General features: G+C 46.6%; 2 protein-coding genes and 1 pseudogene across 2 annotated transcripts; 1 reads left to right on the forward strand and 2 right to left on the reverse strand.

Moving 5' to 3' along the window:
- Positions 1 to 283: 283 nt before the first annotated feature.
- On the reverse strand, positions 284 to 6,611 carry LOC119857205 (pepsin A-like). The gene is made up of 9 exons (XM_043516328.1): positions 6,512 to 6,611; positions 6,045 to 6,229; positions 5,396 to 5,513; positions 3,958 to 4,076; positions 3,457 to 3,656; positions 2,703 to 2,819; positions 1,983 to 2,118; positions 1,752 to 1,844; positions 284 to 765 (listed from the first exon to the last, which is right to left on the reverse strand). The coding sequence occupies exons 1-9, from the start codon at positions 6,609 to 6,611 to the stop codon at positions 628 to 630; spliced, it is 1,206 nt and encodes a 401-aa protein (XP_043372263.1). The 3' UTR covers positions 284 to 627.
- Positions 6,612 to 6,969: 358 nt separating this feature from the next.
- LOC119856937 lies at positions 6,970 to 40,616 on the forward strand (annotated as a pseudogene).
- Positions 40,617 to 58,100: 17,484 nt separating this feature from the next.
- On the reverse strand, positions 58,101 to 64,191 carry LOC119857202 (pepsin A-like). The gene is made up of 9 exons (XM_043516329.1): positions 64,092 to 64,191; positions 63,625 to 63,791; positions 62,976 to 63,093; positions 61,537 to 61,655; positions 61,036 to 61,235; positions 60,282 to 60,398; positions 59,562 to 59,697; positions 59,331 to 59,423; positions 58,101 to 58,344 (listed from the first exon to the last, which is right to left on the reverse strand). The coding sequence occupies exons 1-9, from the start codon at positions 64,189 to 64,191 to the stop codon at positions 58,207 to 58,209; spliced, it is 1,188 nt and encodes a 395-aa protein (XP_043372264.1). The 3' UTR covers positions 58,101 to 58,206.
- Positions 64,192 to 71,302: the final 7,111 nt, after the last annotated feature.

Below are 71,302 nucleotides of genomic sequence, written 5' to 3' on the forward strand. Positions count from 1 at the left end.
ATTTGGACCAAGGACCCCATTTCATCAAGAATATTACTAAAAGGCCTTGCCAAGCTATTCGAATCAAGCAAAAATTGCATATAGCAGGACACCTCCAAGTTCAGGCCAGTTAGAATGGGCTAACCGCGCTCTTAAAACAGCTTTTAAAAAAATAGTAAACCAGCAGGGAAAGGATTGAGATCAGCGGCTACCATTTATTCTTATGGCCATAATGGAGGTCTCATGGAGTTATCCCATTCAAGGCAACAACTGGCAAAGACATGTGCCTTTCAGAACAATGGGGGTAGGTGGAGCATCGCTAATAAACTGCAACCCCGGGTCCTTACAGACCAGTGGATGCAACAGCTGCTAAAATTTGTTGCTAGTACTCATAGGCAGGTAGCTGTGGCCCTAAAAGCCAATGTTCAAAAAATGAATAAAAGATGGGTCCAATCCTAAACCACATCAAAGAGAAACAATTCACACAAATGCTCTTATATTCCTTTATTCTACTGGGGGTAAAATTATGGGATAGAGGGTGAGTGTGGGGTGATGTCACTTGATCGATAAGCGGTGTTGGGACTCTAGAGAAACAGAGACTCTCTGGGGTCAGTGTTCCATGGCAGTGCCCCATGGATGGTGCTGTGTTCATGCCACAGAGGCCAGGGCCACCTGGTTGTTGGCCCTGTCGAAGACAACGTAATACTGGCGGATGAAGACGTCTCCGAGGATCCAGAGCCCTCCGACGTCAATGCTTTCAAAGCCAGAGTTACAATAGCCTGACTCCTGCACCAGGGGAAAAGGGGACGTGGTAATTATTGGGTGGGAACTTCACTGAATTACCATCCTGTAGGCCCTGCTGGTGCTTATTACCATCTTGGGCTGGGATCTCAGAACTCTCAAACCAAGTAGCATTAGGCTGGGTAGGACTTCAATAGGAGACCTCTGTGGGCTGCAGGGAGTGACACTGGTGAGTTGGGCCCCAATTTTGGGTGCTTCTTAGATGCCTAACTCACAGTGAGCTACCTTTGTGGATCTGGCCCTCAGAACAGCCCCAGTGCCTAAGCCAAGGCCTAAGGGATGTAGCCTGTCAACTGGGAAGAAAAGCAAGGTCCTGACCGCTTCTGTTCATGACATATCCCTTGGGGAGGCAAAGCGTGCTCTCTCCAGGCTCCTGTCCAGATTCCAAAGGGAGCAATTATATTCTGCCACCAGAAATCCTGCTGTGATTATAAGTGGATTTGGCCTTCCCCATTGCCTGTCCCATCTACCGGTTGGTGTTGCTGTGTGCTGTTAAAGCAGCTTGCCTGTTCCTCCTCAGAGGGGAGCAAACTCTTATCATGGGGAAGGAACATCCTTCCTGATGCCCAGATGCCCATGCCCTGGAGCACAAGGCAGTGATCTCTCTTGATCTAGCCTCCCAGCTGGGGTAGCTGCTCATTTAATTCTCTCCTAGCCCCGTAAGGCCCCTGCCCTGGTGATCTCCTACGGTGGCCAGCTCTACAGGCTGCCTCGCTGCTCTTGCAGTATGTCAGTTTCACTGTGGGCCTGCCTTGATCTTGACCGTCCCTCCCACTGGATCCGTTTGTGGGAAGAGCTCTCTGCCGCCCCACTCTCATACTAGGGACAGACTCTGAGCTGCATCTCAGTGATGCTCCTGCAGGCTCATGCTGGCTGTGCAGGGGGATTTTGCCAGCATGCTCAGTGCAATGGCCTAAGGCACAAGCCCTGGCTAAGAAGCCCCGAGGTGGCTTTCTCAGCAGGACACTCACATCAGTGATGTAGGCACTGGCGGGAAGAGGGAACTCGATGCCGTTGATGGTGAAGATGATGTTGGGCAGACTGCTCACGGCACTGCAGCTGATCTGCAGGGAGGAAGGCAACACACGGAGGAAAGGTTAGACACATCTCGGGCACTAGGTTCTCCAATGAGAGAGATGGAGCATCACATCCATGTGTAGTAGACACCTCTAGAAGTATCTCTCCCTTCTCCCTGCCCTTACCGTGCCATCGCTGGCACCGATGTTGGAGTTGATGCTGGAGATGCCAGAAGAGGGCCCAGCCAGCAGAGAAGTGCCAGTGTCAATGATAGCCTGGCAGCCACCAGAGCAAGCGATGGTCTCTCCGTTCATGGTGACGCTGCAAGAGAGAGAGTCAGGGGAACATCCCCACAAACACTTCCGATCTCATTCCCACTCAGCCCATGAGCCAGCAGTGAGAGGCCTGTAGGGTGATTCTTGCTGATGGCCAAAAAGTTTCCCCTGATGTTTCAGCCTCGACCTCTTCTTCCTTGGCTATTGCCGATCGCTCCTTGTCCTACAAAACTTCTGGGACTGTAACCGATCTAGTCTGAGGGTCACAAACTGATGTCAAGGGTTTGCGACCACCCTGCCCTTTACTTTATTGCTAAACAGGGGAGAGAGGGGTCCTGGCAAAGGGGACGCAGGGGTGGTGGTGCTGCCCTTACCCTGTCCCCCTACTAGTGGCAGACACAGGTCATTTCTGGGTCCTGTTATCGGCGAGGTGGAGAACCACTCATCTAACTGCCTTGCTGGTGAGCCCCTTTCCTATAGCTCCCAGTACGGTGTGACCCCAACTCCTTTTTCTTGTCTCTCATCTTGTCTAGACTCTAAGTTGAGCTTCCCCCGGCTCCCACATGCATCTCCTTTTGCCTGTCTTTTCAAGGTAACATTGAAGGGGAAGGGCCAAGAGGTGGGCGATACCTGTCCATAGTGATTTGCCAGTAAGTGTCAGAGGAGAGAGGGATCCAGTTGAGGCTCCCAGAGTAGTAAGATGAGTCGATGCCACCGAACATCACAAAGCTCCCAGTCTGGCCATTGCTGGAGAAGGGAGAGAGGAGAGTCAAGGAGAACGTATAAATGGTCGGCTAATGAGACAATAGCAATCGCTCCATCTGTTAGAGAAGGATGACAGCTGGGGAGTGCTGGGGTAGACTCAGAGCTGGGAATATCAGCATCTAGTAGCAGAGATAGGACAGGCTGGTTGGATGAGAGGAGCACCTCACCCCCGCTTTGACATCACTTTGGGCTTTCTCTTCCTTGATCTCAAAAGCTAAGCACATTTGGGCCTGGCCAAATGTGGACGGGAGACCACCAAGGAAAGGCCCAGGTGTTTGAGGCAGTTGTGTCAGTGACTCAGTAGGTGCTACTCTTCCCTCAGAGTCAGTACTGAACAGATGGTTCAACCTGGTGCTAGAAGGTGTTGAGCCAGGAAATCATGTGGATGATATGTTAGGGGAAACTTCTCCCACGAGTCAGTTTAATACCAATGCCCTAGTGTTCACTTCTGCTCCCAAAAACTTAAATCACTAGCATAGGACAGTTGCCATGTTCCACCACAGAGGTGGCTGCTTTTGGCAATTCTTATGCAAATGTTGCAGGGATCACTCATTGTGAGAGGCGCTATGGGAACGTGAATCTCACTGCAGCAGATGGGCTGTTTCCAGCCCTGACTTACGAGCTCAGGTAGACGGAGAAGAGGTCCTGAGACACCAAACCCTCGTTCATCATGTTGTCAAAGACTGGGGTGGCTCCAGAGGAGGAGATGCTGGGGAAGGCCAGACCCAGGATCCCATCAAAGGGGGCATAGTAAAAGGTGAAGCCGGGCTCGGTTTCACTCAGACCAAAGATCTGGTTCGTGTCCACAATGTCTCCAACCTTGGGAGAGGGATGGGGACAATCAGACACACCCTACACCCTGGAGAAGCTGCCAAGTCTACCACAGGGTCCTGATGGCCTCGGGAGTTCTCAGAGGCTGGCATGCCCTGCACTGTGGTCTCTCCCACATATGAGAATATTCTGTGATTAGTCTCATTGCCTCTTCTCTTCCCTTTTTCTATCCCCCCTCTCCCAGTTCATACCCATACTCTGCTTTAGCTTCCCAGATGTGTCCTGTCCTTCTAACTCCAAATCCTTCACCATGTCTTTTCCATGGTTTTGATCCTTTCTTGTGATTTACCTGGACCGTGTCATAGCCCAGGACGCCAGTCATGCTGCCAGTGCCATACTGGATGGAGAGGCTCTGGCCGGTGGCCTGGTAGGTGGAGGAGTGTGATGGGTTGAATTTGTTGTGGTTTCCTGCAAGTACAGATGAATCAGATGGTCACAGACTGACACTTGTAACTTTCCCCATGCATTGTACGGAGAGCTTGGGTGACTAGCGAGACTCTGAATTCTTTGGTGAGGTCAGGGTGCCTAAGAGTCACACATTGCAGTACTCACATTGCCACATTTAAGTGCCTTTGTGGATTTAGCTTCTTGTCTTACTAGGGCCCATTCCACCTATGACACTGTGTAGTATATGGAAGGACAATGGAGGGAGACCTGCTACACTCTGTCTTTCCGGGTGAATAAAAATCAATGATAAAAAAAAATCTGATTTTTTAAGATGTCAGTATATTTTCTTTTTAAAAATAACCTATTTAAAATTAACTTTGAAATTATGACAACATAGGGTAAGGTCTAAACTTACTAAAATCTACTAAAATAATTTAAATTAAATACAAAGGTTACTATTAAGCAGTGCATGTTTTCTGGATTTAAAGAAAGTCAACAGAACTGGAAGATTTGACTGACTCAGCACCTGGAACCAGAGTCTCCTTTGTTTCAGGCTAAACAAGATTTTGACAGCAATAGCCTCTTCTGCAGGTGCAGAGAGCATACTTTCTTCAAGTCAGTTTATTAACTAGTTCAGTTCACAGACTAGTTCATTCCAACTTAAGAAACCAACTGGGAACTGAAAAAGTGGGAACACTCGTTTTCCTCTTCCAATCTCTGAATAAAAGCTAGGTGTGAGAGGATGAGCTCTACAAGTTCTAAAATCTTGAAGGACGTGTGGATCAGAAACAATCAGTTCAATTCACTGACTACAGATAACACTTCCTTTGTTTCATAAATTTGTTATTTTTAAAGGCAAAAAAAGTTTTGATAAATTTTTCTTTCTTGTATATACAGCCCATCGAAAGGAGTTTTAACCATTTTTTTAAAAAGCTAGATTTTGAATTGTAAAGTGAATTTTCCAATTTCCATCCAAATTGAGTCTGAAAGAAACCAAAAATTAATCATAATATAGTAAATAAGAAACATCTCCTTCACCATTTTCTAAAATAACGAAAAAATGAACAAAGTAAGAATTTGAATAAATGTGTATAAAGCTATGTTAATTGACATTGTGTATCCCCCTGATTTGCTAAAAGAAGTACAAAATATAATGTAAATATATAGTTGCAAGTCAACCTGTATAGTGGTTACAAACCAGTGAGAATCAACTTCCTTTAGAAAAATAATTAAAATCAATTATTTCAGTTAAGGTTCCTCCTTGCTAATGTAAATCTCTATGATTTCAATCAACCTCCCCAGCTGGTATGTCAAGGCAAGAGGCATTACAGGTGACTTACTGCAGGCTGTGCTGGAGCAGTACACGGAGGGCACCCACAGGTTGGAAGAGCCGGTGTCGAAGAGGACGGAGAACTCCTGGGCTGGAGTGCCGATGGAGATGGTTCCATAATACTCGATCTGCCAAAGCAGGACAAAAAACAATGGAAAAAAGAGGAAACCCTTGCCATCCAAGGGCTAGATCATCACCGGGAGTAAACCAGCATAGTTCCACCAGCTGAGGGTCTGGGCTACAGTGTCCCTGCTAAAGGCTCAACTTGAGCTGGTGTTTTTCTGCCATCACTTTGCCCAGCATGGCTCCTAGCACCTCCTGGTATCCAATAGCCACAGGTGATCAAATGCACATAATTATTTAGCCTCAGACCCCTGAATCTCAGTGTGTGGAAGAGCATGATTGGAAGAGGGCAGCCAGCAAACCCTGGGAGTGCTATTCCCAATGTTCTTCTTAATGCCATCCAATGACAATTGGGGACTGGGTGGCCCAGCACAGGTTCGTGGCTGCAGCAAGATGGGAGTTTGGTTGGAAGCACATGGGTGGGGGAGTGAGTTGGGGCACTTTTGGGAGGAGGGAGAGATCAGCTGCTGGCAAAGGAGTGGGAAGCCTGGATGAGGAGAGGGAGGCTACAAGACCTGCTCTCCTGCCATACTCACGTCCATGTAGTTTGCTAGGGGCTCGCTGGCAAACTTGTTGGCCAGGCTGGGGAAATACTTGGAGGCCGGGTTGTAAGGGTGTTTCTTCAGGAAATCCTCCAGCAAGCCATGTTCCTTAAGGTTCTGTCTCAGGGATTTCCCCTTCTTCAGGGAGACCCTAATCAACAAGGGTAGGGAGAGAGAGACCAATCAATAGGAAATAAACAATAGACAAGCCTTGTGTTCAGCGCCTACAGTGCAATCCAGCTTTTACATTGCACTGAGACCCCTTAGTATACCTAGGATTATCGAAGGAGTGCAAAGGAGTTGGGTGCCCAGTGCACTGAAAGTCAGTGGGAGTTGGGCACAAATTTCCAGTAAGACTCTTGGAAAATCACAGCCGATATGTACTAGAAGAGAGATGGCTTAACGTTCTGGGAGCTGTACTAATACATAGAAAGAGACAGTCCCTGTCCTGTAGAGGTTACTGTTGAAATAGACAAAATGGACAAAGGAACTATTATCCGCCACCTTGACCCCGTCAACCATGCCATTCTGCTTGAAATCATGTTCTCCCTTGGCTTCCATGTCTCTCCTCTCATGGTTCTCCTCCTACATCTGTAATCACTCCTTTGATGCCTTCAGAGGATCTGCCCTCCAACTTTCTGTGGGCGTTCTACAAGGCTCTGTCTTTGGTCCCCTTCTACTCTCCTTCTACCCCTTATCTCTGTGTAATCTCATCCACAAACACAAATTCCACTACAACCTCTATACCAATGACTCACAGATCTGCCTCCCTCCTCCAAACCTGTCTCCTTCTGTCCAAACTGAAATCTCTACCTTCTAGGCCTGGCTTGATGGGAGTAATTGAACATGGGGGAGGCCTCATTTTTTAGGAGACAGGATTAGTAAAGTACTGTGAATAGATCAGCAGGCTGAACACAGAATGTCTATGCTAACCAGGACAGGTAAGTGCATGGTAAGCCAAGAGACAGAATGGCTGAACTAGCCAAGATAAGGCAGGAAACATCAAAGGAATCATTTACAAAGGACAGGGTAACAGTGGACGAGATAAGATGGGAACATAAAGATGAATAAGTCACACATGGCGTGGGTAGAGCATGCTGTACAGGGATTTGTTCCTACAAAGAAAGCCAATCCCAAAACATGTGAAACAACTTTTGTCTAGCTCCTCACATCCAGGCTATGTCTAAATCTTGCCAAATCTTCTTGCATAAGCTCTCTGAGATGCAGCCTTTCCTGTCCCTTCACACAACTATAGCTCTCGTCCCAGCTCTCCTCCTTTCATGTCTCAATTGCTGCAACTTCTTCTCCCTGGCCTTGACAAATGCCATTTTGCCACATTCATGTCCATTCAGAACGTTGTTGCAAATATAATCTTCCTAGCAAGTCATTTTGAACATGACACTCCTCTCTTTGGATCCCTCCACTGGCTCCCCCTGCTCTATGGTATCAGACATAATCTGCTTGTCTTCACTTCCAAGGTCCTTCGCACTCAGTCCCACCCTACCTCTCATCCCTCATTGGCTATCAAGCTATTGATGCCCGTCTCCCATTGGCCCATGATGCCAGCCTCTACTGCCAACTTGATACATTTTCAATCACGCACCTTCGTGCTTTCTCCCACCTGCCCCCTATGGTTGGGAGGTCCTCCCCATAAACATCTGCAAAGCAACCACACTGTCCTCCTTCAAATCCCTCCTTAAAAACTCTCCTTTGTCGTCGTGCCTATAAAAAAACCATAACAACAGGTTGGCTGCTGGTGTGCAGTACCCACTGTCCATCAAGCTGACTGATTGTTTACTTGTATTCCCCTCTCAATCTGCATGTCTCTCTTGTCTCTTATGTCTTACTGAGGTAGTTATCTACTTAGGGAAGGGACAGCCTTCCAGTGCCTAGCGCCATGGAGTTCTGGTCCATGACGTGTGGATCCTACATGCTGTGATAATACAAATAATAAACACTAATATTATCACAGAGAACTGATCCCAAGAGAGAGACTCCGTCACTTGCCCCTGGTCACACAGGGAGTCTGTGATAGAGCCAGGCATTAACCCAGCTCTTGCAAGTGCCACTCCAGTGCCTTAACCACAAGACCTGCCTTCCTTATTCCCCTGCTACAACACAAAGCTAAGGGGATGTTTCCAGCTGCTGCCTATACACGAATGGAGAATAGAGAAGAGAAAGAGAGAGGTGCAGACATTCCCCTTGATAATCACACATGGTTATGTAGAAAGCCAAGTTCAGCAGCCCAAAGTGGTGTGTTCCCCCAGTACTCACTTTGTCACCCGGCACTGAGAGAGCGCCACCAAACTCAGGAGCAGAAGCCACTTCATGATGTTTTCTGACACGCAAGCCCGTGGTGATGAGTGGCGAATGTAGAGAAATGCCTGGGTGCTGCTTCTTATAAACACACAGCCCAGAGCTTTTCTTATTGAATTAATAACCCTGATAAGAAATGTAAACCTTCCCGATAAGATCTTTCAAAATGTCCTTAAACAAAAATTTGGAGAACACTCAAAGTCCATAGATTTCCACCTTCACTTGGCTGTGACCTGAAAATGGGGCATTGTCTAGAGGGAAGGAGTGAGTGTTCAGGGATGTCTAAGCTTTGAAAAGCAATGCCTTGGGGTTGCTTTAAAGAATGGGACAGGAGGCACAGAAGAATTGGAATGGGATACAGAGACATTCACTCCTTGGTTCTTCATTCCAATCTAGCCCCATGCTGGGAGAGAGAGTAACTCAATGGGATTGGAGCCTTCCACATCTTTGGCACCACTTGCAATACAGACATAGAATCACAGAAGTGTATGACAGGAAAGGGACTCAATAGGTCATCTAGTCCAATCCCCTGCACCCAAGGCAGCCATGCAGTGGGGAATTGGTTTCTTTTTGGGAACCAGGATATGGAGCTTTACACCTCTGGGTCATTGGTAGGGATACAGTTCTGTCACAGAGTTCACAGAATCCGTGACTTCTTCCAATCCAGGCCTGGAGCAGCTGTCAGCCCCAGGCCATCAGAACAGTAGCCTCAGGACTGAAGCAGTGAATGGGGTTGGCTCAGCCCCTTTGCGGCTCAAGCAGCTGCAGTCAAACCCTGCCACAGGAGCAGCAGCGGGGCTGGAGGAGCTGCTGGAGGTCAGCCCCTGGCAGCTCTCTCACTGTTAGACACCCTCCCAGCCCCCCCACCATTCCTACCCTCCCCGCCCCCAGCATGGATCAGATTCATACCAATGACTAAGGCTTTGTCTACACTGGCAAGTGAAAGACAAAACTTTTGGCATTTGTTAGAGGGCTTTCCCTTCCCCGCCCCTTTTCTGGTTCTTGTCATGCAGACAGAAAGCAGAAGACCAGAAGTCTGAAGTGCAGGCAATGCGATGTTTATTGGAGTGAGTTCCAAGTAAATGTATTCTGAAGATCTTCACACAAGTCGGGCTTACCTCTCTATGCTGATAGAGTTTTCCCCTTCCCCTCCCCCAATTACAGTTTTCTACATGAGTAGAATCCCTTCTTCTTCTAACCCTTAGCTCCACACACCAATGGAGCTCCTTCTTCCCGGTGTTCTGCTTCTAGCTCTGATACTGCAGAGCATTTACTCTGTGTCCCCCCTCGCAACTCTGACACTGCAGAGCCTTGCCTGTGTCCCTGTTCCTCATTCCCCTATTCCCAGTCCCCCATTCCCCATTACCATTACCATTATCATTCCCCTTCCCACTCCCATTCCCCATTCCCACTCCCCCTCCTTCTTCTTAGCAGGCCCAAATATACCTGCAGTTCATGACCCTAGTCACACTCCTGATAACTTATGATCATGTTCTGTTCTGGAGGGTTGTGAGCCGGGGTCTTCATCCCACTCCTTTTGTACTCCATGGGAGGGGTAAGGAGTGAGGTTGTGCTCCAGTCAGGGGCAGTCATTTCTCTGGTCTTTTAGTGTTTTACCTCCCCACACAATCCTCCCTTGCCCCTCCCGACTGGTTGTCTGACCTTGCTTTGAGATAAGGAGTTGAGGCAGTCATCAAGTGTGCGCTCATATATTGCACTCCCACCATACCCTGTAACACTTTTAGCACCATCCCTTTGTCTCATTGTACTAAAAGCCTCATCTTGTTGTGAGAAATGCAACACACAGCATCTTTGTCCTTTGTTCTTCACTCATATTAGTAAGGATGTAAGAGTATTAAACATCAAATCCAAAATTCTATCTCGAGCTAACAGGCTTATAAGCTAACAACATTCAGAGGTGTTAAAAAAAACACCCCCTTCCCGAAAGACAAAAGATTTGCTGATGACAAGTGCCGGTCGTGAACAGTGCTTGTCTGCAGGAGCGCTCTCCTGCCAACAACGCTAATGCCGCTTGTTGGGGGTGGAAGTTTTTTGTTGGCAGGAGACCTCTCTGCACAACTTTTAGTGGCACAGCTGTAGCGGCACAGCCATGTCACTAAAAGCTGCGCAGTGTAGACATAGCCTAAGGGTAAGATTCTCTCATGGGTATTTTTAGTAAAAGGCAGAGACAGGTCGTGGGCTTCTGTGAATTTTTGTTTATTGCCCATAGAGGCCTCTGATGATGGGCAAGAAGCAGATGTCCAGTCCTCCTTGGGAACAGGGTAAGGTCACCATGACTTAGACCTTATGGGGAGAGAAAAGGAGAAAATCCTGGATGCCCCAAACCTGGAGACTGATTCCCTGGCCCAGGAGCAAATTATGGGTTCAAGTTCCAATGGCTTGGATGTGGGGGAGGTCTCACTTCTTAGCCCTGATACTTCAGCCATCCTGTTCCTCTCAGGAGACTATCCACTGGACTTGGGTACCAGGCCATGCACCAGGAGCATCCGTTCTGCCTGAAAAAGAATGAGAATCCCAACAGATTTGACAACTTTTACTTTCCATTTAGCACTACCAGATTCCTGACAAGCAAACACCTCATGAGCCACATTCTCCCACCCACTAACTAGGGCTTAATAATCATAAACATGTATGGTGGAGTTCCTGGCTTGAAAAAAAGACCCTTTTAAGAAGCATCACAACCAAGGGGACTGACCATCTGACAAGTTCAAGAATGGAAGATGGAGAGCCATTTGCTTCTCATTGTGCCTCAGTCCAATACTGGCCACAAACTGGGGAACAACTGGCTCGGGAGCATTAGGATTAGCATACAGCGCCTTCCATTTCTAGACCCTTAGGTACATTCTGAGCCCAAATCAAGGGATGGATGTTTGGTGTCCCTATGTTAGATGAGTGGGGAGGGGATGGGTCTCAGTCTCAGACTCAGACCCTGGTGGGACAGGTGCCCCCATTGCCAGATAAATTAATCATAAGGGGCACCAATTGGGCCCATTTATCTCAGTATACAAGCCAGAGAACAAATGGGTTATAGAAACCAGTCCTCTCTTTTCTCCCACCTTTTGAGGTAACCCTTCCAGGTCAGGGCTGGAACAATTATTGGACTTGGGGATAGAGGTCTTCTCTATCGTAGGACCTTCAATTCACAATAAGAGATCTATACTTGATCTCCTTTCGCTTCAGCTTTCTGTCTGGGTGAAGCTGTGTGTACCATATCACCTCCCGCTGGTGGCCCTGTTAAGGCTGAAGGTCTAGAAATCATGGAGATTCTATTCCAGTGATTCAATGCCCTGATCTAAATATTTGATGAATATGCATGAGTTCACTTACAGAAACAGCAGAAAATGTCTCAAGTACAAGAATTAAAACCTGACAAAGCTCCAGCGTGGAACAAGTTTTAGGAACACAAGAATTGCCATGCGCCTGGCTGCCTCTGGTTTGGTGCCCAGGTAGCTCTGAGAGCTTCTAGAGCCTCTGCCTCTGTTTGTTCCTTCTCCTGGTCTGGGTGGAGGGCTGTGTGGTCTTCAGGAAACACTCTGGCCCAAGGGGCTTGAAAGAGCCCCTCTTCACTCAGTCACTGAGTTCCACCTGTCTCTGCTTCTGCAGCGCTCCTCCCCCAGACTTCCTGTGTCTGGGAAGCTGAGTGCTCTGAAAGGTACAATTCCCAATATCCAGCCACAACATAATAACAAAAAGAAAAGGAGTACCCGTGGCACCTTAGAGACTAACAAATTTATTAGAGCATAAGCTTTCGTGAGCTACAGCTCACTTCATCGGATGCATCTAATAAATTTGTTAGTCTCTAAGGTGCCACGGGTACTCCTTTTCTTTTTGCGAATACAGACTAACACGGCTGCTACTCTGAAACCTAACATAATAACAACAACACTTAACAAACAACATTTATATAACTCGCTCCTCCAAATACTTATAACCGTCCTACTAATGAACCTTGCAAATAAAGTTCAGTTAATCTCTCAGGTGCCCTGTGCTGGTCTCCCTGCCAAGATCAGCACTACTGTTGTCAGAAGGCAGTGAGTCCATTTTGTTCCAGAGGTGGCATGTCCTGCGGCTCGGCTGTCTTGATCTGTTACCCAACTGAGACCCTCTCAGGCCAAGTGTCTGACCTTACGACCCTCCTCCCTCTATTCTGGATGTGGAGAACGCGTTGCCCATCCCTCATCAGTATGAGTGTATCTGGGGTGACAGCCTCATACAACTGCAGGGCAGTGTCGCTTAATACCACCACTGTTGGTGACCATTGATTTCCATCACAGATGCGCACTGCATCATATTCACAATTTGGTGGAAGCTCCCGGGATCCCAAATCATCTGGCTTTTTTTTATTTGTTTTCTCTGTCTCTTTATTCTTCTGCAAATCCCCAGTTCCTCGGACAGCAGTTTCTGTCGTCGCAGCCGTTCTACTTGTCAGTATTCTGTTAAACCACATGTCTGCAGGTGACACACCATGTTTCATTGGTACCATCCTGTAACTGAACTGTACTAAGCCTGGCTCAGAGTGTGACTCCAGAGCCCTTTTCAGTAGCCGCTTTATTATTTTAACACCATTTTCCACCAACCCACTGATTTGGAGATAATGGGGATTTAGCAGTTACATATCTAAACCCAAACATCACTGCAAACTGCTCAAACTCATGCCCACTAAACTGCTGCTCATCGTCAGACTTTAAATGTCAGGGATAACATTGCTGGCTAAAACAGACATGCACAATCACCTGTTCAGCTATAGTATCTTCCAATAAGGCTATCTCAGGAAAGTGAGAATAGTCTAGAATGAAGACAGAGATTTTTCCAGCCAATGTAAACAAATCTCTGCCTACTTTGCTCCAGGGGGCCAATTATTCCTGTGCCACCATTGGCCCTTTTCCTAAACTTGGTCTGAACATTTGGCACATATGACAAGCCTTGATGACTTCCTCAATGTTGCTGTTTATTTGAGGCCAATGTAAAACTTTTCCAGCACTTCTCTCTCTCAATTCCTAAATCACCTTCATTTCTCCTTCATAACACATTTTACTGTACCATCTTATGAAGCACCATCCTGATTCCTTTAAACATAGTCCCATCTGGTACTGACAGCTCCCTCTGAACTCAAAAATAGGGACTGGGAATATGCTGTCCATACCACTCTGCATTACTTGCTACAGTGTCTCACCTTGAGGAGTAGCTCTGGCAATCACAGTCAACATTTTGACTGGAAAGCTGTTGGGGTTTTTATTAATGGTCCTTGCAAACTCTTGCAACATAATGGAATCCATTGCATTTCTTGCATCTTTTCCCACATGCTGGACACTATCTTGGAGCTGTACACACTGTGGCAACCAGCACAAGCCATGTGCTCTTTTTTCAGAACTCTGACTTGGAAGTCTCCATGCCTTTCTGCCTCAGGTCTCTTTTCTTGCAGTATTTTGGATTCTCTACCATGTCCACAGTATCAGAGCACTGCCCACCCTCCAAAATCTTCCTTCTGGACTGGGTGACTTCAATCGCTTGACAAATTCTGACAGATTTGTCACGGGTTAATTATGGATCTTGCAGTAGTCTCTGAGATTTATGTTCCCGATCCCAGTCACAATCTGGTCTCTTATCAGAGACTCAGTTTTAGCCTCCCCAAACTTACAAGTTCAGCTCTTCATCCTCAAATCAGTCACAAATTCTTGCAGGCTGCAAGGAATTCTGCAATGGGAATAGCACAATTGGTTCTGATCGGTCAACTTTCTATAGAAGAGACCATATTATAAACTAGCACAGGGAGCTGCAGGTCAGGACTGAGGGGCATCAGAAGAGCTGTGGATGTGTCAGACTAAAGGCTGGAATAAGCAGGGCAGCCTGTCGCTCAGGAGGCGCTTTAGCAGTGCTTGTGTGTGTGTTTCATACCCCAGGGCTATTATAACAGGTCTAATTTGAGAGGCATTCGCAGAGCTGTGTGGAGACCCCAGACTGGAAAAGAAGGGGGTGCTATAGGGCAGGATTAATCCCTACTGCTTCAGGGTGCTATGAGGTGCCTGTATTGTCTCTCTGGTGTCAGACGTCTCAAAGAAAACCTCTCTTCTCTAAATCTGAGATCTATTTCACCTCTTTGTTGAAAAATCTGGAGCAGGGAATGGAAAATACCTGCCCATTTGCGAGACTAACACCAGATGCCAGGACCTCACTGTGGGGCAACAGGGGACATCGGATAAGCTGATTTTCAGGACCAGTTCTGCTCAGATAAAGTTGTACGAACTGATAAGTTTTTATATACAGAGTAGCAACATAAGACCTGCCCAGTTCCAGGCCCCTTTGTAAGGGTTGTCACTGGCCTGAGGCGACTTTACTCCTAGTCACGTGGAAACCTCATCCTTCCCCTAGTGTTTGCTTGTCCCCACAGGGTTAGGAGTGGATAGTGCTAAATGGAAAGCTAAATGCTGTTGTCTAATCTCATGGGATTCTCATTGTGATTTCAGGCAGAGCAGCTGCTCCTAGCACGTGGGCACATGGCCTGGTGCCCAAGTCCGTGGATGGCCTCCTGCCAGGAATAGGATGGCTGCAGTGTCAGGGCTAAGCAGCGAGGCCTCCCCACACATCCCAGCCATGAGGACTTGAACCCATGATCTGCTCCCAGTGGAGGTAATCATGTTCCAGTTTGGGAGCGATCCAGGATCTCCTTTTCTCTCCTCCTAAACCCTATGTCATGGTGAACTACCCTCTACCCAATCAGGGCTGGACATCTCTTCCCTCTTCTCCTCCACTGGTGGGCTCCATAGCCCACCAATGCCTTAGTCCTTTCTTTCCCAACCACAACTTACCATTTGCCCTCAGACTTGTTGAGGGCAGTCACATCACATTCATAGAATCATAGAATCATCGAAGATTAGGGTTGGAAGAGACCGCAGGAGGTCATCTATTCCAACCCCCTACACAAGCAGGATCAACCCCAACTAAATCGTACCAGCCAGGGCTTTGTCATGCCAGGCCTTAAAAATCTCTATGGATGGAGACTCCACCACCTCTCTAACGCAATACTCCAGATGTGGCCTCACCCATACCGAATAGAGGGGAATAGCATTTCCCTCGTTATGCTGGCAATGCTCCTACTAATGCAGCCCAATATGCCATTAGCTTTCTTGGCAACAAGGGCAAGTGGAGCACCATTTCCGTACTATCCACTATTCGCCCTCCACAGTACGCCCCTTTGACCCTCCTCAGCCCTCAGCCCCTAGATTAGGGCTCCATTCAGCCCCCTGCATGTGAGGGCAGGGGCAGAGAGTAGCATGGGGGCAAGGGTAGAGAGCCAGGCCAGTGGGGATCTCTAGCATTCCAGTACCTTCCAGCTCTAGGACTACACTGCTGTCCATGGCCCGCCCTACAAAGGGTCCGGACACTATTCCACAGAGACTGAGCAGGCTAAATCCTCCCCCAGAAGAGCCATTTGGGAGCCTACATATGTGTGTGCCCATAATTATATTGCAGTAGCGTGCTGCGGTAGTAACAAATAGTAAAACTTGGGGGGGAAAACCCCGAAACGTTTGGCTTTAACAGTTGCTATTGACAATAGTCACAGTTGTTCAAGACTTAAGTAACATACGCATTCACAGAGAACGAGAGAGCAATTTAGGCCATGTCTACATTAAAAGAGTACAGTGGCACAGCTACAGTGCTGCAGCTATACCACCTGTAGCGCTTTGGTGTAGACACTACCTATGGCTGACGGGAGGCCGTTCTCCTGTCACGTAATAAATCCACCTCCCCGAGAGGCAGTAGCTAGGTCGACAGGAGAATTCTTCTGCCCACCTAGCACTGTCTAAATAGAACTTAGATTGGCTTAACTACATTGCTCAGGGGTGTGGATTTAGCCGGGTCGATCTAATTTTCTAGTGTAGACCAGTGCTTAGTAAGCATTTGCTTTTAGAGACTGTCCCACTGTCCCAGCAGAGATTTAATTCTATGTAAAATAAAGCTGCAAGTCAGTGTCAGATCTCTGCGAAGGGCAAAGGTACAATCCCTGGCTGTGGCTCCACCTCTGTGGCCGCACGGCATGTCCCCTTGAGCCACCAAGATCATCTGAAAACAGGCTGGCTGGAAAGCTCTGTGTGGTGCACGAGTGTTTACTCCACAATACCCCAGCCAGCAAAGCTCTGTCTTTCATAACACTTTCATAATTGCTTCCTCAAAGGGCAGTGGGTGCCAGGCAGTCGGTGAAATAAATATTGAGGGACTGAGATCACTCTGGGGAGGCTGAGAGCGATGGTTTAAGTACCAGGTCTGGGTTTTACAAACAACAAAACACAGTGGAGGAATCTATTGACTTTATGAAACACTAGTTTGGGGAAGAGGAGAAGGCTATCGCTCACGAAACTCTTTCTCGAGTGACCCCAGATTTGGCTTACTATGTCTACTCCAAGTCACAGTAAATTTCAAAAAAGAAAAGGAGTACTTGTGGCACCTTAGAGACTAACAAATTTATTTGAGCATAAGCGTTCGTGAGCTACAGCTCACTTCATCGGTGGAAAATACAGTGGGGAGATTTATATACACACACAGAGAACATGAAACAATGGGTTTTATTATACACACTGTAAGGAGAGTGATCACTTAAGAAGAGCTATTACCAGCAGGAAGAAGGAGGAAAACCTTTTGTGGTGATAATCAAGGTGGGCCATTTCCAGCAGTTGACAAGAACGTCTGAGGAACAGTGCGGGGGTGGAGTGGGGTGGGAGGAGAAATAACATGGGGAAATAGTTTCACTTTATGTAATGACCCATCCACTCCCAGTCTCTATTCAAGCCTAAGTTAATTGTATCCAGTTTGCAAATTAATTCCAATTCAGCAGTCTCTCGTTGGACTCTGTTTTTTTGTTGAAGGATAGCCACTCTCAGGTCTGTAATCGTGTGACCGGAGAGATTGAAGTGTTCTCCGACTGGTTTTTGAATGTTATAATTCTTGACGTCTGATTTGTGTCCATTTATTCTTTTACGTATAGACTGTCCAGTTTGACCAATGTACACGGCAGAGGGGCATTGCTGGCACATATCACATTGGTAGATGCGCAGGTGAACAAGCCTCTGATAGTGTGGCTGATGTGATTAGGCCCTATGATGGTGTCCCCTGAATAGATATGTGGACACAGTTGGCAATGGGCTTTGTTGCAAGGATAGGTTCCTGGGTTAGTGGTTCTGTTGTGTGATGTGTGGTTGCTGGTGAGTATTTGCTTCAGGTTGGGGGGCTGTCTGTAAGCAAGGACTGGCCTGTCTCCCAAGATCTGTGAGAGTGATGGGTCGTCCTTCAGGATAAGTTGTAGATCTCGGAGAGGTTTTAGTTGGGGGCTGAAGGTGATGGCTAGTGGCGTTCTGTTATTTTCTTTGTTGGGCCTGTCCTGTTGTAGATGACTTCGGGGTACTCTTCTGGCTCTGTCAATCTGTTTCTTCACTTCAGCAGGTGGGTATTGTAGTTGTAAGAATGCGTGATAGAGATCTTGTAGGTGTTTGTCTCTGTCTGAGGGGCTGGAGCAATGTGGTTATATCGTAGAGCTTGGCTGTAGACAATCTGAGTAAGTATGCGGATGTTAGAACTCTTGGAATAGTCAGCCTAGAAACAGAAATGTCATCTTAACCTAAACCATGCACTGTAAATACCCATTTGGGGGAAGGCAAAGTGCCTGGAATGGCAGCCTCTGGCATAATGCAGACTCGTAAGGTCCTTGGGGTAGGGCTGGTCAGCTTTTCCCAGCTGCAGCATGTACAGATATGTTTGTGGAAGAATATCATTTCGAGATGCTCCCTCATAAGGGACAGTATTATGAATACAGAAATTTAAAAATGTACCCTGGAAGATGGGGTGAAGAACACTGTGTTGCTATGTACAGCAGTTCACGACAGAAGCTCCCTAGTTTGTTTTATTAAGTTTTATTCCTTTGTCATTCACTGTTTTGTTGTTTAATGAACCCCAAGATCATTACATGGTGTCAGAAGTATTGAGTGAGAAGGAGATAGCAGTCATTTCAAAGTCAATTCCTGTGTTTGAAACTGAAAGCAGAGGCAAGGGGAGCATGTGGAGGAGCAAACAGAGAACAAAGGCTTTTCTATGTATTTGGTGAGCACAATAGTAGCTTGACTTGCTTAAAGAGGAGGGGGAAAGCCAAAAATGGATGTGTTGCAACCTCCGTCCAGTCTGCAATTGTAGGGCAATGTTGCAGAGAACTGAGAAAAAAATTCAGATAGAGATTTGAATTGTATTTAGCAGCGCTGGGGCAGAGGAGAAAAATGATAAAGTGAATTTATCAATCTTTTTGCATGTTGTTGGGAGGAAGCATTGGATATTTATAACAACTTTAAGTTTGAAGAAGGTGAAAGCCTGAAGTTAAGTAAAATACAGTAACTCCTCACTTAAAGTCATCCCTTGTTTCATTGTTACGTTGCTGATCAGTTAGGGAACATGCTCGTTTAAAGATGTGCAATGCTCCCTTCTAACATCGTTTGGCAGCTGCCTTCTTTGTCCACTGCTTGCAGGAAGAGCCGCCTGTTGCAGCTAGCTGGTGGAGGCTTGGAACCAGGGTGGACCGGCAGCCCCCCATCAGCTCCCCACTCCCCTAAATTCCCTGTGCAGCAGCTGCCCAGCAGGCTGCCAATTGCCAGCAGTTCAGCTGTCCCTCCCCCCACTGCCATGTGCTGCTCCTGCCCTCTGCCTTGGAGCTGCTCCCCAAGACTCCTGCTTGCTGTGCAGGGGGGAGGGGAGGAAGAAGGGAGCTAATGTCAGGGTGTCCCCCTGCTCCCGCACCCCACTTACCCCATCTTCCATAGAGCAGGGGGACACATGACAGGGCTCAGGACGGAGGGAACTTGCTGGCAGCAGCTGCAGTCTCAGCAAGCTGATCTAATTAACAAGGCAGGGTTAAGAGTGTTAACTTAAGTGTTAACTTAAGAGTAGGGTCAGCTACTTAAAGGGGCAATGCACATCTCTCTCTCACACACACAGGGTATGTGTCTCTGTCTGCTACGCTGTCTCCCCTCCCTCCATTCCTGCTGCCTTGTAGAGTGTGAGACTTAACCCTGGAGGGCTCAGCCAACTGCTAGTTCATCATTTAGCAGTAAGGCATTCCCTGGGAAATATCCCACCCTCTGACTCCTCCACCTCAACCAAGCTTCACAATTTTCATTGCTGTGTTCCAGTATTAAATTGTTTGTTTAAAACTTATACTGTGTGTGTATATACATATATAAAATAGTCTTTTGTCTGGTGAAAAAAATTTCCCTGGAACCTAACCCCCTCACTTACATTCATTCTTATGGGGAAATTGGATTCGCTTAACATCGTTTCTCTTAAAGTCGCATTTTTCAGGAACATAACTACAACGTTAAGTGAGGAGCTACTGTACTGACTAAATTTGAGGAACACTGCATGCCAAAAAGGAATGAAACCTTTGAGAGACACAATTTTTTACATGCCTGCAAAAAATCAATTATGCCATAGACCAATATGTCACATAATTAAGGAAACTCAGTAAAACCTGCAACTTTGGTGAGTTGACTGGTCAGAGATAGAATCATTTGTGGCATTAAAGACAAGGTGTTAAGAGAGAGATTGCTCTGTGGAGGAGACTTAACCTAAGAACAAGCTCTCCAGATATGCAGGGCAGCAGAAACTGTGAAAAAACAAGCCAGAGAGCTGAATCCACCAGAGGGAGCTATCTGTGTACTAAGTACAAAAGCATATAGCCAGAATAAGTCAAACCAAAGAGTGGAATCACTCACTATGAAAACCAGTGCAAGGGGGAAGGCTGATACAGACAGTCATGGGGAAAGTGTGGATCACAGCATGGCCTCAAACACTGTGTTGTCTTTGGGAAACTGTCATAAATGTGGGGGAAATAATGATTTTGCAAAATGCTGCCGATCTCAAATGCAGAAAATTCAAGAACAATGAAGAGTACAGTGGAACCTTAAAGACTAACAGATTTATTTGGGCATAAGCTTTCTTGGGTAAAAAACCCACTTCTTCAGAGGCAAGACTAACACAGTTAGTGCACACAGACTAACATGGCTACCCCTCTGATACTAGAAAACTGAAACACATTCAGTTGAAGACAACCTGGTTGGGGAGTTTTTCGTAGATGTACTGGAATCTAGAAAGCCTGATGAGAGGGACTGGATACTACTTGTGACAGTGAATGGAATAATTATTCCACTGAAACTGGACACAGGTACTCAGGTTAATATTCTGTTAGAACAAGATTATGAGAGACTGAAAATAAGATGAAACTGGGACCAACAAAAATAAAAGTAACTGGTTATTCTGGAACAAATATACCAGTGAAGGGGAGGTGCATTGCTAGCATCAACCATAAAAACAATGTGTGCAGGCTCCTGTTCATTGAAGTGCCAAAGAAGGTGACGCCAATTTTAGGCCTGGCTGTGAATGAAAAACTCAATCTGGTAAGCCGGGTATTCTCACTAAATGATCATACGGAACCTGGCTATGAGGCACTGTTTTGGGAATATCATGATCTGTTTCAAAGGTTGAGGTGCTTGCAGAGTGAACATATAATCCGGATAAACAAGCAGGTCCCTCCAGTTATCCATCCAGTTCATAAACAAACTAGAGAAATACAACCTAGATGGAGCTACTATAAAGTGGGTCAAAACTGGTTGGAAAACCATTCCCAGAGAGTAGTTATCAATGGTTCACAGTCATGCTGGAAGGGCATAACAAGTGGGGACCCACAGGGATCAGTTCTGGGTCCGGTTCTTTTCAATATCTTCATTGATGATTTAGATAATGGCATCACAGAGAGTACACTTATAAAGTTTGCAGATGATACCAAACTGGGAGAGGTTGCAAATGGTTTGGAAGATAGGATTAAAATTCAAAATGATCTGGACAAACTGGAGAAATGATCTGAAGGAAACAGGATGAAATTCAGTAAGGACAAATGCAAAGTACTCCATTTAGGAAGGAAGAATCAGTTGCACACATACAAAATGGGAAATGACTGCCTAGGAAGGAGTACTGCAGAAAGGGATCTGGGGGTCATAGTGGACCACAAGCTAAATATGAGTCAACAGTGTAACACTGTTGCAAAAAAAATGAATGCCATTCTGGGATGTATAAGTTTGAGAAGTAATTCTTCAGCTCTACTCCATGCTGATTCAGCCTCAACTGGAGTATTGTGTCCAGTTCTGGGCACCACATTTCAGGAAAGATGTGGACAAATTGGAGAAAGTCCAGAGAAGAGCAACAGAAATGATTAAAGGTCTAGAAAACATGACCTATGAGGGAAGATTGAAAAAATTGGGTTTGTTTTGTCTGGAAAAGAGAAACCCGAGAGGGGACATGATAACAGTTTTCAACTACAGAAAAGGTTCTTAGAAGGAGGAGGGAAAAGAATTGTTCTTCTTAACCTCTGAGGCGTGGAAAAGAAGCAATGGGCTTAAATTGCAGCAAGGGAGGTTTAGGTTGGACATGAGGAAAAACTTCCTAACTGTCAGGGTGGTTAAGCACTGGAATAAATTGCCGAGGGAGGTTGTGGAATCTCCATCATTGGAGATTTTTAAGAGCAGGTTAGACAAACACCTGTCAGGAATGGTCTAGATAATACTTAGTCCTGCCATGAGTGCAGGGGACTGGACTAGATGACCTCTCGAGGTCCCTTCCAGGCCTATGATTCTATGTAGAAAGGTGCCATTTGCACTCCATGATAAACTCAAGGCTGAGCTTGCAAGGATGGAAGCAATGCAAGTAATACAAAAAATTGAGGCGCCAACAGAATGAGTGAGCTTCCTCGTCATTGTGGAGAAAAGTGACGGCCAGCTACACATATGCTTAGACCCAAAAGACAGCAACAAAGCTATAAAAATAACATTTCAAACTACCAACCTAGGAAGAGATTACGTCTCAATTTGCAAATGCTCAATATTTCAGTAAATTGGATGCAGCCTCAGGTTTTTGGCAGCTAAAATTAACTGAAGAAAGCTCAAAATTATGCACATTTAATAGCCCATTTGGAAGATACAGATTCTTACACTTACCCTTTAGGATAGCTTCAGCATCAGAATTATACCACAAAACCACACATACAATCTATGAACGTATTACTCATGTTGACGCTTCAATGGATGACATCATCATCTGGGGCTCAATAAAAGAGGAGCATGATTGTAGACTTCAGGCAGTGCTGAATGCAACTAGAGCTGCAAACCTCAAACTAAATAGGGAGTAGTGGCAGAGTAATGATTTTGCTGCCCCTAGGCCCTGAAATAATTGCTCCCCCATATGAACTTGTTTTCATTTTTTTACAAATTAATTTGAACTAAAATGAATCTAAATATCATTAAAATAATTGAACATTTACAAGTTTCATTATAAATAAAATTACAAGTACAGAGGACCCTCGCTTGAACGCGCATCTGTATAGCACGATTTCGCTTATAGCGCGGGCGGAACCATGCATGGATCCAAAACCCCGCATTCAATCAGGGGTCCGGTGTATATCAAATATTTATTTTTATTTTATGTAGATACAATGAAAGAAATAAAAGTATTACATTTGTTTACACCTACACTTTTGAGCGGCAAACTTATTAATTAATTCTGTATAATCCAGAGAAGTTTTTAGATCCTTTTCAATTGTCAGAAGAGAAAGGAAGTTTACTTTTTCTTCACTGAGATTAGCCCTCAAATAGTTTTTCACCCTTTTTAATGCCGAAAATGATCGTTCCTCTGAACAGTTTGTAGCAGGTGTGCAAACGAACATTCGGAAGGCAATATCAATATTTGGATATACTGAATGAATGTTTTGATTTCAGAGAAGCCTGCAATATCTTAAAATTTACTTCTTTTCATTTTCAGGAATTTCAACACCTTCCAAATACGATCGAAAATGTAGACACTCATTCATGAATGATTCTTCTAAATCTCCTTGGTAGCATAGCTGTAATTTTTTAGCATGAACTGTTATATCTGTTGTTGAAGTATTGGTAATGTTAGAGAGAAACTGAAATCTGCCATAAATTTCTTGATATGCATTACTTCTGCATTTTAATTTGAATCATACAAGGTCTAGTATTGTTAAAAAGGTATCTACTTTAAATTTATCTGTACCACACATTTCCACTTCAACTTTGCGTGTCTCATCAGATGTGAAGTTTATGCTTTCTTTTTCGCCTTGTATCAAATTCGTAGTCTTCAATTTCAGATTTTTCTTTGGCTGTCTCTTCGTACATATCAAACAAGTCCCGTATAGAGTTAATGTATCCTATTAGTGAGTTGTACAGTTCTACAGCTGTCTGTATACCAAGATAAACATTTTGCAGTTTTTGGCTAGTTATATGAAATCTTTCCAAGGGTGAGCACCAAAATACAGCCATAAAAGCTGCCTCAAGTCGATGGAGTTTTCGCTGCAGGCCTGCAGCTTCATTATGTGTAACAGGTTTCTCAGTAGCATCTTCCTTTATTGTATTTAAGGCTTTAATTATAGTAATCCAGTTTTCACTCAAATTGAAAGCCAATTGATCAACATGAGATATGTCGGGAGTTGAGTCAACGCTTATTAAGAAATATTTGGCTTCTTTTACTTCTTTAATAATATCTGAGATCACATTTGAAGCCATCAGTTTTATAAATTCATTATACATATAGGATGAAAGATAAGATACGTTACCTTGACCTTCATTTCCATAACATGCAATGTGATTTGCTAGAAATGGATCGAATTCTGCGACAACCTCAAGGGACATCATGTAATTGCCATGGTGATCCAAATTTTTCCACCTTACCTCTAAATGCAAGTCCTCTGCTTGAAAGTTTCTTTACCACTGCTACAATCCTCTTCAACACATTTCTCCAATAAATAATGTCTTCTTCCATTTGAAATTTTAAATTTGTATCAATTTTTCCAAATATCTCGCCTCTCTTCACCATTGTCAGTACACATGTTTTATGTTCAGTCGAATTTTCATGTTCACACAGTCGAGCTGATACGTTTTTCCAGTCATGGTATCCACTCATCGTCAGACTAGAGATCCCTCTGAATAATCGACATGGGGCCCAAAACACGGCTCCTTTGCTCTCCGAATATACAAGATATTGCCGTGGCTTTACTTCACCGTTTAAAAGATGTCGTTCAAACACATTTTTTGTTAGAACATGAATTTTATCAGTATATTGTCTTTTTGAGTTAGTAAAATCACTATCAATATTGTGTTCAATACCTTGCATTGATAAATACTCAATTGTAGCATCATTCAATATCCATTGGGCCGGGTCGTCACTTATGGTAGATATTTCAATGTCAGATTGAATTTCTGATTGACATGATTCACAAATCTCGGCAGTATTGTCAAAGATATTCAGATCAACATGATTCCCAGTAGTCTCTGATAGCTAGTCTTTGGAGCATTTTCTTCAACACTAACCGCAGCCAGAATTTCATCCTTAGTTTCAATATGTACTTTAATCACATCAATATTTTCAATATAAACACCAATATTTTCACTTTTTACTTCACTTCTACTTTCAAGTATTTTTTCTGTCTCACTGTCGGCACTAACTGATACAACAAAGGAATCCATTTGGCGCATTTTTGCTATCATTTCATTTCCCCTTTCTTTCTTTTGTATAGAATTTTTTTTGAACTGAGAACCACTTAATTGCTTCCTTCAGGTCATATTGTTAATGCTTAGGATTGTCGTGAGCATGTTCTTTACTAAATGGCGTTGCGCCGTCACGGCTGGTTTCAATATGCACTATGATTGGTAGAATCGCAGCGCGTGGCACTGATGCCACGAGTACAAAAATGCTGCTATTAAAAATTTGCTGCCCCTGCAAATTTGCCGCCCGAGGCCTAGGCCTTGTGTTTTAAGGGTTACAGAACTGACTTTTGTTGGGGACATTATTTCCAACAAAGTGTAAAACCTGATTAGATGAAGATTTCAGCCACTGAAATGATGCCACGTTTCTGCAGTCAAAGAAAGATGTCCAACGGTTCCTGAGAATGGTTAATTATTTTGGAAAATTCATCCGTAATCTATCTACCAAAGCAGCGGTTTAGAGAACACTCCTAGAGAATAAAATTGAATGGTGTTGAGGTGCAGAACAGGAGGCATCATGGGAAGGTTTAAAACAACAACTGATAAAAGAGACAGCATTGACGTTCTTTGCACCAGGAAGGCCTATTTAAATCTCAGTAGAAACTTCACAGTCTGGGGTAGGTGCAGTGATTTTACGGAAGCATAAGGATTGTTGGCAACCATTGGCATATGCATCCAAATCATTGTCTGAGGCAGAAACCAGATATGCACAGATTGAGGAGGAGCTTTTAGGAATATTGTTGGCCTGTGACAGATTCAATCAGTATATTTGTGGCCAGACAGTGGAAGCTGAAATGGACCACAAGCCCCTGATAGTGTTATTTAACAAACCGCTAAATGACTGTACCTTAAGGATTCAAAGAATGATGATAAAGCTGTAAAAGCATGATGTGGTTATGACCTACACACCCAGTAAATTCATATTCACTGCAGGTGCACTTTCCCACTATTACACCAGAGCACAGGCGCCGACTTCCCCTCTTTCCCATTGGTGCTCGGTCTTCCCTCTGCCCCCTGAAAGACTTGAGACTTGTTAACTTGCCTGGAGAAAGGCTATTGAGGAAAGTGAATGGTAAAGATTCACTCCAGAGTGATGTGCTGGTAACCTCTCCTCTCTAGATTGTTGACACACTGGGTTTATGGAAACACACTAGATGGGTTGAGAATTTAATGTGTGTGTTATTCGATAGTTGTTAGCTGTTTATATATTCGTATATATGAGCTACTGGGTTTTCGTTGTCGTTTTTTAAGGGGGAAGATGTAGAGATATGTTTGTGGAAGATTGTCATTTAGAGAGGCTCCCCCATAAGGGACAGTATTATGAGCACAGGAATTTAGAGATGTGCCCTGGAAATTGGGGTGGAGAACACTGTGTCGCTGTGTACAGCAGTTCACCACAGAAGCTCCCTAGTTTGTTTTATTAAAGGTTTTATCCTTTCTCATTCACTGGTTTGTTGTTTAATGAACCCCAATATTATTACATAGGATGCATCTGATTCTCCCCATCCCTCCCCTTAGGTCAGAGGCATTGTGGACACCAACCAGATCTTTGGTCTGAGCAAGACCGAACCCAGCTACTTAAGCTACTTTGCCCCCTACGATGGGATCCTGGGTCTGGCCTTCTCCAGCATCTCCTCCTCTGGAGCCACGCCTGTCTTTGCAACATGATGAATGAGGGTTTGATGTCCCAGGACCTCTTCTCTGTCTACCTGAGCTCATAAGTCAGGCCTGGAAACAGCCCATCTGTCTACAGCAAGATTCACATTTCTATACCGCCTCTCACAGAGCGATCCCTGCAATGTTCACATCAGAATTCCCAAAACACAGCCACCTCTGGGGTGGAACGTGGCAGCCATTCTGTGCTAGTGCCATATGTTTTGGGGAGCAGAAGTGAAAGATGATATCTCTAATAACAACTGCAGGGGAAATTAACATTAGGAAGAATGTAGTTACTAGCTATGACTGGAAAATGGTCCCCCCCCCAAGAAAATTTCTATTTTCCAGCAAAAAATGAAAAACTAAAATAATTCAGTTTGGAAATATTGCCCTGGTGCTTGGAAGGAGTTTGAATGGAGTGTCTCATGCTCCCAGTCTCCTGTATAGACTGGAGTCCCTGGTCAGACTACACTGCCCATGGTGCACCACTGTCCTACCTCATGGTGGAGGAAGGGTGTTGTGTGATGTGAAATGCACCAGTCTGACTCTCTCCTCCATTGAAGTGTTTGTCATTGTCTCGTTAGCCAATAATTCATGCATCTTCCCTGACTCTCCTCTCTACCTTCTCGTGATGTTCAGTGGCATCGACTCATCATACTATTCTGGGAGCCTGAACTGGATCCCTCTCTCCTACTGGGAAATCACCATGGACAGATATCGCCCACCCCTTGGTCATTCCGCCTGGGGGCTGTTGGAAGACAGGTCAAATGTTAATGAATTGTACATCGGAACCAGGGGAAGCTCAGCTTTCAGAGTCTAGACAAAATGAGAGACAAGGGAGCCACAAAAACACCTTCCATGGAGCCATAGGAATGGGACTCCCCTGCTAGGTTAGGTCAGGTCAGTGATTCTCAACTTTGTTCATACCAGCACCCCTCTCCCATCTGTCCAGCTCTGTTTAGCAGTATGGGAAGGACAGGGTAGCTGGGACCGTCAGTCCCAGAAGGGTGTAGCATAAGAAGCGACGGGCAGTAGCCACAGAAGAAAAAGTCTAGGATGAGACATCAGAGCAAAGTTCTTGGTAGTCATAGCAAAGGGGCAGTGGGGCAGCTCCACCCCGCAGGTTGCTCCCTGGCTGCTTGTGGGCCGAGTGGGGATGAGATCGGGAGAGTTCCTGCGGACATTCCGCTGACTCTCTCTCTCTTCCAGCATCACCATGAATGGCCACCTTATCTCTTGCGCTAATGGCTGGCAGGCTATTGTCGACACTGGCACCTCTGTGCTGGCAGGGGCCCTCCCGGCCATCTCCAAAATCCTGCACTACATTTATGCGGGGACTCCAGCAACCTGATAAGGTCAGGGAAGAGGGATGGGTGTTTCTAGGGGCATCTGCTACACACGCGTGTGGCTGAACCCCTGATTCCAATGCCACTGCCCACAGGCTGCACCCAGCCAGCATAGGGATCAGCTGGGTCATTCTGCAGATTCCCTGGTGCTTCCACCCACTGGTAACCCACAGGAACACAGGGGAGATCGCCGTCCCCAGCATGTGGCCAGGCCAAATATAGAATCCGGGACCGTCTGAGCTGACAACATTGGTCCTTTGGTTCAATCTGCAGAGCCTCAGGCTTTCAGAGCCAGAGGTTCAATCCCTGGAGAGGACCTAGTCAGACAGTGACCCAGCTCATTCAGACTCCATTGCTAATCACATGCAGCTTCCCTTTGCCTACCTCCCTTGTTGGAGAGGTGAGTGCTGAAGCCGTGACTAACCTGGCTCCTGGATGTTGCCTTTCTCCCTACAGATCAGCTGCAGCGCCAAGCACACCCTGCCTGACATCATCTTCACTATCAATGGCATCAGGTTCCCTCTGCCCGCCACCGCCTACATCCGCCTGGTAAGTATCTGCGTTGGGGCCTCTCAGCAAGGGCTTGTGCCTGAGGCTGCAGGATCGTCACTGAAATGCAGCACAGAGTCCGTCCTTAGCATGGGGGGAGGGGCAAAGAGCTCTTCCCCAAAGGGACTGGACAGGCATCCTGTAGAGCTGGCTGCCCCCAGGAAATCACCATGCCAGGCGGCTTACTGGGATAGGAGAGGGGTTAAATGAGCAGCTACCCCAGCTAGGAGGCTAGCTCAAGACAGTTCACTGCCTCGCACTTCAGGGCTTGGGCATCTGGGCTTCAAGAATGAGTCGTCTTCCCCGCCCCGGACAGAACTTTTCCCCTCTCTGATGTGGAACTGGTGAGCTGTTTCAAAAGGCGAGGAAAGGCAGAGAAGAAGCCCCAGTCCAATCACAATCACGGGGGGGTTAGGGGAGCAGACTATAATTGCTTCCGTTAGAATTTGCCCAGGCCAGTGGGGAGAGCACTTTTTGTCTTACCAAGGGATTTCGAAGGAGGAGAAGTGGTTGGTGTGGAGCTGGGAACTATATCTCCAAGTGGTTTAGTTTCCTAGACAGAACGGCTGACGGAGGAGCACTGCTGAATCCCCCATGCTCTGTTAGGCAGAGACAATTGGAATGAGGTCGCTCAACGAAGAGGATCTCCCTTAAGCACCTGGAGCCCAGAGTGATTCCTGAACGCCCTATAGTACCAGGATTAAATAGCAATTCAAGAAAATACCTTGAGTGGAGAAATGGAGCAGCTCAAAATTCCACCAGAGTTGAAGCTGGCTGGAAGACAAGTGGAAGAGGTTTAAACAGGGCCTTGCATTGTGTCTGCAAGCAATGGGTGCCAGTGAAAAGGGAGGCAATAAGATGTAGCCTTATTTCTGATCAGAGCAGGTTCTGGTGCATGTGTGACTAAAATTTCAGTTAAGTCAGACTAACTATGAAACTGTATTACAAAAATGTAAGGAGTACTGCACTCTGCATAAAACTGAAACTTATGAGAGTTTAACCTGAGGTTCCAAAAGGAAAGTGAAACTAGAGTAGAATTTGTTCCTGATCTAGGACTGGGGAGCCCATTTTGCAGGTATTTTTAGGGGGCAGAGCGGGGACTAACCGAGTCCCTGAGAAGAGACCACACTGTGACTGGAATGCGGAATAAAGCGAGGAGACCCAGAATCAACCCTTCACAAAGCACTCCAAGTCCAAGCACTCATGAAGGACGGACAGAGCTCTGATGCTGCAGGCATGATTGAGAATCCAAAATGCTGTAGGAAACCCAAAGAAGAGCTCTGTGTAGCTCAAAAGTTTCTCTCTTTCCCGAGCAGAAGCTGGTCCAATAAAAGATATTACCTTCCCCACCCTGTCTCTCCAATAGGAAACCTAAGGCAGAAACAACAAGGAGTCCGGGGTAGCACCTTAAAGACTAACAGATTTATTTGGGCATAAGCTTCCATGGGTAAAAAACCACTTCTTCAGTTTTTGTGGATACAGACTAACACGGCTACCCCCTGATACTAAGACAGAAAGCACACGAGCTCAGGCAGAATTAGGGAAGAACAGCACCAGCAGAGGTTCAGGCAATGCCTGGCATATCAGAAGAGATACAAGAACCACCATTAAGTCCATCACTTTGCAAGAGTTTTCCAGCACCGGCAGAGTGCGTGCAGCCTGGACAAAGAGGACGACGACAGTACCACAAGCTTAGCTGTATGTTTCATAGGAGCAATGGCTACCATTGCAGCAAAAGATGACTTGGCTGTCACAGATGGAAAGCAAATGGGAGGTTTATTAATGTTACGTTGGACAGTGGTGCACATGAGTTGCCACAAATAGTGTTATCAACACTAAAAGAAAAGCCAAAGGTAAACTCAGGGCTTATAGCAGTGAGCTTATCCCCACTAAAGGAGTATGTGAACTAGACATATGGGTAAATTGGGAAAGCTACAATGTGGAATAGTACCAGGGAAAAGCACACCCATTACTGTGTTAAGTGTGTCAAGCCCCTGGTCTCATCAAGAGGGTGCAAAGGATTGGAGGATATCTTCCAGGGGATGGAAAAGCTTTCAGCAGAGCACAGAATAGAGCTGAAATAGCCCAACCACCCCACAATTCACACCCCGAGGAAAGTCCCCTCACACTAAGGCAGAGGCTGAGAGAGGAGCTGGATAGACTCATTGGTCTGGGAATCACAGAGCAGGTAGAGGAACTAACAGAGTGGGTATAATCATTGGTCGTTGTAGAAAACACAGACAGAACCCTTCGCTTAGGCATAACCTCAAAAGAATTAAATCTATTAAAAAAGTGGACGTTTTTCACTACTACAGGGAAAGACATTTTGGGGGAGATGGCGGATGCCAAGTGTTTCTCTACACGGGATGTGTCACAGCAGGATTCTGGCTGGTGCCCTGAGTAGGACAGAGCACATGTTTCTTCTTCTTCAGCATCCCCTATGAGAGACACTATTTCCACAGATGGACACCTGGCTTGTGTTCAGCACCCGCAGTGCTTCACTGGAAAATACAACATGCTGATGGTACAGAGGGTGCCATGGTTTACGCAGGCGATGTTCTGATCTGGAGAAAACCAGCAGAACATCATGACCAGAGGCTCCAAGCAGCTGGGAAAGAGCCAGAGCTGCTGAGCTAAAGCTAAAACAAACAAGCATCTAAATTCTGTGTAATGGAAACAATGTCACTGGGCGAGAAGTTAGTCTAGCAAGGGACAAAGGTCGATCACGGTGAGGGTGAGACCATCACCAACATGCCTGCCCCAACATACAAGGAAGGGTACAATGATTCCTTGGAACAGTGAACTGTGTATGGAAATTTGTGCCCAAGCTAACAGCTCAAACAAACCAGCTGAGAGCATTACTGTGCAAAGATATGCCATGCACCTGGGGTGCAAATCTTCATAGAGAGTTTGAGACAATGAAGGGGTTAAAAAGGCCCCAGTCCTGTGAAACTCTGACAATAAGCTCAAAACTCAGTTGTCCATGGACATCTCTGAAGATATTGGCACAGTCCTCCTACAGCAGGATGATCAGAACGGGAGACCAGTGGCGTACGCATCATGGGCACAGACAAAACCGGAGTCTCCATATGCTCAAAGAGAGGAGGAGACTTTGGATTTTTGTCCACTGGTGTAAAGAGTTTCATGTCTTTATTTATGGAGGCCAGTGTTTACTGAAACTGACCAGAAACCACTTATTGCCATTGCCAAAAGGGGCCTGGGAACCATCCCACCACCCCCATGAATACAAAAATTACTTTTTCAGCTGCAAAGATAGGATTTGCAAATCGAATACGAACCTGGGGGAGATTTGGCTGTCTCAAACATGCTCCTTAGAGCATTTGACAAGACAGCAGTGGAGCAAAGTCCAGAGCCGTTCCACATGTCAGTTTGATTAAAAAGCCAGTCCAGCCTCAGACAAAATGTGGATTCCGATTGCCAGTTACTGCTTAGGACGAGATGCTGCAGAAAGTGATTAAGGCTATTAGCACCACGTGTTCCCAGCCCCTATCACCAGTTTAGGGGGAAGCTCTCAGTCCTAGATGGGATTTTGTTTAAAGGCACCAGGATGGTGATCTTTGAGCTACTGCAGAAACATACGTTAAAAAGGAGACATGAAGGTCATTTAATGATTGAAAAATCTAAGCGAAGGATTAGAGACATTTTACACTGGCCTCAAATGAACAGCAACATTGAGGAACTGTCAAGGCTTGTCGTATATGCCAAAAATACAGGCATAGTCAAGCAAAATCCTATGTTAGTGGCAGAGGAAAAATTTTCCCCCTGGAGTAGAAATTTGTCTACATTGGCTGGGAAAAAAAAAGACTATGTATTTGTCCTAAACTACTAGTCTCACTTCCCTGAGGCAGCTATACTAAAAGGTACTACAGCTAAACAGTTGATTGTGCATCTCTATTTTCGCTAGTCATAACTCTGAGCCACACCTGCCATCGTGATGTCTGACAACGGGCTTCAGTTGAGCAGGCATGAATTTTAGCAGTTTGCGGTGAAGTTTGGGTTTAGACGTGTGGAGAATATGGAAATGTCTATAATATTTATAGGAAAAATATGCATGACTCAGTTTCCCCTACTTACTTTGTATTGCTAGGCACTGGGTCTGGAGGAGTTAATTTCTTCTTGGAAACGGGGAATAAGAAATGGCTGCTGGTCACAGAAGCCTGCCCAGGTTGGCATGAATGAACTCTCAGGAACTGTCTGCATAACAATGGAGTGCCCTGCGGAGATCATGGAAGACCAGCAACTGGGCACTGACTGGCAGCCAAGAGAAGCGGAACATGTGACCACAGTGGAACTGCAACTGGAGGCGAGGGCAGACTGCTTTGCAGGCTGCTCCGAGTTCACAGAGATTACACCCACGAGGCTATGGAAGAGGGGGCAGGTGATTCCACTAACACAGATTTAGAGTTAAATTGTGCTGTCCTAGGCTAATCTATGGACTCCTCAGTCCTGGATTCCAGGTGACTAATGAATGCTGGATAGTTTTGAAAAGGCAGCACAGCAAATCTCTAATGGTCACACTCCCAAAGGGGTAAAATCTCACTCATTTGGACTCACCGGAGAATCCTGCTGAGAATCACAGGGGCTGAATCCAGAGGGCCTGGTCTTGGAGTATTGGAGCCATGGGGCTTGCCCTTGAAAAACTGGGGACCTAGGGCCTAGTACTTTAAGGGGCACTCCCAGAGAGTAAGTATAAAGTTTGGAGGCATGGCACACCCTGTAAAAACCACGCTAGTCCCCATTATCCCACATCCAATAGGACGGTGAGGTGAAAAATAGTGTTAAAATAACAAAGGGCTGAGAAGTCAGACTCTGAGCCATGCTTAGCACAGTTCAGTTACAGGATGGCACCAATGAACATGGGTTGCTACCTGCAGACATGTGGTTTAACAGAATGCTGACAAGTAGACCACCTGCAACGACAGAATCTGCTGTCCCAGGAACTGGGGATTTGCAGAAGAATAAAGAGAGACAGAGACAACTAAAAAGAAGCCAGATGATTTGGGATCCCAGGAGCTTCCACCAAATCATGGACATGATGCAGCACGCATCTATAATAGAAATCAATGGCCACCAACAGCAGTGAGGTCACGTGAGGCTGCCCTTAGGTTGTATCAGGCGGTCACCCAAGATGGACACATACTGAGAAGGAAGAGGTGACACCTTCTCCAAAATCCAGAAGGGAGGGAGGAGGGGTGCTGGGTTGGCCACTTGGCTTGAGACAGTCCGAGTTAGGCAACAAATACAGCAGGTGGAGACAAGCGAGCCCCAGGACATACCACCATGGAGCAAATGGACTGACTGCCTCCTGACAGCAGTAACACTGACACATCAAGGGAGATCAGCAGGTCCTAGCTAGAAAGAAGGGCACCTCGGAAATCAATTGAGCGTTACTAGTGGTTGGTTATAAGTATATGGAATGGAGAATTCTGTGAGTGCTGTTTAAGTGGTGTTGTGATTGAGTACTGGCTGGGAAAGGAGGAGGTTAGCATCCCAGACAGGAAGTCTAGGGGAGGGGCTGCAGAGGTCCATGTCCTGTTCTGCAGAAGCCGTTAGAACTGAGCACCGGGGAATTCCTTCAAGCACCTTGGGCCCAGAATGATCACTGATAATCCCATCTGAAGGGCAGCTACCCCTAGCAGCTGGCTGAGGCATTGGTACTGACACATAAACTCTATTCACTGCCTGTCTCCTATCCATGTCTGCCCCAGCCTCATGCAGCTTAGCTTGGGAGCTCCGAGATTCCAGCCCCACATACAGGGAGTCAGTGGAGTTCCAGTCCAACAACCCATGTCCCATTTTTCCTGGTGCAGAACTCAGGCTCTTGCTCTCCCGGCTTTGAAGGCATTGACGTCCCCACCTCCTCCCGAGAGCTCTGGATCCTCGGAGACGTCTTCATCCACCAGTACTACGTTGTCTTCGACAGGGCCTATAAATCATTGTTGCAACTAGGGTCCTACGGTTGCACCACATCTTGTACAGAAGAGGTCAAGTGGGGTGTCTATGGAAAGGTTGTAGTTTGCTGGTTATGATTATGCTGTCTATGTGTGTATCATTTTTGTATTTGAAGTTATGAATATTGGCTATGTACCTGTATCTCAATGACAGGTTTCAGAGTAGCAGCCGTGTTAGTCTGTATCCTCAAAAAGAAAAGGAGGACTTGTGGCACCTTAGAGACTAACACATTTATTTGAGCATAAGCATCCAATGAAGTAAGCTGTAGCTCATGAAAGCTTATGCTCAAATAAATTTGTTAGTCTCTAAGGTGCCACTAGTCCTTCTTTTCTTTTTGTATCTCAGTGTGTTTGATTCTAAGTAGCCGCAGTGAAGCATTTTGTCAGCTTCTCGAGAAAGGACTATTCTCAGTAAGTGCCCAATGAAGAAACATTTAATTGACAATGGACTTAGGGAGATGCCAGTCCCACATCGGAGCTTTCCTGGGAATGTTCAAACTAACATGTTAACAATGGCGTCAGACTGCAAAAAGCTGAATCATTCACAGCCATGAGACTTGCCCAGGTGGCTACACACTCCATTTTGTTGCTGTGACTTTACACAGAAGGACAAAGGGGTTTCCACTCACAAGAAAGAGAGAATATAAAAGGCCCTGGAAGCCTCTCCATTTTGTCTTCAACTGGCTTAAGAGATGGCCTCTCCATCCCCAAGAGATGCCTGAAAGAAACTGGAATAAAGGACAGTAACTACAGGGATATGAGTGATTGCTAGACCCAGACTAGAAAGGAGTCCAGTCTGTGAAAGAAGCATACTGGAACATCTCTGAGAGTGAGATTTTTATCTGTAATCAGGGGATGAAAGAACAAGATAAAGGATGAGAAGGTCAATTTAAGAAAACAAGCACGGGTCAAACAATAATTGATTACAGCATGACAGTGCAAAACTCATTGGTCCCAAAGAAGGAAAATCACTATATAAACAGGGTGCCTTGCCATGAAACTTTGGGTTTGTCCTGCCAAGACTTCCCCAGATGCTTCCCCAGAGCATTGTGTCGTGACCGACAGAACCCAGCTCCTCTCTACCCGTGATCAACCTATCTGGCCTCTAGATTGATCTGGACTCTGGACTGGTAACTATAACATCGATTGGCAGGACAGTGTGTGTGTGTGTATGGTGTGATTGAATGCATATGCTAATTATTGTATTTCCAATAAATGCAGCATATTGCCTTTTCCACTGAAAAAGATCCCATGTGCTTCTTATAAGCATAACACTTGGGACACAATGTGACCCACGTAATTCACTGATGTTCTGCAGAACGGGCACTTATCAATGGAAAGCTTCAGTCCATAGGCCTCCAACCTGTGAATTACTTTAAGAAGTCTTTCTTCGTGCTCCTCTAAGGTTCTTCCAAATACAATCAGATCATCCAAATAAACCAAGACTTGCAGTAAGTCTCTCACATGCATGTCTTTCACTTGCATCTCTCACATGCATGTCTCTCACTTGCATGTCTCTCACAACTTTCTCCATAAGATGTTGAAATGTGGCAGGTGCCCCAGAAATCCCTTGAGGTATGCATTCAAACTGATAAAACCCTAAAGGCTTTCTTCTCCTTATCTTTTGCTCCCAGAGAGATCTGGTAGTGTTCACTTTGAAGATCCAGTACTGAAAACCACTGACTTCCCAGCAAACAGTCTAAGGCATCTTGTACTGGAGACATGGTGTACTGGTCAACCACAGTACGGCTGTTTAGGGTGCAGTAGTCGATACACATCCGGGTTTTCCCATTCTTTTTATGAACCACCACAATGGGTGAGGCGTTATGGGCTGAGGGACTCTGTAATGACACCATTTGCAATCAACTCCTGATGCAACCTCCACACACGTCTTCCATCTCGGAAAGAACAACCTCCTAGAGCTCTCCCTGAAGGGTCAGGAGTCATGTGGTCTGATGTTGTGCTCTACTCCTTTTGCACAGCCCACGTCCCACTCATGCAGTGAGAACACCTTGGATCTTTCACAAAGCTTCTTCCTCAGGCGATCCTTCCACTCTTCAGACCATGGGGAATCTCCAGAGTCAAACTTTGCAGGATCTATCACTGAAACTTCAGTTTCACACTGGGGGTCTTACAGTGGATTCAGGGTCAAAGAGATCTGCTATTTTCTGCCCTTGTGTCACAACAACATCATGACTTGTTTCATTAGCAATCAGTATAATCACCTTTTCCTGGGCTCTGGCAGGTAGGGTTATGACTCCACTGGGGACCAGCACTCCACTCCTCAGCCGGTTGCCCTACCATTGCTAATGCCCCTCTACTGCCTTTCAGCCCGGTTCTCATGACAAGCACTTCTCGCTCCGTCCTTGCAGGCACTACTAAGGGGGTCGTGTCCACGTACCTCAATGCCCCCATTGGTAACTCAGGCGTCTCCTTTTTAGTGCCCGAAATTTTTCTATAGGCTTCAGCACAAAGCATCTGGATCATCAGAGTGTTTAGATATTGGTCCCTAGCCCATTGTCTCCAGTAATCCACGAGTATCTTGAAGAGACTGGAGTTGGTCCCTGTCAGCACAGACACATCAGAGATTCCCTTAGGGTCAGGGCACATTAACGCAGTGGAGTCTACGTCTTGTCTTACCCCAGCAACTTCCTCTGGGAATTCCAGGTGGACGACGATGTACCCTGGGCAGGAGTATTCATCCATGCTGAGGCCACACAGACAAAGTCCTGCCAGTGGCTGAATAGGCAGGTGCCTAAGCATCTGTTGGTAGAATGAGTGAAATATAATCGTCACTTGAGATCCAGTGTCGAGCACTGCTTTACACCCCAACCCTTCAGTCCTCAGCGTGAGCTCTGCTCGAGGCCCTATCAGTCCTGCAGGGATCCCAGCTGGACAGTCTCTTTTAGGGGAGCCTTCAAGTCCTTTGGATCTGAGTGGCCCCCTTCCCCAGACTGTTCGGCAGTTCCTTGACCCCCTCCCCATTGATCCTCAGCTTTCCATATACTAAGGAGGGATTTTCTTCATTACAGCACTTGGCAGCACTGTGCCCATCCTGACCACATCAGTAGCAGAAGAATTGGCCTTTTCCCCTTTGCCCAGGGGGGACCGTGGCTCTAAATGCTGACTTCTCCATCGCTACAGCTAGCTGCTCCTTATGCCTGGAAGTCTTAATTCGGTCAATGGTGCTTTGCAGCTCAGCTGTCTGTTCTGTCAGGACCTGCATTTGTTGGGCAAGTTCCTCTCTGGTGCTCACCATAAGTAGAGTGGCTGTTCGTAGGGGTGCTGTGCTGGCTGGCTCAGACAGTTGGGCTTCCCAAAACTCACTGGCAGCCTGCCTTTCTTCCTCCTCTCTGACCTCTTTTATCAGCTGGGAGTAACTCGGGGGAGGTTCCTGCCCTTCTATTAGCCAGAGATGAAGTAGAATCGGTTGCTGACATTGAGATCCTCTTACAGTTTGAGCCAGTCTGGTCTGATCCATCTGCTCAGCAGTTACTGCTCCCCTCTGGACAGCTCTCTGAAGCCGTCTCTCCAGCCTCTGTATATAGGCTGAAATCTTCTTGCCCCTTTGCTGTCGGGAATTAAGGAACTTCCAGTAACTGTCCTCAGAGCCCTCTGTGCTCCCAAAGGTGTGAGCGAAGGCCTCTAGGCAGTCCCTCACACCGACCCCAGGGTCAATGAGCTTCAGGGTGCAAATCACGTCTAATGCTGGACCTCTGAGGCTCTTTGCTTTTCTGCATCTGGTACAGCCCACTCCTGCAGCATTTCAGTGGCATGTTCCAACTAGGGTTCAAATGCCTCTCCTCCAGCAAATAATCTTAATTTACAGTAGGAGCTTGGTGTAGTATGGGACAGCACACCCTTTTCCAGTGCTTTTGCCCCATCATCCGCAGAGGTTGCAGCCTGGCCACTCACGGTAAAGCACAAAGCATTTACCTGATGGAGCAACAGTGACACTGGGTGGCCAGTCGGAGGAATGCCCCAATCATTTCCCTCACAGTGCAGCAGTGACACCCAGTGGACTAACCTATCTGTTAGTCTTTAAGGTGCCACCGGACTCCTTGCTGTTCCAGTGGAACGTCAGGGGAAAGCAAAAAGCATTTCTCTCACGGAGAAATAGTGACACCATGTGGCCAGTCGGAGTAATACACAGAGCACTTCTATGGATCAACAGTGACACCAGGTGGCCAGTTGAGGTAAGTCACAAATCATTCCCCCCACAGTGCAGCAGTGACATCCAGTGGAATGTCAGGGGACTGCACAAAGCTTTTCTCCTATGGAGCAACAGTGCCACTGAATGGCCACTCTGGGTACTGCACAGAGTTTTCCCTCATGGAGCAACAGTGCCACTGAGTGGCCACTCTCGGTAGTGCACAACGCATTTCCTTCCTTGAGCAACAGTGACACCAGGTGGCCACTCAGCGTAATGGACAAATTAATTCCCACACAGTACAGCAGTGACACCCAGTGGAACCTCAAGGGAATGCACAACGCAGTTCTCTCATGGAGCAATAGTGGCACCATGTGGCCAGTCAGGGTAATGTACAGAGCTTTTCCCCCGTGGAGCAGCAGTGACACCCGGTGGCTACGTGGGGTAATGCATAAACCATTTCCCTCATGAAGCAACAGCGAAACCAGGTGGTCAGTCGGGCTAATGCACAAAACATTTCCCTGATGGAGCAACAATGACACCTGGTGGCCAGTCGGTGTAATGCACAGAGCATTTCCCTCATGGAGCAACAGTGAAAGTGGGTGGACAACTGGGGGAATGCGCCCCTTTTTCCTCTACCTTCCCTTGCTCCCCCCCAGCTCAGCCCATCTGCCCTGAGTGCCCATGCCCACTTTTCTGTTGCCCCTGTTCACTGCACCCCTTCATGATACTATAGTCCCCCCGTTCCTAGTCCAGCCGGAGGAGCAGGTATCCCTGCCCTGCATCAGTACTTGCGCTCCCTCTTGATCGGCCCCCCTGTGCTTCCACCCCATTGGCACCCTCCTCCCCTGCCTGCAGCCTAGCGGGGAGGAATGATAGGCTTTTACCTTCTGTTTCCCTTCTCCTTCCACCGGTGAAGCCCCCTGCTCCTTGCTAACATGGCGGGGGAAACTGTGTGGGAGCCCCTCCCATTGACTCTGTGGTCCCCCTGCCACCTTCCGCGTGTCTCCCAGTGGCTAATCTCTTGACCACCAGTCCAGGAGCTGCCACTGGATGGCAACTCCCCCCACCATTTGAGGAGAGCCTCCTCGGGTGGTAAGAAGGTCAGAGGAATAAAAAGGCACAGCCCCCTATGGTTGGGGACGCCCTCCCCAGATCCGACCGACGTCGATGTTTGCAGAGTTCCCTGGAATGGACTCCTGACAGTCAGCATGGGCGACCGGGACTGGCTAGAGCTGCCTTTCACTCTGGCAGAGTTCTCGGAAGCCCTCTGTCTCATGCTCATCAATGGAGTTCTACCAGTCCAGTGACAGTGCAGTTCTACCATGTGTTCTGGCACGTCCTTGGCTCAGACCTTGTCACCGTCTGGGCTGAGTCCTTGGAGAGCAGAGTCCTCCCTCTGTCATGCAGGTGAACCATGTTCGCCTTGCTTCCCAAGAAGGGGGACTTCCGTGACCCTTGGAACCTTGCTCCTCAGCACAGACTACAAAGTCGTAGTGAAGGCCATCTCGCTCCAGCTGGGGTCTGTGCTGGCGGACATGGTCCATCCCAACCAGAGCATACCATTTTTGATAATCTGTACTTGGTTTGGGACCTCTTGGAGCTGGGATGTAGGGATGTCATTCACCCTCCTGTCCCTGGACCAGGAGAAGGCGTTTGACAGAATGGACCACGGGTATCTCCTGGGCACTCTGTGGGCATTCGGCTTCAGGCCCCAGTTTGTGGGGTTTCTCCCAGTGCTGTACGCTGACATGGAGTGTCTGGTCAGGCTCAACTTGACCCTGACCAAGCTGGTCAGCTTTGGGTGGGGGGTGCGTCAGAGATGCCCAAAATCAGGCCAGCTGTACACTCTGGAGATCGAGCCCTTCCTCTGACTCCTCCACCAGAGATTGATGGGGTTGGTGCTTCAGGAGACGGAGTTGCAGCTGGCCCTCTTGGCATATGCCGACGATGTGCTTCTCGTGGTCCAGGTGTGACACTCTGTACCGCGGGGGGACACCCTACACCCCATGTCCATCTTTATAAAATGTTTGTGTGGTATCCAATGCAAAGTTTGTCATATTGGATGTCTTCAGAAGACTCATGATGCACTGAGCATGTTTGTTTATTTATTCTACCTGAAGCAGTGTGTTTGGTTTCCAGTGTGTCAAAGGCTCCCCTTGGGATAACAAGCCTGATACATATCAATTTCTTTGTTAAACTGACAAATTTATATGAGCTTGCAGTGTCTAGCGTGTATAACTGGACACTGCAAGACAGAGGTTCCTAGGGTTGTGTCTGGGACCGGAGACATTGGCTAGTGTCATTCACTTGCAACTAGCTGGGAGCAGCTGACATGCCAGAGGCTGTGCGTGAACAGCCCAGGAGTGGGGGTTCTCACAGCAGAGCTGGGTAAGGCTGGCTCTCAGAGTCAAGGATTGGAGTGGCCTAGAAGACCATCGGTCTGGATAACACCAGAGGGGAACATCACATTGGCGCAGCAAGCAAGGGTGTATGTACGGCTTGTTACTCCAAGTGAAGGTCACACTTTAAGCACTGATATTTGTGATTTTAAGTGAGTCTAAGTGCAGTGGCTAAGAACAGCCAGGAGCCACAGTTTTGTTATTTTCTTTTTGCTTATTTCAGGAAAGGGAAGTAGAAACAGAAAAGCAGGAAAATGAGTGAAAGCAGTGAAGCCATTGCGAAGTTGGAGCTTTTTAGGCTTCAGTCTGCAGAAAATGAGAGGGAGCACCAGAGACGACTGCAACTGAAAGAACTGGAGATAAAAGAAAAAGAGTCAGCCAGGGAGGAGGCTGCGCACAGAAGGGCCATGGAGGCAGAGGCATCCAGAGAGGAGGCTGCGCACAGAAGGGCCCTGGAGGCAGAGGCAGCCAGGGACGAGGCTGTGCAAAGAAGGGCCATGGAAGAAAAAGAGAGAGAGAGAAGAAATGGTAAGAGAGCGGGAAGAAAGAGAAGAGAAAGGGAGAGGGAAGAAAGAGGAAGAGAGAGAGAAAACGCCAGCTGGACCTGCTGGAGAAGCAGAACCAGAATCCCCCTGACCCCAACGAGTCCCATCACTCCAAAAATTCACAAATGGGAGCACTTATGTCCTGCATACAGTGAAGACGATGATATTGCTAAATATCTGACTACCTTTGAAAGGCTGTGTGTAATACGTGAAATCCCTGATGATAAGAGAATTCCTACCCTGACTGCAAAATTAACTGGTAAAGCTTGAAAAGTATTCAATGGAATGCCTATTGAAGATGCTTTAGACTATTGTAAATTTAAAGATACTGTTTTATGAAGTTTTTAGATTACCCCTGAAACGATTAGAGTTAAATTTAGGAATCTTAAGAGGGATATTGGTATGAGTAATGGGGAATATGTAAACAAAATGAAAGATTTGTTGGGAAAATGGGTGAGGGGTAAGGAGGTGGCAAGTTTTGAGGGAATGTTGGATCTTGTTGCTCAAGAGCATTTCCTAGGTATAGCTAAGGCTGAGGTGAAGCAGTGTCTATGGGACACAGATGTAAAGTCTGCGGATGAGATGGCTTTTTTAGCTGATGCCTTCAAACAGAATCAGGCGTCTATTGAGGGCAGGCTACAGAAAGAGGGGTTTAAATCTATCAGGAAGGGAGGATCCCACTTTGCCCCTGGGAAGAGAGAAGGGGGTTGGGAGCCTAAACATTCTCTTTCCCAAAAACATTCCTCTCCTGGTAACTTCTATCCCAAATCTCCCAGCAAAACAGAGGATCCCAGAAGATGCTACAACTATAATTCCATGGAGCACCTGGGGTACAGATGCCCCAAGCTGAGAGAAAGCAAACCCCCACCAGCCCATGTTAGTGCGGTTGTCCTCAGTACAGAGGCCCCAGAGGGAAACCAGGCAGGAACTCTCACAACTTACCTAGCAAGTTTTGTGGGGCCTGGCCTCAGTGAACCAGATATAGAGCACATTAAAGCTGTCAAAATTAATGGCAGGGAATACTTGGGGTGGAAGGATACAGGGGCCCAGATCTCTCTGATTGAGTGGAGTGTGGTCCCAAAGGCCACACTATTACCTGGCCAAATGGCAGAAATTGTGGGGGGTGGGTGAAACCAGGTTCCCCGTACAAGTCGCGAAAATCCATGTGACGTGGGAAGGTTTGGAAAGCGATCTGGTTGTGGGGGTGATGGAAGGCATCCCAGCTGACATGTTAGCGGGTAATGATTTCTTCCACAAGGCTATGACCATTCGTGTGGTGACCCTTAGCAGGAAGGAATATTGTATTGAGTCCCCGGAGAGAGGGGTTGAAGTCCCAGAAACTGCTGGGGGTAAGTCTCCTTGATTCCACTGCGGCAGAAAGCAACATTCAGCTCTCAGTATGGGGAGGGGCTGGGACTTGCTCTCCCATGCCCAAGGAGGACAGCATGCCTCCCTCAGGGCCAAGGGCGGGGGATATGTTCTCTGTGTCTGAGGATGCTGTCCCAGTTGCTAGCTGCCAGGATTTTGCAGCTGAGCAAAAGATTGACCCCACTCTAGAAAGCATCAGGAAGTATGTTCTCGAGGGACTCCCAGGGAGGGAGAATGGGGAGACTTTTTTGAAGAAGGGGGAAGTTATCTAGAGAGGCTCCTGTGGGGAAAAACAAAAGCCCTGGGCAGCCCTTTAAACAGGTAGTTGTACCCAGCCAATGCCCTGCGGACTTATTGCAGCTAGTGCATGATGATCCCTTGTCTGGTCACTTAGGGGTACAAAGAATCTATGATAGGCTGAAGAAGAATTTCTACTGGCCAGGAATACGAAATGATGTAAAAGATTGCAGAACTTGTGTATTGTGTCAGGCAAAGAAAAGGCCTCTAGGACCCTAGAAAGTTCCTCTACTTTCCTTGCCTATAATACAGGAGGCATTCCTAAGAGTAGCGATGGACATCATGGGTCGTATGCAGCATCCCACCCAGAGAGGGAACAGGTATATCTTAGTAGTAGTGGATTTTGTCACCAGGTACCCTGAGGCAGTTGCTCTGACTAATATTGAAGCTGAGACTGTGGCAAGGACCCTTCTCACTATATTCAGCAGAGTGGGTTTCCCTAAAGAGATTTTTATCTGATTGAGGGTCAAATTTCTGTCACAAATTTTCAATGAACTATGGAAGTTGTGTGGGAAAAAACAACTTAAAACTGCCCCATATCACTCACAGGCCAATGGTTCAGTGGAAAGTTTCAATGGGACTCTAAAATCCATGCTAGGGATGTACACTAAGAAGAGGGGCCAAAATTGGGATGAGTTATTACCATTTCTGCTGTATGCGTACAGGGAGATACCCCAGGAATCCACAGGTTTTTCCCCATTTTATCTTTTGTATGGAAGAAAAATGAGGGGGCCCCTCGATCTCAGTAAAGATTCCTGGGCGGGGAACACTGAGGTAAAAGAAGAATCAGTGACTGAATATGTTCCGAGGTTTAGAAAAGAGTTAAAAGACATGATGGAAATAGTTCAAACCAATCTCCAAGAGAGTCAATCCAGGCAAAAGGCGTGGTATGATTAAAAAATACCTGTAAGAGTACTTTTGAAATAGGGGATTTGGTAATGGTGTTAAGCCCTGCGAAAAAGTATAAAATGCAAAACTCTTAGGAGGGACCCTTCGAGGTAATAGAAGTGGCCAATGAGGCCCTGTATTAAGTTAAAAAGCCCCTTGATGATGCTGTTCCACAGCTTGTGCATGTGACCAGGCTGAAAGTCTATCACAACAGAGAGGCCATAGTAAACGTGATCTGTTGTATGGAAGGGGAAACTGAGGCACAGCCAATCATTGATTTGATGGCTGAATGCCAAGAGGGTTCAACTATGGGAAGCATTGCGATCTGCAACGAGTTGACACCAGCTGAAAGGGGAGAGGTGTTATCAGTGCTGCAAGGATACAGTGAGGTGTTTTCCAACAAGCCAGGAAAATCACACATGCTAATCCAAAAAATCCTTACAGTAGGGTCACAACCGCCCCCTCCCAGGCCTTAGAGGGCCACTGGCAAGGTACAAGAACAAATTCGTACATAGATACACAATAGGTTGGACCCGGGAGTGATTAAAGAGTCTGACATCCCGTGTAGTCTTGGTCCCTAAAAAGAACAACTCTGTAAGATTTTGTGCTGACTATAGAAAGCTTAACGCTGTTCTAGTACGAGATACATAACCTTTGCCTAGGATTGATGACATGCTGGCTATACTGAGCAAAGCCAAATAGCTCAGCACCTTTGATCTAATATGGGGTTACTGGCAAATCCCTCTGGATGAGGATGCCCAGAAAAAATCTGCTTTTATCACTGACATAGACCTCTATGAATTCACAATGTTACCTTTTGGTTTGATCAATGCTGGTGCGACCTTCTAGAGGCTGGTCAACAAAGAGTTAAATGGTTTACAAAATTTTGCAAGGGCATACATAAATGACATAGCAGTGTTCAGTGACTCATGGGACGATCATAAACAACACCTAGGAATTGTGCTGTCCAAACTCAAGGAGGCTGGTCTAACCATAAAGCCCTCTAAGTGCAAAAGAGGAACAGCCAGAATCCCTTATTTGGGACATTGGGTTAGCGGGGAGGACTGATACCTCCCTGATCCCCTTAAAGTGGAAGCCATTGTAAATTGGCCTGTGCCCCAAACTAAAAGACAAGTCCAATCATTCATCGGTCTGGCAAACTACTATAGATGGTTTGCGTGTAAGTTCAGCATCATTACTGACTGCTGTGCTGGGCATCACAAAATGGGGAAGAGATGGCCAGCCCTCTGTAGAGATAGAGGTGGTTAGGGACTATTTAGAAAAGCTGGACGTGCACAAGTCCATGGGGCCGGACGAATTGCATCCGAGAGTGCTGAAGGAATTGGCGGCTGTGATTGCAGAGCCCTTGGCCATTATCTTTGAAAACTCGTGGCGAACAGGGGAAGTCCCGGATGACTGGAAAAAGGCTAATGTAGTGCCCATCTTTAAAAAAGGGAAGAAGGAGGATCCTGGGAACTACAGGCCGGTCAGCCTCACCTCAGTCCCTGGAAAAATCATGGAGCAGGTCCTCAAAGAATCAATCCTGAAGCACTTAGAGGAGAGGAAAGTGATCAGGAACAGTCAGCATGGATTCACCAAGGGAAGGTCATGCCTGACTAATCTAATCGCCTTTTATGATGAGATTACTGGTTCTGTGGATGAAGGGAAAGCAGTGGATGTATTGTTTCTTGACTTTAGCAAAGCTTTTGACACGGTCTCCCACAGCATTCTTGTCAGCAAGTTAAGGAAGTATGGGCTGGATGAATGCACTATAAGGTGGGTAGAAAGCTGGCTAGATTGTCGGGCTCAACGGGTAGTGATCAATGGCTCCATGTCTAGTTGGCAGCCGGTGTCAAGTGGAGTGCCCCAGGGGTCGGTCCTGGGGCCCGTTTTGTTCAACATCTTCATAAATGATCTGGAGGATGGTGTGGATTGCACTCTCAGCAAATTTGCGGATGATACTAAACTGGGAGGAGTGGTAGATACGCTGGAGGGGAGGGATAGGATACAGAAGGACCTAGACAAATTGTAGGATTGGGCCAAAAGAAATCTAATGAGGTTCAATAAGGATAAGTGCAGGGTCCTGCACTTAGGATGGAAGAATCCAATGCACCGCTACAGACTAGGGACCGAATGGCTCGGCAGCAGTTCTGCGGAAAAGGACCTAGGGGTGACAGTGGACGAGAAGCTGGATATGAGTCAGCAGTGTGCCCTTGTTGCCAAGAAGGCCAATGGCATTTTGGGATGTATAAGTAGGGGCATAGCGAGCAGATCGAGGGACGTGATCGTTCCCCTCTATTCGACACTGGTGAGGCCTCATCTGGAGTACTGTGTCCAGTTTTGGGCCCCACACTACAAGAAGGATGTGGATAAATTAGAAAGAGTACAGCGAAGGGCAACAAAAATGATTGGGGGTCTAGAGCACATGACTTATGAGGAGAGGCTGAGGGAGCTGGGATTGTTTAGTCTGCAGAAGAGAAGAATGAGGGGGGATTTGATAGCTGCTTTCAACTACCTGAAAGGGGGTTTCAAAGAGGATGGCTCTAGACTGTTCTCAATGGTAGCAGATGACAGAACGAGGAGTAATGGTCTCAAGTTGCAATGGGGGAGGTTTAGATTGGATATTAGGAAAAACTTTTTCACTAAGAGGGTGGTGAAACACTGGAATGCGTTACCTAGGGAGGTGGTAGAATCTCCTTCCTTAGAGGTTTTTAAGGTCAGGCTTGACAAAGCCCTGGCTAGGATGATTTAACTGGGACTTGGTCCTGCTTTGAGCAGGGGGTTGGACTAGATGACCTTCTGGGGTCCCTTCCAACCCTGATATTCTATGATTCTATGATTCTATGATCATTGTATCCCCAATCACAAACTTGTATAAAAAGCACCAACCCAATAAGGTTGTTTGGTCAGAGGCATGTCAAAAGGGTTTTGATAAGATAAAGACAATCTTCTCTGGAAAACCTGTACTACCCAGTCCTGACTTTGAAAAAACTTTGAGCTGTACAGATGCCTCTGACATTGGTGTGGGTGCTGTACTGATGCAGACAGGGGAAGGTAACAAAAAAACACCCGATTGCCTTCTCGAGTAAAAAGCTGTCACCAACGGAACAAAATTACTCTGTCATTAAAAAGGAATGCTATGCTATGGTGTGGGCAGTTAAACAGTTGAGGCACTATCTCTTTAATAGAAAGCTTAGGATACTGAGAGACCATTCACGCTTGGTATGCCTAAACAGAACCAAAGTTCACAAACTCCAAACTTCTGTGCTGGAGCCTAAGCCTGCAGGAGTCTGACATGGAAATTATACACATAAAGGGAAGGGAAAACCTGGTAGCAGATGCTCTGTCCAGGAAAGAGGACCACGGGTGCACTGCCTTTGAGATAGTCAGTGACTAACCCTCTTGCAGTAAAATAAGAGGAGAGTTATGACAATCTGTAGGGAACCCCTTCACCCCCATGTTCATCTTTCTAAAATGATTGTGTGCTATCCAATGCAAAATTTGTCATGTTGGGTGTCTTCGGAAGGCTTATGATGCACTGACCATGGTTGTGATAGTGATGTTATAGTAATTGTTACAGTAACGTTATAGTAATGTTATAGGTTATAATTTCATGTCTATAGTTATGAGGCTGAAAATATATCCTCATGGCTTAAAACAAGCCCATGCAAAAACTCTCCAGGAGCAGAGAGGCAATTCACACCTTGTCAGGGTATGGATGGGACAAACACAGCCCAGCCTCACAGGAACAAAGGACACTGGACACAGCAACAAAAGAATCTGTTAGACCTCAAGGGAGTCACCTCCCTTCCTTTGGACAGTTTGGGACTGTGATGAGGTAATGCTCACCTGACTCTGAAGGGGTGGGAGCAAAGACAAGAGGGAAGAAAGGACAGGATAAAAGCAGGGGACATGCTTGAGGGGGGTGGACTAGATGACCTCCTGAGGTCTCTTCCCAACCCTAATATTCCATGATTCTATAAAAGGGAAAGACATTTTGCCATGATCCCTCTTTTTCCACCTCTATCTACAGACACTACCACCACCAAGCGACTTAAATGCTGATCAAAGAGGAGAGCCTGACTGAAAAGTAACCAGACAGCCTGTGATGAGAAGCATCTAAGTTTGTAAAGACACTGAAAGTGTTAAGATCAGCTTAGAATGTGTTTTGCTTTTATTTCATTTGAGTAAAGCTGACTTGTTATGCTTTGACTTATAATCACTTAAAATGGATCTTTATAGTTAATAAATCTGTTTGTTTATTCTACCCGAATAGTGTGTTTGGTTTGCAGTGTGTCAGAGGCTCCCCTTGGGATAACAAGCCTGATACATATCAATTTCTTTGTTAAATTGATATTTGAGCCAGTGGCTTAACAAGGTTCTTTCAGTTGAGTGTGGCCTCCTCATTTGGGAGAGGTTAAACACAGTCCTGATTTCCTGTACTTCTACAATAATTACAACATTCGTAACCATATTTCACTACCCCTGCATTAAGTACTAAGGTGATTTGTACCCAATACCAACCAAAGTTGATCACCTTGACACCGCTGTGTCTGTTAAATATTTAAGCAGATCAGGAGCAAACTGTATTTACATAAACACACCCAAAGTCTTTCCTCCTCCCAGCTAGCTGTCAGGGAAGCATTCATACAGACCCTGCTTACTTAGGCGTCAGACATCTCTACCCAACCTTCCTCCTTGAAACCTGTGATCCATTTCTTTGCTGAAAGCTTTTGAGGGGGGGGAATGGAAAATAAATTCTGCTCATTAATGAGACTAGCACCAAATTCCTGGTGCCAGTGATGTGCGGTACCAAGAGAGACATGAATAGGGTGGTTTCCAGGATCGCTCTTTCATTCCAGGCTAGCTCTGCTCAACCAAACTCTAAGGAAAAGAGACTTTTCCATATGCAATGTGTCACGGTCAGATCTGGCCCTACCAAGCCCTTTTGTTGGGGCTGTTGCTCAGCGTAGACAGCTTCATTCCCAGCCATGTCAAAAAACTCATCCTTCCCCAGGTGTTAATTGCTTATCCCAGCAGGCCCCGTCTATAGCACACTGGGCCGGGAGTGCAGCCAGGTCTGGCCCAGTAGCCTAATGACTTTAGCTCTGTGCTCCCCTGCTATTTTCTAATGAGCTACCTGTGCTGTAGCTCCCCAACCTGAAGATGTTCATGGGCTTTAATGATTCACACTCCCTACCCTACCTGGAGGATAGGGATAGGATACAGAGGGACCTAGACAAATTAGAGGATTGGGCTAAAAGAAATCTGATGAGGTTCAACAAGGACAAGTGCAGAGTCCTGCACTTAGGACGGAAGCATCGAATGCACTGCTAAAAACTACGGACCAAGTCGCAAGGCAGCAGTTCTGCAGAAAAGGACCTGGGGTTACAGTGGATGAGAAGCTGGATATGGGTCAACCGTGTGCCCTTTTTGACAAGAAGGCTAATGGCATTTTGGGCTGTATAAGTAGGAGCATTGCCAGTAGATCTAAGGACATGATCATTCCCCTCTATTTGGCATTGGTAAGGCCTCATCTGGAGTACTGTGTCCAATTTTGGGCTCCATACTACAAGAAGGATGTGGAAAAATCGGAAAGAGTCCAGCAGAGAGCAACAAAAATGATTAGGGGGCTGGAGCACATGACTTATGAGGAGAGGCTGAAGGAATTGGGATTATTTAGTCTGCAGAAGAGAAGAATGAGGGGGGATTTGATAGCTGCTTTCAACTACCTAAAAGGGAGTTCCAAGGAGGATGAATCTAGACTGTTCTCAGTGATGGCAGATGACAGAAAAAGGATCAATGGTCTCAATTTGCAGTGGGGGAGGTCTAGGTTGGATATTAGGAAACACTATTTCAATAGGAGGGTGGTGAAGCATTGGAATGGGTTACCTAGGGAGGTGGTGGAATCTCCTTCCTTAGAGGTTTTTAAAGTCAGGCTTGAGAAAGTCCTGGCTGGGATGATTTAGTTGGGGTTGGTCCTGCTTTGAGCAGGGGGTTGGACTAGATGACCTCCTGAGGTCCCTTCCAACCCTGATATTCTTTGATTCTATGACACATGCCTGTCCTGCTGTCTAGCACCCTGGAGCTGAATGGGAGCTGCCTGGTTGCCCAGTAGTCAGGGGTGGTTTAAGTTTTGGCACCTCTTATATGTCAGTTTAACTTCCTTGAAACTGGTAGGTATAACCACCACCCTTCATTTAAGATAACAGAAACCGTTAAGCTCCTTTATAAAAATAACAGTGGTCTTCAGCCAAAACAAAGGCACAGGAGAGTCTGCACGTGGGCAGAGGAGTTTTGCTGGGTATTGGTTGGTGGAGGAGTCTGTGTGAGAGAGAAGCGACAAACACACCAGAGAAGCAAGAAGAAGGCAGCAAGAAAGCTTCAGACACTGAGCATGACCCTTTGCAAAGCCTAGAGAGAGAAGTTTTGGGCAGAGTGCTGGCTGAAAGGGCCTCAGAACTGGGAGCACAGAAACTGTCTCCTGTTGTTTGATTTCTCCTGTACATCTGTGTAAATAGACAGGCTTGCATCAAAGATGTCTGACTCCATCACCAATGGCTCTTCCTAATGGAAACAACCCAGACGTTGACATGCCACTCAGGTCAAAAGAGGTGGTCTTGGGAACTGTATTCAGTTTTCCTCCCCCATCAGGAAGTTTGGGAGAGTGGCACTGCAGAAGCCTATGTTCTGTTCACCCAGAGGCAATTGGAAGTGGGTCACTGAAGAATTAGGATCTCTTTCAGAAATCAGTGTACAGCCCATTGTCCATCTTGCCCAGTGTTCTGTCTCATACAATAGCCGATACCAGAAGAAATCCCACGGTTGCCCATGGCACAAGTCTCTTCCTGGCCTCTATTCAAGGTTGCCTTTACACCATGAAATCACAAGGGTGTTAACCCTTCAACACTTTTTTAAACCCCTACTAACATCTCTCTCAGTATCCAGGTAAACGTCTGATGGACACTTTTGGGGCTCATGCTAAACACTTGGACTCAAAGATATACTGGGCCAGGGAGTTCCACAGGCTCCTTCTGCATGGCGCAAAAAAACCCCACATTTCACAGACACACAAATATCTCTGTGTTGGGTCCAACACCTGGCCACTTTCATATCAGGGACACTCACATCCTAAAACTTCCCTCTTCTTGTCCAAAGTTGATTTCTGCCTGAAAGAAACACTGAAATTCTGACCTTAAATGGTTTTCATTTTCAAAACGTTGCATTTTTTGCTTCAAAAAACTTTGTCAAAATGTGCTCAATTTTGCTCTCTAAGAGTCTTATTTTTGAACCAAAGCAAATGGGGGAGAGGGTCCGCCTTTCTGTTCTGTGTTTGTACACCTCCTAGCCCAATTGGGGCTTGGCTTGTGACTGGGGCTCCTAGATACCACACATTACAAATAAACAAATAATACATTTCTCCATCCCGTGACCTGGGGTCCTGCTGGGATTGGAGTTGGAACTAGGCTGGAGATAGGGCCTAGGAGGGGAGGTTGAGGTGTGGCAAGTCCAGTGAGGGTTCGGATCTCTGTGTGCAGCTGATTAGCCCTTTGGGGCCAAAGTTCAGATGTGTGATCCAAATCCTACATTTGTACAGGCAGAGGGAAGACGCAGGTGCCTGAGGGTGGCAGCCGCAGCCCCAGTTGCCCATCTACATAGTCAAAGAAGAGGGGGCTTGGCTGTTCCACTCAGAACATCAGCAGCTGCTACGGGAAGCCAGGGGCCAATGATCAGGTTGGATCCTGTCTGATGGTCGTTCCTGAGGAAATAGATGATTTAAAAAATCCTATTTAAAATTAACCTTGACATTAGGACAACATATGTTAAGGCCTAAACTTACTAAAATCATCTAAATTACATACAAGTGTTACTATTAAGCAGTGCATTTTTTCTGCCTTTAAAGAAAGTCAATGGAACTGGTGGAATTTCAATGCTCTCATAATCTGGAAACAGAATTTCTTCAAATGCTAAACAAGCTTTTGACAGCAGTAGGCTCTTCTGCAAGTGCAAAGAGAATACTTTCTTTATATCTGTTTATTAACTAGTTCAGTTCATGGACTAGTTCATTCCAATTTAAGAAACTAATTGGAAACTGAAAAGTGGGAATGCTTGTTTTCCTCTTCCCCTCAATCTCTGAGTAAAAACTAGGTGCGAGAAGATGAGTTCTACAAGTTCTAAAATCTTGAAGGACACGCTGATCAGAAACAATCAGTTCAATTCACTGACTACAGATAACACTTCCTTTGTTTCATAAATCTGTTATTTTTAAATGCAAAACATGTTTTGATAAATTTTTCTTTCTTATGTATCCAGCCCATTCAAAGGAGTTTTAACTAATTTTTTTTAAAGCTGGATTTTGCATTTTAAAGTGAATTCCAATTTCCATTCAAATTGAGTTTGACACAAATCAAAAAGTAATTACATAGTGAATAAGAAATGCATCCCTTACCATTCTCTAAAATAATTGAAAAACGTACAAATTATTTATCTGAATAATTGTATATTAAGCTATATAATTGCATAAATAAATGTGTATTGCCAACCCTCCTGGTTTCGCCGGGAGTCTCCCAGAATCAGGCCCTATCTCCTGGAGGCTACTGAAGCCAATCCGGGAGATTTTAGGCCGCTAAAAGTCCGGCGGCACAGCAGGGCTAAGACAGGCTCCCTGCCTGTCCTGGCCCTGTGCTGCTTCCAGAAGTAGCCAGCATGTTCCTGAGGCCCCTGGTGGAGAGGTGGGGGGTTTCTGTGCGCTCCCCCCCACCTCCAGCACTAACTCCGCAGCTCCCATTGGCCAGGAACTGCAGCCAATGGGAGCTGCAGGGTTGGTGCCTGCAGGCAAGGGCAGCGCACAGAGCCCCCTCTCCCTCTCCCCCTCCCCAGGGCCATGCTGGCTTCTTCCAGGAACAGCGTGGGACCAGGGCAGGCAGAGAGCCCGCCTTAGCCCTGCTGCGCCACCGACCGGGAGCCACCCGAGGTAAGCGCCTCCTGGCCGGAGCCTGCACCCTACACCCCAAACCCCTGCCCCAGCCCTGAGCCCCCTCCCACACCCAAACACCCTCCCAGAGCCCGCACCCCATACCCCCTCCTCCACCCTGACCCCAGCCCTGAGCCACCTCCCTCACTGAAACTCCCTCCCAAAGCCTGCATCCTACACCCCTACCCCAGCCCAGAGCCCCCTCCTGCACCCAAACTCCTTCCCAGAGCCCACGCCCCTCACCCCCTACTGCACCCCAATCGCCTGCCCTAGGCTTAGCCCAGAGCCCCCTCCCACACTCCAAAACCCTCGGCCTTAGCCCGGAACCCACACCCCACCCCCCACCCCGCCCCAACCTGGTGAAAGTGAGAGAGGGTTGGGGAGAGTGAACGACAGAGGGAGGGGGGATGATGTGAGTAGGGTGGGGCCTCAACATGTTTATAGTGGTAACAAACCAGTGAGAATCAACTTCCTTTAGAAAAATAACTAAAAAGTACAAATCAAAGCAAGATTAAAATCAATTATTTCAATTAAGGTTCCTCCTTGCTAATGTAAATCTCTATGATTTTATTCAACCTGCCCAGCTGGAATATCAAGGCAAGAGGCATTACAGGTGATTTACTGCAGGCTGTGCTGAAGCAGTACACGGAGGGCACCCACAGGTTGGAAGAGCCGGTGTCGAAGAGGACGGAGAACTCCTGGGCTGGGGTACCGATGGAGATGGTTCCATAATACTCGATCTGCCAAAGCAGGACAAAGAACGATGTAAAGAGAGGGAACCATTGCCATCCAAGGGATAGATCCTCAGCTGGTGTAAACCCTTATAGCTACCCAACCTGATTTACACCAGCTGAGGGTCTGAGCTATGGTGCCCTCGCTACAGGCTCAGTCTGACCTGGTGTTCCTCTGCCATCACTTTGCCAAGCATGGCTCCTAGCACCTACTGGCATCTGAGGTGACTAAAAATAGATGATTCATACGTGGAAACCTCATCCTTCCCCTGGTGTTTGCTTGTCCCCCACAGGGTTAGGAGTGGATAGTGCTAAATGGAAAGTTAAATGCTGTTGTCTAATCTCATGGGATTCTCATTGTGATTTCAGGCAGAGCAGCTGCTTCTGGCTGTGGGCACATGGCCTGGTGCCCAAGTCCGTGGATGGCCTCCTGCCAGGAATAGGATGGCTACAGTATCAGGGCTAAGCAGCGAGGCCTCCCCACACATCCCAGCCATGGAGATTTGAGCCCATGATCTGCTCCTGGTGCAGATAATCACTCGCCAGTTTGGGGGCCATCCAGGATCTCCTTTTCTCTCCCCCTAAATCTTATGTCATGATGAACTTACCCTCTACCCAAAGACATCTCTTCCTTCTTTTCCTCCACTGATGGGCTCCATAGCCCACCAATGCCTTAGTCCTGTCATTCCCAGCCGCATTCATCTACCCACACCTAAACCAAGTCTTCACATCTAAGCCTTCCCTACCCTGACATATGCCACTAGGAAACAGTGGAGAATACCAGTATATTTCACCTACATATTTCACCCAAGGGCTGTCAGGTGACAAAGCCTTTCACTATAGAACTGGGTGAGATAGAACCAGCACCCTAGAGGTAACTGGCTCTCAAGCCCACTCCCGAGTCAGCCACTCACTCAAATTCATGCTGCCCATCCTATTTCCAGTCCACTAACTGCAGCTCCCTGTGCTGACCTGGGCTCAGAATCATACCAATGACCTAGAGGTGTAGAGCTCCAAATCTGGTGTGTGCTCACCGTGTACACCTATTTGGTTGGTATATTATTCTCAAGCTTACCCAGCAAAGGGGGTGAAGGGGCTGGGGGGGGGATATTTTGGGGAAACAGGAACTCCAAGTGATCCTTTTCCTGAATCTTTGTCTAACTCACTTGGTAGTGGCAGGAATACTGTCCAAGGACAAGGAAGAATTTGTGCCTTGGGGAAGTTTTTAACCTAAACTGGTAGAAATAAGCTTGGGGGGGTCTTTCATGCGAGTCCCAACATCTGTACCCCAGAGTTCAGAGTGGGGAGGGAACCCTGACAGGGTGTTTGGACAAAATTTGTTGTTAAATACAGGTGCCACTTATTCCCTAAGTAGTACCCAAAATAAAAACCTGTTTGGCCCTCCGGCTGGAATTAAGACCTTACAGGGGTTCAATAAGGCAAAAAGTACGGTTCCTTTTTTGAAAAATATTTTGTATCAGTTAAATAAATTAATAAATACATACATACATAAAAGGCAATTTGGCTTTAAAAATCTAAATAAGGGATTTTAAAAATAAATGTCTTTACAAAATTTAAAAAGTTAATTAATTTTGCTGTCAGGGTTCTATGAAAAATGCCTCCCAGCACATCCTAAAAGCCAGGAAAAATTTGGCAAGCTACTGAATAATGGTCCGTAAGGCATCTAAAGAGCTAAAGTGGGTATCTGGGTATCTGGCTGGTGAATCTTGCCCATATGCTCAGGGTTTAGCTGATTGCCATATTTGGGGTCGGGAAGGAATTTTCCTCCAGGGCAGATTGAAGAGGCCCTGGAGGTTTTTCGCCTTCCTCTGTAGCATGGGGCATGGTTGACTTGAGGGAGGCTTCTCTGCTCCTTGAAGTCTTTGAACCATGATTTAAGGACTTCAATAGCTCAGACATGGGTGAGGTTTTTCATAGGAGTGGGTGGGTGAGATTCTGTGGCCTGCGCTGTGCAGGAGGTCGGACTAGATGATCAGAATGGTCCCTTCTGACCTTAGTATCTATGAATCTATGAATCTATAAAGTGGCCAACGTGAACTCCAAAAATTCTAGCAATTGCAAAAAAAACCATCAGGAGATGTAGGCCAAAAATAAAATAAAATAGAATGTGGTAAAATTGAAACAAAAATCCTAGTTACAGATCCCAATCCCCCACCCCAGAAGCAGTATAGCTATCAAAAAAGGCAGAAGCCAGCCTAAAAAAATGCCCAGTGGCTGGGTTTTTAAGCCAAGGGGTTTTAGTGGAACAGTCAAGTCCCAATAAATCTGCCCTCTGGCCAGTCCTTAAAAGTGACAGCAAGACCTGAAGGCTGGTAGTTGATTTTTGCCCCCTTAATCAGGTGACACATCAATGCCCCCCCCAGTGGCCAAGTATCAGAAGGTAATAGCACAAGAGCCAACTTTTTTCTGTGCCAGTGTGTGTTCACGCCCGCCCTACCGCCCCTGGCCCCACCTCCACCCCAAAGTCCCCACCCTAATTCTGCCCCACCCTACCCTTATTGGACTCCTCCCCAAATCCCCACCCCGGCCCCGCCTGCTCCCCCAAGCATACAGCATTCCCACGCCTCTCCCCTCCCTCCCAGGCTTGCCGAGCGAAACAGCTGTTTCGCAGCGCAAGTGCTGGGTGTGAGTGGGGAGAAGGACAACGTGGTGGTGCGCTCAGGGGCCGAGGTGGAGCGGAGCGGAAGCGGAGGTGAGCTAGGGCAGGGGGGTGGGGTGTGGACCCCAGAACACCCATGGAGTCTGCACCTATGGGTAATAGCTTCCAGTGTAGGAGGGGACCGGTGGTTTTCAGTTTTGAATTTGGCCGATGCTTCCTTTGCTATCCCTTTACATCGGGACAGCTATTACACATTTGCTTTTACCTTTCCACGGAAGCAGTTGTGTTTTGCCAGGGTCCCCATGGGCTGGAACAATGCCATTCTTATTTGTCATGCTCATGTCGTTAAAATGTAAAATAAAATGCCTTAAAAAAACAGTGTATTTTCTTATGTAAATATCCTAATTTGCACTCAAACAAAAAAAAATTATTAAATAGGATGTTACAAAAAATTCAGGAAGCTGGGTTTATCAAAAAAAAACAAAAAAGCCCAGTTGTGTTCCCAACAAGTAAATTATCTTGAAGTGACTTTGGGACAGGAGGGTGCGTCCCTAATAAACAAAAAGTAGAGCTGATTCTTAAATTACCAGCTCCCACAGATGTCACCTCTCTTAAATCCTTTTTGGGAATGGTTAATATTTCCCAAAATGTTATTAAGGGATTTTCAAAAAGGCGCTCCGCTGTATAAATTGTTAAGAAGGGGGTGCAATGAAACAGGGGCCCTTTGCAGCAGAAGCATGATCCCATTAACGCAGGGCCTCAGTTCAGGCTCCATTTTAGCATAGTCCCCGGTGCGACAGCCCGTTTGTGCTACACTGCAAACCAAAGTAGTTTGGGTGGTACCCATGGCATTAAAAACACAAATAATTTCCCTAGCCCATGAGAGGGGGCATTTGAGAGTAAAAAAAATCTTTAGCTAAATTGCAAGCACTTGGCTGGTGCCAAATATAAGCAGTAATATAAAATAGTTTGTAAATAATGGTCTGTCCTGTACAGCCAATAATGTTAATTCTAATATAATCAAAAAGCCTCTAAAACACCAGAGAATAGAGGGGCGTTGGGCTCGTTCTGATTGAGCCGGTAATAACAAGGTGGGGTATGCCAAAAAAAATTGATTTGGACCAAGGACCCCATTTCATCAAGAATATTACTAAAAGGCCTTGCCAAGCTTTTCGAATCAATCAAAAATTGCATATAGCAGGACACCTCCAAGTTCAGGCCAGTTAGAATGGGCTAACCGCGCTCTTAAAACAGCTTTTAAAAAAATAGTAAACCAGCAGGGAAAAGATTGAGATCAGCGGCTACCATTTATTCTTATGGCCATAATGGTGGTCTCATGGAGTTATCCCATTCAAGGCAACAACTGGCAAAGACATGTGCCTTTCAGAACAATGGGGGTAGGTGGAGCACCGCTAATAAACTGCAGCCCCGGGTCCTTACAGACCAGTGGATGCAACAGCTGCTAAAATTTGTTGCGAGTACTCATAGGCAGGTAGCTGTGGCCCTAAAAGCCAATGTTCAAAAAATGAATAAAAGATGGGTCCAATCCTAAACCACATCAAAGAGAAACAATTCACACAAATGCTCTTATATTCCTTTATTCTACTGGAGGTAAAATTATGGGATAGAGGGTGAGTGTGGGGTGATGTCACTTGATCGATAAGCGGTGTTGGGACTCTAGAGAAACAGAGACTCTCTGGGGTCAGTGTTCCATGGCAGTGCCCCATGGATGGTGCTGTGTTCATGCCACAGAGGCCAGGGCCACCTGGTTGTTGGCCCTGTCGAAGACAACGTAATACTGGCGGATGAAGACGTCTCCAAGGATCCAGAGCCCTCCGACATCGATGCTTTCAAAGCCAGAGTTACAATAGCCTGACTCCTGCACCAGGGGAAAAGGGGACGTGGTAATTATTGGGTGGGAACTTCACTGAGTTACCATCCTGTAGGCCCTGCTGGTGCTTATTACCATCTTGGGCTGGGATCTCAGAACTCTCAAACCAAGTAGCATTAGGCTGGGTAGGACTTCAATAGGAGACCTCTGTGGGCTGCAGGGAGTGACACTGGTGAGTTGGGCCCCAATTTTTGGTGCTTCTTAGATGCCTAACTCACAGTGAGCTACCTTTGTGGATCTGGCCCTCAGAACAGCCCCAATGCCTAAGCCAAGGCCTAAGGGATGTAGCCTGTCAACTGGGAAGAAAAGCAAGGTCCTGACCGCTTCTGTTCATGACACATCCCTTGGGGAGGCAAAGCGCGCTCTCTCCAGGCTCCTGTCCAGATTCCAAAGGGAGCAATTACATTCTGCCACCAGAAATCCTGCTGTGATTATAAGTGGATTTGGCCTTCCCCATTGCCTGTCCCATCTACCGGTTGGTGTTGCTGTGTGCTGTTAAAGCAGCTTGCCTGTTCCTCCTCAGAGGGGAGCAAACTCTTATCATGGGGAAGGAACATCCTTCCTGATGCCCAGATGCCCATGCCCTGGAGCACAAGGCAGTGTTCTCTCTTGATCTAGCCTCCCAGCTGGGGTAGCTGCTCATTTAATTCTCTCCTAGCCCCGTAAGGCCCCTGCCCTGGTGATCTCCTACGGTGGCCAGCTCTACAGGCTGCCTCGCTGCTCTTGCAGTATGTCACTTTCACTGTGGGCCTGCCTTGATCTTGACCGTCCCTCCCACTGGATCCGTTTGTGGGAAGAGCTCTCTGCCGCCCCACTCTCATACTAGGGACAGACTCTGAGCTGCATCTCAGTGATGCTCCTGCAGGCTCATGCTGGCTGTGCAGGGGGATTTTGCCAGCATGCTCAGTGCAATGGCCTAAGGCACAAGCCCTGGCTAAGAAGCCCCGAGGTGGCTTTCTCAGCAGGACACTCACATCAGTGATGTAGGCACTGGCGGGAAGAGGGAACTCGATGCCGTTGATGGTGAAGATGATGTTGGGCAGACTGCTTACGGCACTGCAGCTGATCTGCAGGGAGGAAGGCAACACACGGAGGAAAGGTTAGACACGTCTCGGGCACTAAGTTCTCCAATGAGAGAGATGGAGCATCACATCCATGTGTAGTAGACACCTCTAGAAGTATCTCTCCCTTCTTCCTGCCCTTACCGTGCCATCGCTGGCGCCGATGTTGGAGTTGATGTTGGAGATGCCAGAAGAGGGCCCAGCCAGCAGAGAAGTGCCAGTGTCAATGATAGCCTGGCAGCCACCAGAGCAAGCGATGGTCTCTCCGTTCATGGTGACGCTGCAAGAGAGAGAGTCAGGGGAACATCCCCACAAACACTTCCGATCTCATTCCCACTCAGCCCATGAGCCAGCAGTGAGAGACCTGTAGGGTGATTCTTGCTGATGGCCAAAAAGTTTCCCCTGATGTTTCAGCCTCGACCTCTTCTTCCTTGGCTATTGCCGATCGCTCCTTGTCCTACAAAACTTCTGGGACTGTAACCGATCTAGTCTGAGTGTCACAAACTGATGTCAAGGGTTTGCGACCACCCTGCCCTTTACTTTATTGCTAAACAGGGGAGAGAGGGGTCCTGGCAAAGGGGACGCAGGGGTGGTGGTGCTGCCCTTACCCTGCCCCCCTACTAGTGGCAGACACAGGTCATTTCTGGGTCCTGTTATCGGCGAGGTGGAGAACCACTCATCTAACTGCCTTGCTGGTGAGCCCCTTTCCTATAGCTCCCAGTACGGTGTGACCCCAACTCCCTTTTCTTGTCTCTCATCTTGTCTAGACTCTAAGTTGAGCTTCCCCCGGCTCCCACATGCATCTCCTTTTGCCTGTCTTTTCAAGGTAACATTGAAGGGGAAGGGCCAAGAGGTGGGCGATACCTGTCCATAGTGATTTGCCAGTAAGTGTCAGAGGAGAGAGGGATCCAGTTGAGGCTCCCAGAGTAGTAAGATGAGTCGATGCCACCGAACATCACAAAGCTCCCAGTCTGGCCATTGCTGGAGAAGGGAGAGAGGAGAGTCAAGGAGAACGTATAAATGGTCGGCTAATGAGACAATAGCAATCGCTCCATCTGTTAGAGAAGGATGACAGCTGGGGAGTGCTGGGGTAGACTCAGAGCTGGGAATATCAGCATCTAGTAGCAGAGATAGGACAGGCTGGTTGGATGAGAGGAGCACCTCACCCCCTCTTTGACATCACTTTGGGCTTTCTCTTCCTTGATCTCAAAAGCTAAGCACATTTGGGCCTGGCCAGATGTGGACGGGAGACCACCAAGGAAAGGCCCAGGTGTTTGAGGCAGGTGTGTCAGTGACTCAGTAGGTGCTACTCTTCCCTCAGAGTCAGTACTGAGCAGATGGTTCAACCTGGTGCTAGAAGGTGTTGAGCCAGGAAATCATGTGGGTGATATATTAGGGGAAACTTCTCCCACAAGTCAGTTTAATACCAATGCCCTAGTGTTCACTTCTGCTCCCAAAAACTTAAATCACTAGCATAGGACAGTTGCCATGTTCCACCACAGAGGTGGCTGCTTTTGGCAATTCTTATGCAAATGTTGCAGGGATCACTCATTGTGAGAGGCGCTATGGGAACGTGAATCTCACTGCAGCAGATGGACTGTTTCCAGCCCTGACTTACGAGCTCAGGTAGACGGAGAAGAGGTCCTGAGACACCAAACCCTCGTTCATCATGTTGTCAAAGACGGGGGTGGCTCCAGAGGAGGAGATGCTGGGGAAGGCCAGACCCAGGATCCCATCAAAGGGGGCGTAGTAAAAGGTGAAGCCGGGCTCAGTTTCACTCAGACCAAAGATCTGGTTCGTGTCCACAATGTCTCCAACCTTGGGAGAGGGATGGGGACAATCAGACACACCCTACACCCTGGAGAAGCTGCCAAGTCTACCACAGGGTCCTGATGGCCTCGGGAGTTCTCAGAGGCTGGCATGCCCTGCACTGTGGTCTCTCCCACATATGAGAATATTCTGTGATTAGTCTCATTGCCCCTTCTCTTCCCTTTTTCTATCCCCCCTCTCCCAGTTCATACCCATACTCTGCTTTAGCTTCCCAGATGTGTCCTGTCCTTCTAACTCCAAATCCTTCACCATGTCTTTTCCATGGTTTTGATCCTTTCTTGTGATTTACCTGGACCGTGTCATAGCCCAGGACGCCAGTCATGCTGCCAGTGCCATACTGGATGGAGAGGCTCTGGCCGGTGGCCTGGTAGGTGGAGGAGTGTGATGGGTTGAATTTGTTGTGGTTTCCTGCAAGTACAGATGAATCAGATGGTCACAGACTGACACTTGTAACTTTCCCCATGCATTGTACGGAGAGCTTGGGTGACTAGCGAGACTCTGAATTCTTTGGTGAGGTCAGGGTGCCTAAGAGTCACACATTGCAGTACTCACATTGCCACATTTAAGTGCCTTTGTGGATTTAGCTTCTTGTCTTACTAGGGCCCATTCCACCTATGACACTGTGCAGTATATGGAAGGACAATGGAGGGAGACCTGCTGCACTCTGTCTTTCCGGGTGAATAAAAATCAATGATAAAAAAAAATCTGATTTTTTAAGATGTCAGTATATTTTTCTTTTTAAAAATAACCTATTTAAAATTAACTTTGAAATTATGACAACATAGGGTAAGGTCTAAACTTACTAAAATCTACTAAAATAATTTAAATTAAATACAAAGGTTACTATTAAGCAGTGCATGTTTTCTGGATTTAAAGAAAGTCAACAGAACTGGAAGATTTGACTGACTCAGCACCTGGAACCAGAGTCTCCTTTGTTTCAGGCTAAACAAGATTTTGACAGCAATAGCCTCTTCTGCAGGTGCAGAGAGCATACTTTCTTCAAGTCAGTTTATTAACTAGTTCAGTTCACAGACTAGTTCATTCCAACTTAAGAAACCAACTGGGAATTGAAAAAGTGGGAACACTTGTTTTCCTCTTCCAATCTCTGAATAAAAGCTAGGTGTGAGAGGATGAGCTCTACAAGTTCTAAAATCTTGAAGGACGTGTGGATCAGAAACAATCAGTTCAATTCACTGACTACAGATAACACTTCCTTTGTTTCATAAATCTGTTATTCTTAAAGGCAAAAAAAGTTTTGATAAATTTTTCTTTCTTGTATATACAGCCCATCGAAAGGAGTTTTAACCATTTTTTTAAAAAGCTAGATTTTGAATTGTAAAGTGAATTTTCCAATTTCCATCCAAATTGAGTCTGATAGAAACCAAAAATTAATCATAATATAGTAAATAAGAAACATCTCCTTCACCATTTTCTAAAATAACGAAAAAATGAACAAAGTAAGAATTTGAATAAATGTGTATAAAGCTATGTTAATTGACATTATGTATCCCCCTGATTTGCTAAAAGAAGTACAAAATATAATGTAAATATATAGTTGCAAGTCAACCTGTATAGTGGTTACAAACCAGTGAGAATCAACTTCCTTTAGAAAAATAATTAAAATCAATTATTTCAGTTAAGGTTCCTCCTTGCTAATGTAAATCTCTATGATTTCAATCAACCTCCCCAGCTGGTATGTCAAGGCAAGAGGCATTACAGGTGACTTACTGCAGGCTGTGCTGGAGCAGTACACGGAGGGCACCCACAGGTTGGAAGAGCCAGTGTCGAAGAGGACGGAGAACTCCTGGGCTGGAGTGCCGATGGAGATGGTTCCATAATACTCGATCTGCCAAAGCAGGACAAAAAACAATGGAAAAAAGAGGAAACCCTTGCCATCCAAGGGCTAGATCATCACCGGGAGTAAACCGGCATAGTTCCACCAGCTGAGGGTCTGGGCTACAGTGTCCCTGCTAAAGGCTCAACCTGAGCTGGTGTTTTTCTGCCATCACTTTGCCCAGCATGGCTCCTAGCACCTCCTGGTATCCAATAGCCACAGGTGATCAAATGCACATAATTATTTAGCCTCAGACCCCTGAATCTCAGTGTGTGGAAGAGCATGACTGGAAGAGGGCAGCCAGCAAACCCTGGGAGTGCTATTCCCAATGTTCTTCTTAATGCCATCCAATGACAATTGGGGACTGGGTGGCCCAGCACAGGTTCGTGGCTGCAGCAAGATGGGAGCTTGGTTGGAAGCACATGGGTGGGGGAGTGAGTTGGGGCACTTTTGGGAGGAGGGAGAGATCAGCTGCTGGCAAAGGAGTGTGAAGCTTGGATGAGGAGAGGGAAGCTACAAGACCTGCTCTCCTGCCATACTCACGTCCATGTAGTTTGCTAGGGGCTCGCTGGCAAACTTGTTGGCCAGGCTGGGGAAATACTTGGAGGCCGGGTTGTAAGGGTGTTTCTTCAGGAAATCCTCCAGCAAGCCATGTTCCTTAAGGTTCTGTCTCAGGGATTTCCCCTTCTTCAGGGAGACCCTAATCAACAAGGGTAGGGAGAGAGAGACCAATCAATAGGAAATAAACAATAGACAAGCCTTGTGTTCAGCGCCTACAGTGCAATCCAGCTTTTACATTGCACTGAGATCCCTTAGTATACCTAGGATTATCGAAGGAGTGCAAAGGAGTTGGGTGCCCAGTGCACTGAAAGTCAGTGGGAGTTGGGCACAAATTTCCAGTAAGACTCTTGGAAAATCACAGCCGATATGTACTAGAAGAGAGATGGCTTAACGTTCTGGGAGCTGTACTAATACATAGAAAGAGACAGTCCCTGTCCTGTAGAGGTTACTGTTGAAATAGACAAAATGGACAAAGGAACTATTATCTGCCACCTTGACCCCGTCAACCATGCCGTTCTGCTTGAAATCATGTTCTCCCTTGGCTTCCATGTCTCTCCTCTCATGGTTCTCCTCCTACATCTGTAATCACTCCTTTGATGCCTTCAGAGGATCTGCCCTCCAACTTTCTGTGGGCGTTCTACAAGGCTCTGTCTTTGGTCCCCTTCTACTCTCCTTCTACCCCTTATCTCTGTGTAATCTCATCCACAAACACAAATTCCACTACAACCTCTATACCAATGACTCACAGATCTGCCTCCCTCCTCCAAACCTGTCTCCTTCTGTCCAAACTGAAATCTCTACCTTCTAGGCCTGGCTTGATGGAAGTAATTGAACATGGGGGAGGCCTCATTTTTTAGGAGGCAGGATTAGTAAAGTACTGTGAATAGATCAGCAGGCTGAACACAGAATGTCTATGCTAACCAGGACAGGTAAGTGCATGGTAAGCCAAGAGACAGAATGGCTGAACTAGCCAAGATAAGGCAGGAAACATCAAAGGAATCATTTACAAAGGACAGGGTAACAGTGGACAAGATAAGATGGGAACATAAAGATGAATAAGTTTCAGAGTCGCAGCCGTGTTAGTCTGTATTCGCAAAAAGAAAAGGAGTACTTGTGGCACCTTAGAGACTAACAAATTTATTAGAGCATAAGCTTTCGTGAGCTACAGCGTGGGTAGAGCATGCTGTACAGGGATTTGTTCCTACAAAGAAAGCCAATCCCAAAACATGTGAAACAACTTTTGTCTAGCTCCTCACATCCAGGCTATGTCTAAATCTTGCCAAATCTTCTTGCATAAGCTCTCTGAGATGCAGCCTTTCCTGTCCCTTCACATAACTATAGTTCTCGTCCCAGCTCTCCTTCTTTCATGTCTCAATTCCTGCAACTTCTTCTCCCTGGCCTTGACAAATGCCATTTTGCCACATTCATGTCCATTCAGAACGTTGTTGCAAATATAATCTTCCTAGCAAGTCATTTTGAACATGACACTCCTCTCTTTGGGTCCCTCCACTGGCTCCCCCTGCTCTATGATATCAGACATAAGCTGCTTGTCTTCACTTCCAAGGTCCTTCGCACTCAGTCCCACCCTACCTCTCATCCCTCATTGGCTATCAAGCTATTGATGCCCGTCTCCCATTGGCCCATGATGCCAGCCTCTACTGCCAACTTGATACATTTTCAATCACGCACCTTCGTGCTTTCTCCCACCTGCCCCCTATGGTTGGGAGGGCCTCCCCATAAACATCTGCAAAGCAACCACACTGTCCTCCTTCAAATCCCTCCTTAGAAACTCTCCTTTGTCGTCGTGCCTATAAAAAAACCATAACAACAGGTTGGCTGCTGGTGTGCAGTACCCACTGTCCATCAAGCTTACTGATTGTTTACTTGTATTCCCCTCTCAATCTGCATGTCTCTCTTGTCTCTTATGTCTTACTGAGGTAGTTATCTACTTAGGGAAGGGACAGCCTTCCAGTGCCTAGCACCATGGAGTTCTGGTCCATGACGTGTGGATCCTACATGCTGTGATAATACAAATAATAAACACTAATATTATCACCGAGAACTGATCCCCAGAGAGAGACTCCGTCACTTGCCCCTGGTCACACAGGGAGTCTGTGATAGAGCCAGGCATTAACCCAGCTCTCGCAAGTGCCACTCCAGTGCCTTAACCACAAGACCTGCCTTCCTTATTCCCCTGCTACAACACAAAGCTAAGGGGATGTTTCCAGCTGCTGCCTATACACGAATGGAGAATAGAGAAGAGAAAGAGAGAGGTGCAGACATTCCCCTTGATAATCACACATGGTTATGTAGAAAGCCAAGTTCAGCAGCCCAAAGTGGTGTGTTCCCCCAGTACTCACTTTGTCACCCGGCATTGAGAGAGCGCCACCAAACTCAGGAGCAGAAGCCACTTCATGATGTTTTCTGACACGCAAGCCCGTGGTGATGAGTGGCGAATGTAGAGAAATGCCTGTGTGCTGCTTCTTATAAACACACAGCCCAGAGCTTTTCTTATTGAATTAATAACCCTGATAAGAAATGTAAACCTTCCCGATAAGATCTTTCAAAATGTCCTTAAACAAAAATTTGGAGAACACTCAAAGTCCATAGATTTCCACCTTCACTTGGCTGTGACCTGAAAATGGGGCATTGTCTAGAGGGAAGGAGTGAGTGTTCAGGGATGTCTAAGCTTTGAAAAGCAATGCCTTGGGGTTGCTTTAAAGAATGGGACAGGAGGCACAGAAGAATTGGAATGGGATACAGAGACATTCACTGCTTGGTTCTTCATTCCAATCTAGCCCCATGCTGGGAGAGAGAGTAACTCAATGGGATTGGAACCTTCCACTTCTTTGGCACCACTTGCAATACAGACATAGAATCACAGAAGTGTATGACAGGAAGGGGACTCAATAGGTCATCTAGTCCAGTCCCCTGCACCCAAGGCAGCCATGCAGTGGGGAATTGGTTTCTTTTTGGGAACCAGGATATGGAGCTTTACACCTCTGGGTCATTGGTAGGGATACAGTTCTGTCACAGAGTTCACAGAATCCGTGACTTCTTCCAATCCAGGCCTGGAGCAGCTGTCAGCCCCAGGCCATCAGAACAGTAGCCTCAGGACTGAAGCAGTGAATGGGGTTGGCTCAGCCTCTTTGAGGCTCAAGCAGCTGCGGTCAAACCCTGCCACAGGAGCAGCAGCGGGGCTGGAGGAGCTGCTGGAGGTCAGCCCCTGGCAGCTCTCTCACTGTTAGACACCCTCCCAGCCCCCCCGCATTCCTACCCTCCCCGCCCCCAGCAGGGATCAGATTCATACCAATGACTAAGGCTTTGTCTACACTGGCAAGTGAAAGACAAAACTTTTGGCGTTTGTTAGAGGGCTTTCCCTTCCCCCTCCCTTTCCTGGTTCTTGTCATGCAGACAGAAAGCAGAAGACCAGAAGTCTGAAGTGCAGGCAATGCGATGTTTATTGGAGTGAGTTCCAAGCAAATGTATTCTGAAGATCTTCACACAAGTCGGGCTTATCTCTCTATGCTGATAGAGTTTTCCCCTTCCCCTCCCCCAATTACAGTTTTCTACACGAGTAGAATCCCTTCTTCTTCTAACCCCTAGCTCCACACACCAATGGAGCTCCTTCTTCCCGGTGTTCTGCTTCTAGCTCTGATACTGCAGAGCATTTACTCTGTGTCCCCCTTCGCAACTCTGACACTGCAGAGCCTTGCCTGTGTCCCTGTTCCTCATTCCCCGTCCCCCATTCCCCATTACCATTACCATTATCATTCCCCTTCCCACTCCCATTCCCCATTCCTACTCCCCCTCCTTCTTCTTAGCAGGCCCAAATATACCTGCAGTTCATGACCCTAGTCACACTCCTGATAACTTATGGTCATGTTCTGTTCTGGAGGGTTGTGAGCCGGGGTCTTCATCCCACTCCTTTTGTACTCCATGGGAGGGGTAAGGAGTGAGGTTGTGCTCCAGTCAGGGGCAGTCATTTCTCTGGTCTTTTAGTGTTTTACCTCCCCACACAATCCTCCCTTGCCCCTCCCGACTGGTTGTCTGACCTTGCTTTGAGATAAGGAGTTGAGGCAGTCATCAAGTGTGCGCTCATATATTGCACTCCCACCATACCCTGTAACACTTTTAGCACCATCCCTTTGTCTCATTGTACTAAAAGCCTCATCTGGTTGTGAGAAATGCAACACACAGCATCTTTGTCCTTTGTTCTTCACACATATTAGTAAGGATGTAAGAGTATTAAACATCAAATCCAAAATTCTATCTCGAGCTAACAGGCTTATAAGCTAACAACATTCAGAGGTGTTAAAAAAAACACCCCCTTCCCGAAAGACAAAAGATTTGCTGATGACAAGTGCCGGTGTGAACAGTGCTTTGTCTGCAGGAGCGCTCTCCTGCCAACAACGCTAATGCCGCTTGTTGGGGGTGGAAGTTTTTTGTTGGCAGGAGACCTCTCTGCACAACTTTTAGTGGCACAGCTGTAGCGGCACAGCCATGTCACTAAAAGCTGCGCAGTGTAGACATAGCCTAAGGGTAAGATTCTCTCATGGGTATTTTTAGTAAAAGGCAGAGACAGGTCGTGGGCTTCTGTGAATTTTTGTTTATTGCCCATAGAGGCCCCTGATGATGGGCAAGAAGCAGATGTCCAGTCCTCCTTGGGAACAGGGTAAGGTCACCATGACTTAGACCTTATGGGGAGAGAAAAGGAGAAAATCCTGGATGCCCCAAACCTGGAGACTGATTCCCTGGCCCAGGAGCAAATTATGGGTTCAAGTTCCAATGGCTTGGATGTGGGGGAGGTCTCACTTCTTAGGCCTGATACTTCAGCCATCCTGTTCCTCTCAGGAGACTATCCACTGGGTACCAGGCCATGCACCAGGAGCATCCGTTCTGCCTGAAAAAGAATGAGAATCCCAACAGATTTGACAACTTTTACTTTCCATTTAGCACTACCAGATTCCTGACAAGCAAACACCTCATGAGCCACATTCTTCCACCCACTAACTAGGGCTTAATAATCATAAACATGTATGGTGGAGTTCCTGGCTTGAAAAAAAGACCCTTTTAAGAAGCATCACAACCAAGGGGACTGACCGTCTGACAAGTTCAAGAATGGAAGATGGAGAGCCATTTGCTTCTCATTGTGCCTCAGTCCAATACTGGCCACAAACTGGGGAACAACTGGCTCGGGAGCATTAGGATTAGCATACAGCGCCTTCCATTTCTAGACCCTTAGGTACATTCTGAGCCCAAATCAAGGGATGGATGTTTGGTGTCCCTATGTCAGATGAGTGGGGAGGGGATGGGTCTCAGTCTCAGACCCTGGTGGGACAGGTGCCCACATTGCCAGATAAATTAATCATAAGGGGCACCAATTGGGCCCATTTATCTCAGTATACAAGCCAGAGAACAAATGGGTCATAGAAACCAGTCCTCTCTTTTCTCCCACCTTTTGAGGTAACCCTTCCAGGTCAGGGCTGGAACAATTATTGGACTTGGGGATAGAGGTCTTCTCTATCGTAGGACCTTCAATTCACAATAAGAGATCTATACTTGATCCCCTTTCCCTTCAGCTTTCTGTCTGGGTGAAGCTGTGTGTACCATATCACCTCCCGCTGGTGGCCCTGGTAAGGCTGAAGGTCTAGAAATCATGGAGATTCTATTCCAGTGATTCAATGCCCTGATCTAAATATTTGATGAATATGCATGAGTTCACTTACAGAAACAGCAGAAAATGTCTCAAGTACAAGAATTTAAACCTGACAAAGCTCCAGCGTGGAACAAGTTTTAGGAACACAAGAATTGCCATGCGCCTGGCTGCCTCTGGTTTGGTGCCCAGGTAGCTCTGAGAGCTTCTAGAGCCTCTGCCTCTGTTTGTTCCTTCTCCTGGTCTGGGTGGAGGGCTGTGTGGGCTTCAGGAAACACTCTGGCCCAAGGGGCTTGAAAGAGCCACTCTTCACTCAGTCACTGAGTTCCACCTGTCTCTGCTTCTGCAGCGCTCCTCCCCCAGACTTCCTGTGTCTGGGAAGCTGAGTGCTCTGAAAGGTACAATTCCCAATATCCAGCCACAACATAATAACAAAAAGAAAAGGAGTACCCGTGGCACCTTAGAGACTAACAAATTTATTAGAGCATAAGCTTTCGTGAGCTACAGCTCACTTCATCGGATGCATCTAATAAATTTGTTAGTCTCTAAGGTGCCACGGGTACTCCTTTTCTTTTTGCGAATACAGACTAACACGGCTGCTACTCTGAAACCTAACATAATAACAACAACACTTAACAAACAACATTTATATAACTCGCTCCTCCAAACACTTATAACCGTCCTACTAATGAACCTTGCTAATAAAGTTCAGTTAATCTCTCAGGTGCCCTGTGCTGGTCTCCCTGCCAAGATCAGCACTACTGTTGTCAGAAGGCAGTGAGTCCATTTTGTTCCAGAGGTGGCATGTCCTGAGGCTCGGCTGTCTTGATCTGTTACCAAACTGAGACCCTCTAAGGCCAAGTGTCTGACCTTACGACCCTCCTCCCTCTATTCTGGATGTGGAGAATGCGTCGCCCATCCCTCATCAGTATGAGTGCATCTGGGGTGACAGCCTCATACAACTGCAGGGCAGTCTCGCTTAATACCACCACTGTTGGTGACCATTGATTTCCATCACAGATGCGTACTGCATCATATTCACAATTTGGTGGAAGCTCCCGGGATCCCAAATCATCTGGCTTTTTTTTATTTGTTTTCTCTGTCTCTTTATTCTTCTGCAAATCCCCAGTTCCTCGGACAGCAGCTTCTGTCGTCGCAGCCGTTCTACTTGTCAGTATTCTGTTAAACCACATGTCTGCAGGTGACACACCATGTTTCATTGGTACCATCCTGTAACTGAACTGTACTAAGCCTGGCTCAGAGTGTGACTCCAGAGCCCTTTTCAGTAGCCGCTTTATTATTTTAACACCATTTTCCACCAACCCACTGGTTTGGAGATAATGGGGATTTAGCAGTTACATATCTAAACCCAAACATCAATGCAAACTGCTCAAACTCATGCCCACTAAACTGCTGCTCATCGTCAGACTTTAAATGTCAGGTATAACATTGCTAGCTAAAACAGACATGCACAATCACCTGTTCAGCTATAGTATCTTCCAGTAAGGCTATCTCAGGAAAGTGAGAATAGTCTAGAATGAAGACAGAGATTTTTCCAGCCAATGTAAACAAATCTCTGCCTACTTTGCTCCAGGGGGCCAATTATTCCTGTGCCACCATTGGCCCTTTTCCTAAACTTGGCCTGAACATTTGGCACATATGACAAGCCTTGATGGCTTCCTCAATGTTGCTGTTTATTTGAGGCCAGTGTAAAACTTTTCCAGCACTTCTCTCTCTCAATTCCTAAATCACCTTCATTTCTCCTTCATAACACATTTTACTCTACCATCTTATGAAGCACCATCCTGATTCCTTTAAACATAGTCCCATCTGGTACTGACAGCTCCCTCTGAACTCAAAAATAGGGACTGGGAATATGCTGTCCATACCACTCTGCATTACTTGCTACAGTGTCTCACCTTGAGGAGTAGCTCTGGCAATCACAGTCAACATTTTGACTGGAAAGCTGTTGGGGTTTTTATTAATGGTCCTTGCAAACTCTTG

Source organism: Dermochelys coriacea, chromosome 6, assembly GCF_009764565.3.
Source record: "Dermochelys coriacea isolate rDerCor1 chromosome 6, rDerCor1.pri.v4, whole genome shotgun sequence".
NCBI classification, from domain to species: Eukaryota; Metazoa; Chordata; order Testudines; family Dermochelyidae; genus Dermochelys; species Dermochelys coriacea.

Excerpts from the sequence above, each read along its gene's own strand:
- LOC119857205 (XM_043516328.1), bottom strand. The coding sequence starts at position 6,611 with ATGGAAGCCAAGGGAGAACATGATTTCAAGCAGAATGGCATGGTTGAC. Across the intron at positions 3,657-3,957 it reads TGGGCTATGACACGGTCCAG|GTTGGAGACATTGTGGACAC; the intron begins GTAAATCACAAG and ends CCCTCTCCCAAG. Across the intron at positions 766-1,751 it reads CCAGTGCCTACATCACTGAT|GAGTCAGGCTATTGTAACTC; the intron begins GTGAGTGTCCTG and ends CCCCTGGTGCAG.
- LOC119857202 (XM_043516329.1), bottom strand. The coding sequence starts at position 64,191 with ATGGAAGCCAAGGGAGAACATGATTTCAAGCAGAACGGCATGGTTGAC. Across the intron at positions 63,792-64,091 it reads CCATTTTGTCTATTTCAACA|TGTTGATTAGGGTCTCCCTG; the intron begins GTAACCTCTACA and ends TCTCCCTACCCT. Across the intron at positions 60,399-61,035 it reads TTCTCCGTCTACCTGAGCTC|CAATGGCCAGACTGGGAGCT; the intron begins GTAAGTCAGGGC and ends TCCCTTCTCCAG.